Genomic DNA, 72,089 nt, shown 5'->3' with positions numbered 1-72,089 from the left:
TCCGGCATCGGCCCCGCCGGCATCGGGCCCCTCCCGGCATCGGAACGAAGTCCGACATCGGGCCCCGCCCGGCATCGGAATGAAGTCCGGTATAAATATAACATATCAACAAGCATATAACATAAACACATAATATAAACATATAAACATTCCTCGGGCTTGCCTCGGCATCAGACCGAAGCCCGAAACAAATAACACATAACATATAAGCTAAACGTTCCTCGGGCTTGCCCCAGAATCGGACCGTATTCCGGAACACATTGTTACATTCCCTAATTTCTCGGACAGAAAAGACCGATTTCGTTTATGCTTTTTAAAATAAAATCAGAGTAATCCTTTTAAAGGATGTTGCGGAATTTGTTCCCAGAAAAACATGATAAATATGTTATCAAATCATTTCCGAAGAAATGTATTTTATTCATTTAAACCATTGGGATGTCATCGTCAATACAAAAACATAAGCATAAACAAAACTTACATTCATTTACACTAGTGATCTACTTCTCTTTTAATCTCTCAGTGTAAAGTAACCTCGTATCGATACCTGTGATACAATTAAACTGAGTGGGTCAGACTTGGGAGCCTGGTGAGCATATAGGGTTTTCAACCCATAATAAATAAATTTATTATGCTTAAACATCAAACAATCAACCCAATTACCCAATCCCCATTATCCTATTCTTTTCTTAAGGATTTACCCTAAGAATCAACTATCACTCGTTCCAAAGGAATTTTCCTAAGGAATAGGCACGAAGTCCATCGCTGCCCAAGGTTTATACTACAAGCACTAACAAACGTCGATCCCCACACACTGATCCTATACAGTTATCTTACTAGATCTCGCCTAAAATATCGATATGAACAACCAACTAACGAAACTGCTTCGGAAGTTCCCTAGCAGCAAACGAGGATCGAAGAAGACATCAAATGAATGGAATAAGTTTAACCACGAACCTTCGTTCATAAAAGAAAGAACCACAAGACAATTAAGTCAGGGGTAGTTATCAATGCCTAGTCGTGGTCCGAATATCGTGAGGTAGTTTACCCCCAGACTCATCCTATCCAACATCGAACTTTGCCTAAGCTGTGGTCTGAATATCGTGAGGTATGTAACCCCCAGACGCACCCTATCCAGCATCGAACTTTGCCTAGGCTGTGGTCTGAATATCGTGAGGTACGTAACCCCCAGACGCACCCTATCCAACATCGAGAATGGAAACGCTGACTCATGCCTAGGCAGTGGTCTGAATATCGTGAGGTATTTTACCCCTAGACTCACCCTATCCGGCATCGAGAATGGAAACGCTGACTCATGAAGCTCGTCCGATCACTTCATAAAATAAACGAAGACTCCAAAGCTCTTCAAAATAAAAAGTATAGGGAAAATACTAATAAAGTACTCCCGTACGCTCCCGTACCCCGACACGTAATAGTGTAAAAAAGAAGAACTATCGGATGAACACATAGTTCAAAAACACCTAATGAACATATAGTTCGAGAACACCTTATAAACATATAGTTCAAAGATACCTACCGATTACGAGTCTGCTAACGTTCCACTGGACTATCTAAAGTAGTCTGTGGCCGTTGTCTATACTCTGCTAGATCACTAGATCATCTTAAACATCGATACCTCTCATCACTTTTTATTTCATCACACATCATCTAATTCATCTACGCATGTTTTACCCAACATATTTGTAGATAAAAATACATATACAGTTTAAAAACCTGTATAAATCATTCCTTCAATACCCATCTCAATTAAACAACAATATATATTCACATAGCACGTATTTTATATAAAATACTTCATATCTATGTGTAAGATGAAAGTAACTATACACTCACCTGATTTAACGATAATCGGGCAGCACTTCGTTTCCTAAAACGATCGTTTCTAATAAAACCGGGAGTTTTATTGAGAAACCGGGCTCTGCGAGGGTCGGGCTTCGAAACCAAAAGGATAAAATTTTCCGGGTCTTCGGGCACTTCGGGGCGTGTTCCGGGTGCTATAATTGATACCGGGGCTTCGGGGGATGTTAAAATGGTGAAAATATTGAAAAAGGGGTGAAAAATGCCAAATCTTTAATTCTAGCCGGGAGATCTCGCAAGCCTTGTATTTATAGGCGAGATCCGAAGGTCGGCTGAGAAGGTGAGTCAGCAGCGAGGGCAGGTGGCATCAGGAGGCGAAGGCACGTGGTCGGATCCGGAGGAAGACACGCTTCGGACACGTCTCGCATGCGAGGGCTCGCCACCGAGGCACACGCGTCGGATCCTTATTGGACCACTTCAGACTCGTCAGCAGATCGGAACACGGGGCGATACGCGGCCTGCTTCGGTTGGGCCTCCCTTCGGTCGAATCCGGAAGCGACACGTGGCTACTGTTCATGCGAGGTGACTCATCAATTTCGGACACGTGCCACATTTTGAGCGAGGGTGACGTGGCTTTTCCGGGTGAAGCTTATCTATGCGAAATTTCTCGAATTTTGTGCCAAAATCTTCTAAAATTCATAACTTTCGAATACGTGCTCCGTTTTTGACGTTCTTTATATGCACGCGTAGGTAAAATTACGCTCTACAACTTTCGTTTAGACTTCGTCGGCTAATTTTGACTTTACTTTTTATATTGTTATTTTTAACAGACCGGGACAGGAAATCCGTTAAAAATTCATAACTTCTTCATCCGACGTCCGTTTTCGTTTGTCTTTTTACCGTTGTACTACTATTTACGAGACCTTCGATTCTCGTTTAGGTTGTGTCGGCTAAAAATCACTCGATCTAAAATTCGAGTTTTTAGCTGTCTACTGCTAAGCTGAAACTTAGAAAAATCATAACTTCCTCATACCAAGTCAGATTTGGGCATTCTTTTATACATACTCTCGGTTTAATGAACACTACGACTTTTGTTTAGATCACTAAGGCTAAAAAGTAGTTTATCAAAAACTCACTTTTTACGTCATTCGGCACCGTGCCGGTTTTCTCGCGAAACTTCGACAGGTCATAACTTCTTCGTTATAACTCGGATTTCGGTATTCTTTATATATCCGTAATCCTTGTCACGACCACTACAACTTTCTTAATAGATAGCGGCTTTATCTAATATTTATTTTCGACGCTTATTTTTATTCTTAATTAATTAAATCCTAATAATTAAGCATAAAACACATAATTAACATAATAATCACATAATTCCGCTTCATTTCTTCAAAATGAGTTACAAAGGTTAACCTAGACTATTACGTCAATATTAATGCCTAGCCTAGAAACACGGGCGTTACAATTCTCTCCCCCTTAGAATGATTCCGTCCCCAGAATCACACATCAGCAAACAAATACGGGTAGCGACTTATCATGTCACTCTCCGTTTTTCCGAGGTGAGATTTGGCCCATTCGTATGTTTCCAACGCACAAGCACTAAATCGACCATCTTGCGTCACAACTTCTTAGTCTTACAGTCAACGATTGCCTCAGGTTCTTCAATTAACCTCTTGTTTTCATCCAACCTTAATTCAGAAATGGGAATTATGTCGGGAACATCTCCCGTGAACTTTCTCAAATAACACACATGAAAGGTATTATGAATACCCTCCAGTTCTTCTGGTAATTCTAGCTTGTAAGCTTGATTCTCAATCCTCTGAAGAACTTTAAACGATCCAATAAACCTTGGACTCAACTTTCCCCTTCTACCAAATCTTATAAGTCCCTTCCACGGTGAGATTTTAAGTAAAACCGAATCTCCAACTTCGAAGGATATCGGTTGTCTTTTCTTGTCAGCATAGCTCTTTTGACGATCTTGAGCAGCTAACATCCTTTCCCTAATCACTTTTAACTTTTCAGCAGTCTGATGGACTATTTCAAGTCCCATAAACTGCTTTTTCCCAGCTTCCAGCCAATATGACGGCGTTCGACACTTTTCCCCATACAAAGCGTGATAAGGTGCCATCTTGATGCTTGAGTGGAAACCATTATTATAGGAAAATTCTACTAAAGGTAAATGTTCATCCCAGATACCTTGGAATTCCAGGGTACATGCTCTCAGCATATCCTCCAATGTTTGAATTGTTCGTTCGCTCTGACCATCGGTTTGCGGATGGTAAGCTGTACTCAAACACAACTTGGTACCCAATTCCTCTTGTAGACTCCTCCAAAACCTTGAGGTAAAACGGCTGTCACGATCGGATACAATCGTTAACGGAACACCGTGAAGCCTCACAATTTCCATCACGTAAGAATTTACAAGTTTATCCATAGACCATTTCTCGTTGGCTGCTATGAAATGCGCACTCTTAGTGAAGCGATCAACGAACACCCAAATCATGTCGTGACCGTTCCTTGTTCTGGGCAGTTTAGTCACAGAATCCATGGTGATGTCTTCCCATTTACCTTGGGTACAGGCAAAGGTTCTAAACTCCCATACGGTTTCTGATGTTGTGCCTTAACCCTAGCACAAGTTACACACTCGGCCACATACTTAGCAACATCGAGCTTCATCGTCGGCCACCAACAATAGGGTTTTAGATCCCTATACATTATTGTACTACCGGAATGAATCGAGTACATGGTCTTGTGAGCTTCTTCCATCAGAAGATCTTTACTCCTCCCGTCTTAGGTACCCAAATCCTATGTTTGAATACCTTCAGTCCTTAACCGTTCGTATCAAACACCAACGTTTTATCCCAAACGTTCTTCCTTTCGGTCATTTTTCTCTAAAGCTTCCTCTTGAGCTTTCTTTATACTTTCCACAATTGTCGAGACAACTTCAATCCTCAACGCTCTTGGCCTTTTCTTTTCAAGATTTACCTTCCGACTGAGAGCATTAGCAACAACATTTGCTTTACCAGGGTGGTAAAGTATCTCACAGTCGTAGTCCTTGAGTAACTCTAGCCAGCGTCGTTGTCTCATGTTCAATTCCTTCTGATTAAAGAGATATTGAAGACTCTTATGATCAATGAAAAGTTTGAATTTAATGCCATAAAGATAGTGCCTCCATATCTTTAAGGCGAATACTACCGCTGCCAACTCCAGATCATGAGTGGGGTAGTTCTTTTCATGCACTTTCAATTGCCTCGATGCATACGCTATCACTTTATCCCTTTGGGTCAGAACAAAAACTAACCCAACTTCTTTAACAACGAACGTGATACTTCTATTGATCGCTTTGATCATCCTTTACTTCAATTTGGCTTAAGTCAACTGCTACATCGAACTTGGTTCTCTGAACCACGTAACAAACTCATCGTAGTCAGACTCAATTTGATATGACCACTAGGGTCGGAATAACAATCATCTTCTTAGTCATTACCGAAACGATGGTAACGACAAACTAGAATAAGACATAATCAATTATTAACTCCTTGGTAACCTTGTGACTTCCCCTGATCCAAGTGTGAGTTCTGTGCTTCCAGTAGTATAGATCTCTACTACTATTCACACCTACTCATACTCGTCCCAAGTATTGTCTCGCAGTCCCCAAGTCCTAAAATCACAAGACAATTTAACACATACGAATATGTCCAATTAATCATAAAATTTTCCTAGACTCTAGTAGGACTTCTTCCATGCGTATCTTCAATCATCAATTATACTTCAACTTGGTTGGTGATGGAAATTCCAGACGATGGGATAACTTCAAGAATTACACCAATCATTCCATCATCCTGCCAATCGAAGGTGTACTTCAGACGTACCGTACCCCTCTAAACGTTCCGTTATTTTATCAGACATATTCTAAAGGCAAGATACCACTCTTACGATATCTTCTGATAGGTATCATTCACTATCTTAAGCTTTTCATTTCCTCCATATACTCAATTCTCTACGAGTCTTTACCATAATGTTTTGTACACCCAAGCAGACGTTCGGTGTACCGCGCGAGAATTTAAGATAGGAAAGCTTTATTTACGATAGACGTATAAATCTCCTTATCACTTCGAAATGTTTACATGCTAGTTCTAATATCGTAGTCATATGCTTAGAATCCTAAACACATAAAGTTTCCAGATCCGGTCGGCAACAGACCATAGATCCGAACAAATAATAGCATATAAGGCATAAAATATTTAACACATAAAACATTTTAGGCATCTTTCCTAAAATAAACTTGTGCTCGTGTCTAAAATATAGCAGATACTCATCTCACAATCATCGCTTAGCATTCTAAGTTTAAGTCTAGAAATCCTACAAATTCCTAGTTCGCTTAAACTAATGCTCTGATACCAACTGTGACATCCCCTAATTTCTCGGCCAGAAAAGACCAATTTCGTTTATGCTTTTTAAAATAAAATCAGAGTAATCCTTTTAAAGGATGTTGCGGAATTTGTTCCCAGAAAAACATGATAAATATGTTATCAAATCATTTCCGAAGAAATGTATTTTATTCATTTAAACCATTGGGATGTCATCGTCAATACAAAAACATAAGCATAAACAAAACTTACATTCATTTACACTAGTGATCTACTTCTCTTTTAATCTCTCAGTGTAAAGCAACCTCGTATCGATACCTGTGATACAATTAAACTGAGTGGGTCAGGCTTGGGAGCCTGGTGAGCATATAGGGTTTTCAACCCATAATAAATAAATTTATTATGCTTAAACATCAAACAATCAACCCAATTACCCAATCCCCATTATCCTATTTTTTTCTTAAGGATTTACCCTAAGAATCAACTATCACTCGTTCCAAAGGAATTTTCCTAAGGAATAGGCACGAAGTCCATCGCTGCCCAAGGTTTATACTACAAGCACTAACAAACGTCGATCCCCACACACTGATCATATACAGTTATCTTACTAGATCTCGCCTAAAATATCGATATGAACAACCAACTAACGAAACTGCTTCGGAAGTTCCCTAGCAGCAAACGAGGATCGAAGAAGACATCAAATGAATGGAATAAGTTTAACCACGAACCTTCGTTATTAAAAGAAAGAACCACAAGACAATTAAGTCAGGGGTAGTTATCAATGCCTAGTCGTGGTCCAAATATCGTGAGGTAGTTTACCCCCAGACTCATCCTATCCAGCATCGAACTTTGCCTAGGCTGTGGTCTGAATATCGTGAGGTATGTAGCCCCCAGACGCACCCTATCCAGCATCGAACTTTGCCTAGGCTGTGGTCTGAATATCGTGAGGTATGTAACCCCCAAACGCACCCTATCCAGCATCGAGAATGGAAACCCTAACTCATGCCTAGGCAGTGGTCTGAATATCGTGAGGTATTTTACCCCCAGACTCACCCTATCCGGCATCGAGAATGGAAACGCTGACTCATGAAGCTCGTCCGATCACTTCATAAAAGAAACGAAGACTCCAAAGCTCTTCAAAATAAAAAGTATAGGGAAAATACTAATAAAGTACTCCCGTACGCTCCCGTACCCCGACACGTAATAGTGTCAAAAAGAAGAACTATCGGATGAACACATAGTTCAAAAACACCTAATGAACATATAGTTCGAGAACACCTTATAAACATATAGTTCAAACATACCTACCGATTACGAGTCTGCTAACGTTCCACTGGACTATCTAAAGTAGTATGTGGCCGTTGTCTATACTCTGCTAGATCACTAGATCATCTTAAACATCGATACCTCTCATCACTTTTTATTTCATCACACATCATCTAATTCATCTACGCATGTTTTACCCAACATATTTGTAGATAAAAATACATATACAGTTTAAAAACCTGTATAAATCATTCCTTCAATACCCATCTCAATTAAACAACAATATATATTCACATAGCACATATTTTATATAAAATACTTCATATCTATGTGTAAGATGAAAGTAACTATACACTCACCTGATTTAACGATAATCGGGCAGCACTTCGTTTCCTAAAACGATCGTTTCTAATAAAACCGGGAGTTTTATTGAGAAACCGGGCTCTGCGAGGGTCGGGCTTCGAAACCAAAAGGATAAAATTTTCCGGGTCTTCGGGCACTTCGGGGCGTGTTCCGGGTGCTATAATTGATACCGGGGCTTCGAGGGATGTTAAAATGGTGAAAATATTGAAAAAGGGGTGAAAAATGCCAAATCTTTAATTCTAGCCGGGAGATCTCGCAAGCCTTGTATTTATAGGCGAGATCCGAAGGTCGGCTGAGAAGGTGAGTCAGCAGCGAGGGCAGGTGGCATCAGGAGGCGAAGGCACGTGGTCGGATCCGGAGGAAGACACGCTTCGGACACGTCTCGCATGCGAGGGCTCGCCACCGAGGCACACGCGTCGGATCCTTATTGGACCACTTCAGACTCGTCAGCAGATCGGAACACGGGGCGATACGCGGCCTGCTTCGGTTGGGCCTCCCTTCGGTCAAATCCGGAAGCGACACGCGGCTACTGTTCATGCGAGGTGACTCATCAATTTCGGACACGTGCCACATTTTGAGCGAGGGTGACGTGGCTTTTCCGGGTGAAGCTTATCTATGCGAAATTTCTCGAATTTTGTGCCAAAATCTTCTAAAATTCATAACTTTCGCATACGAGCTCCATTTTTGACGTTCTTTATATGCACGCGTAGGTAAAATTACGCTCTACAACTTTCGTTTAGACTTCGTCGGCTAATTTTGACTTTAATTTTTATATTGTTATTTTTAACAGACCGGGACAGGAAATTCGTTAAAAATTCATAACTTCTTCATCCGACGTCCGTTTTCGTCTGTCTTTTTACCGTTGTACTACTATTTACGAGACCTTCGATTCTCGTTTAGGTTGTGTCGGCTAAAAATCACTCGATCTAAAATTCGAGTTTTTAGCTGTCTACTGCTAAGCTGAAACTTAGAAAAATCATAACTTCCTCATACCAAGTCAGATTTGGGCATTCTTTTATACATACTCTCGGTTTAATGAACACTACGACTTTCGTTTAGATCACTAAGGCTAAAAAGTAGTTTATCAAAAACTCACTTTTTACGTCATTCGGCACCGTGCCGGTTTTCTCGCGAAACTTCGACAGGTCATAACTTCTTCGTTATAACTCGGATTTCGGTATTCTTTATATATCCGTAATCCTTGTCACGACCACTACAACTTTCTTAATAGATAGCGGCTTTATCTAATATTTATTTTCGATGCTTATTTTTATTCTTAATTAATTAAATCCTAATAATTAAGCATAAAACACATAATTAACATAATAATCACATAATTCCTCTTCATTGCTTCAAAATGAGTTACAAAGGTTAACCTAGACTATTACGTCAATATTAATGCCTAGCCTAGAAACACGGGCGTTACACACATAAACATACACATGCAAGAATCACGAAGACATCAAGCATACAAACATTCCTCGGGCTTGCCCCGACATCGGACCGAAGTCCGGAAATATATAAACACATAACATATATGCTAAACGTTCCTCGGGCTTACCCCGGCATCGGACCGTAGTCTGGAACACATAAACATAGACATGCAAGAATCACGAAGACATCAAGCATACAAACATTCCTCGGGCTTGCCCCGACATCGGACCGAAGTCCAAAAACATATAAACTACATTGGGCTAACCCCTACATCGGTAACATACATAAAAGGGCCGATATTGGTGCCTTAGACCCGTACCTAGGAGGAAAACTCACCTCGCACTGTTGAAGTCCCGCGGATAATCCTCTGGCTGCTAACTGGTAATTCCCCGAACTGCTGATCCTTCGGCTCCCCGAGCTATCAGTACCAAAATAACACTTAGTCAAAACCTAATAATCTTTACTTTGGGTGAAATGACCGTTTCACCCCTGGCCCAACAAGATTCACAACCAAGGCCCAAAACTATCAAATCCATAAAAATCCATCAATGGCCTAATTTTCCAAATTGGGCCCAAACCCTTACATGGGCCTTTCCCCAAAGGCCAATTACTTTTCTTAACCAATGATTTTCCGATGGCCCAAAAGTCCAAGCCCATTGGGCCTAATCAAGGCCTAACTACATTGGGACCACTAAGGCCCAATTCATCATCCAAGGCCCATTAGGGCAAGCCCAGCAAGGCAAGCCCAACTAGAAGTCCTTTACTCTAAAATCCTTAGTCCATTATGAGCCCAACCCAAAGGATAAGTCCAATACGAAGCTAGCCCATAATCAAAGAGCCCAAAACTTGCACAGGTGATGCTCACGTCGTGAGCACCTTATGCTCACGTCGTGAGGTCGGTACTTTGGCCCAGAAACTTCCTCGAATACGTTCTCACGTCGTGAGGCTTCATTCCTCACGTCGTGAGTCCAGATCTGACCAAAAATGAGCATTAAGCTCCTAATCCATTAAGACTTAACATGGGACAGTCTATAGGGTCTTCCTTGACCCCAAGGGCCATAAAAGTCGAACCTTTTCAGTCACATATGTCCAATACATGACTTAAACACCAACTTGGGTCAAAATGAAGTAAAAAGGTCCAAGACTCAAACTTGGAGTCCAAAACTTGCACCAAAATCCAGATCCAAGGGTTCTAACACAATAAATGACTCAATGGTCCATAAAGTTGCTAACTTTATGGACTTCATGCATGACAATCCAAGCTCCCATGCAAAGAAGGAAACCATAGCCTAGATCTAGCAACCTTAAATGAAAAAGATAGGATCTTTATACCTTATAGAAGCTCACAAGTTCAGCTAGTCCACAAAGATGAGCTTATCTCGCCAAAATGAGTCATCACAAGAGCTTCTTCTTCTTCTTCTTCAAAGAAATCAAAACACCATCAACCCCAAAACCACCAACAATGGCTCAAGGGCTCAAAAGGGTCGAATTTAGGGGTTTCAGTGACCTGTGAGTGAAAGAGGCTGAGGAGAAGCAACCATAATCATATCATACCTGTAAATACCCAAAAATTAGGGTTTTAGTGCATCAGAAGCTCCTCACGTCGTGATCACTCCTTGCTCAAGTCGTGAGCCTTAAATGAGATTGGTCAACAAGTCAACGATCACTCGCCCGAACCACTCCAACTTCAAACGGCCATAACTTCTTCGTTTCAACTCTGTTTTTGACGTTCTTTATATCCACGGAAAGGTGGAGAGAAGCCTTACACTCCTAATAACTCACCATGGCCTTAAAACTTCCCGAACAAAACCCAAAATCCATAAAAGGCCGAATTATCAAATTACGATTATACCCTTAGCCTCCGAAGTCACAATCTAACACTTAGATTACTTATACCATAACACCCACATCCGAAATGGGCCAAATCCTTCCTTTCCCAAGGACCTAAACCTTATGACAAATGATGATTGGGCCGCAGCCCCGAGCAACGAAGCACTTTCAAAACCAGGTGTTACAAACTCGGCGAGTTGGTGAGAGGGAACTCGGCGAGTTGGTGGCTGGGTGAGAAACCCTAAATTTTAGGGTTTTGCACCCTATATAATCCCCTTAAGTCCCTAGGGCTGATCTTTTATCAGCCTCCAAACCCTCATGTCGGCCCTTTTGAACCCTAATCATCCTTCCCTCTCATATGGGTATCTAGTGTGGTATCTTGGAGCAAAAGAAGAAGAAAGTTGGAAGAAGGAAGGCAAGGATCTAGCAAGCAAAGCTCTCATCTTCAGTTTGGATCTGGCCTTTAGTCAAGTTTTGATGCCATGCATGGAGTTTAAGTCATATTTCCTCTTTTTGCCCAATTTTGGGTTTAATACATGCATTGGACATGCATGTCTATAATGCACCAACATTTTGAGGATAGAACCTCTTCTGGAAAGGTTGGGTTCTAGATTTCAAGGATTTTGTGCTTATTGGTTAAGCCCTTGAATCTTCAAGCCTTGTGGATAGGTTTTTGAGCACTTGGAGTAGCCCCAAAGGATAAAGTTGGAAACTTTATCATTTTTGGTAGCATTGGAGGTTAGATCTGAGTCTTGGAGTCCCTAAAATCGTAGGATCAGCAGAATGTTTTAAGCTCGGGAAAACTCGGCGAGTTTGCAAGCCAACTCGGCGTGTTGGCTGGGATTTTAGCGACCTTCTGATTACGGTAGGAAATCGACGAGTTTGTTGGTGCACTCGACGAGTTGGGTCAACATGGACTGTTGACCTTGACCGTTGACTTTGACTTTTACCATTGTTAATCAAATTTGACTTCTAAGGGTATTTTGGGTATTTTTGGGTTTTGATGGAATTGGTCACATGGTGGTTGTAGGCACTTGAGTTGGGAGCTGAGATTCGGAGTAAGACCTTATCAGTTATGCACTACTTGAGTGGTGAGTATTCCTCACTGTACTTGTTGGGTCGAAGGCACCAATGCCGGCCCTTGTGGATTATTATCTTGATTATTACATGATTGAGTATTGTTGTGATATGTTAGATCTGTATCCTGGTAGATAGGATGATGCTATGCTTAGTGATCTGTAAGATCTGCCTGTTTGTCTACTGCCTGGTTATATGTTTATGTGTAATGTATACGTCAACATGTTATGTGTGGTTGGGTTGAGGCGGTCCTGCTTTGTTCTGAAGGCCAACAGACCCAGGGCGTCCCAGATAGACTGAAGGCCAATAGGGCGTACCAGTCAGGCCGAAGGCCCGGGGAACGTTCTAGATAGGCTGAAGGCGCGAGGTGGCGTACCAGTCATGCTGCAGGTTCTGTGAGCATACCAGATAGACTGTAGGCCAGTGGGGTGTTCCAGTCAGACTGAAGGCTCTGTATGTATGTTGTTTATTGTATTATTCCGGTTCTGTGTTGTTTTGGTATTTTGGGGGGAAACTCACTAAGCTTGGGCTTACAGTTTTGGATTATGTTTCAAGTACTTCATAGGATCGCAGAAAGGCGAAGGCGTGATCGTGCACCTCCTCATGTTTTTATTTCACGATTTTGGGGTTTCATCGATGTTGCACTTATTTTGGAAACAATTTGTAAACAATGATGGTTTTAAGTAAATTTCAAAAGTTTAATATTTTTGAGAATTTTATGAATGTTACAGCCCAAAACCAAGGCCCAACTCAACTATTTAAAAGGCCCAAATCCTAAAGCCCAATTTATGGCCCAATCTTCCAAATTGGGCCCAAACCCATCAGGGGCCTAAAATCCAAGGAAGCCCAACATGCTAGCCCAAAGCCCAAAATAAAGGTCTAATGGCCCAACCAGGCCCAAACTTACAAACCCAACTATGGCCCAAAACTGAGGACGTCAAGCCCAAAAGCCCATCTACTAAGTGCGTCGGGCTTGCTCAGCTCGTACGCTTAGCGTACTCCATCTGGGGCTAGTACGCACAACGTACCAGCTGGGTACGCCCAACGTACTCCCTAGTGTGCCAACTTACTCCATTAAGCACTTAAACTGTTAAGCCCTTTATTCAAACTCTCAGATATGGTCCCTAAAAGTGACTTATCATGTAAAGTTGGCAACTTTACATACATGCATGGCTTAATGGGGCTCAAGAGATCAAAAAGAGCTAACAGAGATCTTAATACATGCATGGGTCAAAATACTCCATAAAGTTGACATTTTTATGATCATGGGGACTAAATGGAGCTAAGATCTAGCATCCATTACTTCTGGAGTAGATAAAAAGTCCACCTTTAACATAAACTGTTAACCCCTTTATTCAAACTTATCATGTAAGGTTGGCAACTTTACATACATGCATGGCTTAATGGGGCTCAAGAGCTCAAAAAGAGCTTAATAGAGGTCTTAATACATGCATGGGTCAAAATACTCCATAAAGTTGACATTTTTATGATCATGGGAACTGAATGGAGCTAAGATCTAGCATCCATTACTTCTGGAGTAGATAAAAAGCCCACTTTTAACATAAAAGGCTCAAAAATGCCCAAGAAACACCATGAAGAAGATCCATCATAAATGAACATAAAGGTGTGAGCTTTTTACCTCAAAAAGCTTGTAAATGAGAAGGTGATCATGGATCCACAAGCTCGATCTACTTCTCCAATGGTTTCTCTTCTTCTTCTTCACCTTAAGACACCAAAAATCTCTTTATCAAGCTCAAAAACTCACTAACACACTTAGGGTTTCGTTTTCTGGGACAAGGAGGATGGAGGATGGTCTAAAATGTCCAGGAGGTGGTATAATGGTGTTTAAATAGGGTGCAAACCCTAAAAATTAGGATTTGCTCAATCTATGTGTACGCCCTGCGTACTCCCATGTACGCCCTGCGTACTCCCATGTATGCCCAATGTACGTGGGTGATGCCCGTGACCAACTTATGGCTAGTATGCTAAGCATACTCACAGAGTACGCCCCACGTACTAACCAAGGACCAAATATGAAAAGAATTTACATGAAAGGGGGGTAAAAGGAAACTTAACAAGAACCCTAGTGTTACAATTCTCCCCCACTTGAATCAGACTTCGTCCTCGAAGTCCGCTGCCTCAAATAACGTTGGGTAGTGCTTCGTCATCTCGTCCTCCGGTTCCCACGTCCATTTTGAACCCTTGCGATGCTGCCACTAGACTTTCACCAACTCAACAACCTTGTTCCTCAAGGTTTTTGTCTTCCGGTCAAGAATCGCTACCGTTCTCTTGATGTAATTCAGGAAATCATCCACCTGAGTATCCTCCAATGGTACCACCGCGGAGTCATCCACTAAACATTTCCGCAACTGAGAGACGTGGAAAGTGCTATGGATTTGACTGAGCTCCTCGGGAAGATCCAAGCGATAAGCAACCTGGCCCACCCGGGCCAAAACCCTAAAAGGACTGATGTAACTGGGGCCCAAATTTCCCCTCTTTCTGAATCGGATGACACCTTTCCAAGGTGACACCTTCAGGAGAACCATATCTCCCACCTAGAACTTTAGATATGATCGTCGCTTGTCGGAATAGCTCTTCTACTAAATCTGAGCTGTCTATATTTTTGTGTTTTGTTTTAGGACCGTTCCTTGTGAACGATATATCTGTGTTGGTATTTTTTGATTCGGGAGCTACTCGATCTATTGTATCTCTTGCGCTCAGCAAGAGGTTTGCTGGTGCTCCAGGGAGCTGGATTGTCCATTAGAGGTTTAGATTGCAGATGACCGATCAGTCCGGGTATCGAAGGTTCCAATTCGTTTGTGCAGGAACAAGGATATTGTAGGGTGGACTGGTTGAGCCCTAATGGTGCAGTGATTGATTGCGAGCATCAGTTGGTACGCATTCAAAAGTGGTTCAGGGAGAGAGTGCTCAGCGTGGGCTGATTCTTTGTTCAGCAGCTAGGGCCAGACATTATCTTCATCAGGCTTGTTCCGGATATGTCGCCTATGTTATGGATACTCGGGATAAGGGTAAGGCGATTGTGGATGATGTGCCGATTGTACGGGAGTACCCGGATGTGTTTCTAGAGGATTTGCCTGGAGTGCCTTCGAAGAGGTAGGTGGAGTTTAGGATTGACTTGGTTCCTGGTGCGGCTCCGATAGCCAAGGCACCGTATCGGTTAGCTCTTCCAGAGATGCAGGAGTTATCTATAGAGCTGCAGGAGATGTTAGACAAGGGGTTCATTCGACCGAGTAGTTCGCCTTGGGGAGCAGCGATCCTGTTTGTGAAGAAGAAGAATGGGTCGCATCAGATGTGTATTGACTACTGGGAGATGAATAAGCTGACAGTGAAGAACCGTTATCTACTCTCGAGGATTGATCATTTGTTTGACCAGCTTCAGGGTGCATCTTGGTTTTCCAAGATCGATCTACGTTCGGGTAATCATCATATGAGGGTTATAGAGGAGGATGTGCAGAGACGGCCTTCCAGACTCGTTATGGTCATTACGAGTTCGTGGTGATTCCCTTTGGGCTCACCAATGCTCCAACCACATTCATGGACCTCATGAACCGCGTATGCAAGCCGGTGTTGGATTGGTCTGTGATTGTATTCATTGATGACATCCTGGTCTATTATAAGACTTAGGACATGCATGAGGAGCACTTGAGAGAGGTATTAGAGACTTTGAGGAGGGAGAGACTGTATGTGAAGTTCTCCAAGTGTGAGTTCTAGTTACGCGAGGTGCAGTTTCTGGGGCACCTTGTCAACCAGAATAGTAGTCTGGTCGATCCGGCCAAGGTCGAGGTTGTGATAAGGTGGGAGGTTCTGAGGTCTCCATCTGAGATTCAAAGTTTCCTTGGGTGGGTAGGTTACTATCGGAGGTTCATTCAGGATTTCTCCAAGATAGCGGTTCCTCTAACTCGGTTGACGAAGAAGACTGTCACTTTTTGCTGGGGGCCTGAGCAGCAAGCAGCTTTTGAGACCCTGAGACAGAGATTGTGTGAGGCGCCGATTTTGACCCTGCCAGAGGGTGTTGACGATTTCATGATTTATTGTGACACATCGATCATGGGTTTGGGTGTAGTTTTAATTCAGAGGGGTCACGTTATTGCTTACGCTTCGAGGCAGCTGAAGCCTCATGAGGCGAATTATTCGACGCATGATTTAAAGCTGGGGGCTGTAGTTTTCGCCCTCAAGATTTTGCGACATTACCTATATGGGGTCCGTTGTACTATTTACATGGATCACAAGAGCCTAGGTATTTGATGGATTTGCCAAATCTGAACATGAGACAGTGCCGGTGGTTGGATGTGGTGAAGGATTATCATTTTGAGATCCTTTACCATCCGGGTAAGGTCAATGTAGTGGCCAATGCTCTTAACCGCAAGGTGGTCGCGACTCCGAACAGAGATAATTGTTTGAGGATGACAGTGGTTACTCCACTCTTGGAGCAAATTCGAGAGGCTCAGGTTGACACTATGAAGGAAGAGCACCGAAAGAGTGAGCGCATAGTGGGTCAGGTGGCTTCCTTCGATTATGATAGTCGGGGGTTGTTTACTCTCCATCAAAGGGTGTGGGTTCCTTATTTAGGTGGTGCGCGTAAGGTTCTGATGGAGGAGGAACACAAATTGAGATTTTCTATTCATCCCGGGGCTACGAAGATGTATAGAGATCTCCGTCCTGACTATTGATGGCCGTGTATGAAGCGGGATGTAGCTTGGTATGCGGAGAGGTACTTGACATGCAGGAAAGTCAAGGCCGAACATCAGCGGCCTCACGGTAAGATGCAGCCATTAGACATTCCCGTTTGGAAATGGGAAGAAATTACCATAGATTTCATTACGAAGTTTCCTCGGACAACGCACAGAGTGGATTCGATTTGGGTCTTCATGGGTTGATTGACCAAGAGCGTGCATTTTATTCCGATTCAAGAGAGTATCTCTGCAGAGAAGTTGGCCGAAATATTCATCAGGGAGGTTGTGGCACGACATGGGGTGGCGGTTTCTGTGGTTTCAGATAGGGACATTCGGTTTACTTCCAAATTTTGGAAGAGGTTCCATGAGAAGTTAGGTACTCGTCTGCATTTCAGCACGACTTTCCACCCGCAGACTGACGGAAAGAGCGAGCGGACTATCCAGACCTTGGAGGATATGCTTCGGGCGTGTGTATTGTATTTCGGTGGGAGTTGGGATACCTATCTCCGTTTTTCGGAGTTTTCGTATAACAACAGTTATCACGCCAACATCGATCGAACTCCTTTTGAGATGCTTTATGGGAGGAAATGCAGGACCCCGATATGTTGGGGTGAGGTCATTCAGCGAGTCATGGGGAGTACCGAAGTGGTACTCAAGACTATCGAGTTGATTCAGCAAGTTCGGGGTAGACTCCAGACAACTCAAAGTCGGCAGAAAAGCTATGCCGACAAGCGTCGATCAAATCTAGAGTTCTAGGTTGGGGATATGGTTCTCCTGAAGGTGTCACCTTGGAAATGTGTCATGCGATTGAGGAAGAGGGGCAATTTGGGCCCCATGTACATCGGTCCTTTCAGGGTTTTGGTCTAGGTGGGTCGGGTTGCTTATCGCTTGGATCTTCCCAAGGAGCTTAGTAAGATTCATAGCACGTTTCACGTCTCTCATTTGCGCAAATGTTTAGTGGATGATTCCGCGGTGGTTCCATTAGAGGATATTCATGTGGATGATCGCCTAAATTATATCGAGAGACCGGCGGTGATTCTTGATCAAAAAGACGAAAACCTTGAGGAACAAGATTGTTGAGTTGGTGAAAGTTCAGTGGCATCACCGCAAAGGTTCAGAATGGACGTGGGAGCCGTAGGACGAGATGAGGGAGCACTAACCAGAGTTATTTGGGGCAGCGGACTTTGAGGACGAAGTCTGATTCAAGTAGGGGAGAATTGTAGCATTCGAGATTATTGGTATGTTTCTTTTTTAACCCTTAATGTAAAAAAATCTTTCATTTTAGTCCCTAGCTAGTACGCAGGGTGTACTCTATGAGTACGCTTAGTGTACTAGCTCATTGATGGATCGCGGATGAACCCACGTACGTGGGAGTACGCAGGGCATACGCAATGCAGGGGAAAACCCTAATTTTTGGGGTTTGTGCCCTATTTAAACAACTTATGACACCCTTGGACCTCTTGATGAACAACCTCTATCTCTCTATACCCTAAGATCGAAACCCTAATTGCCATTTGTGAGATTTGAGCTTGGAAGTGAGTTTTGGTGGTGTTTTTGGTGAAGTAGAAGAAGAAGAACACTTGGAGGTTGCTTGGGAGTGGCTTGAGCTTGTAGATCCAGAGTCATCTTCATCTTAGCAAGCCATTTGAGGTAAAAAGCTCTCATATTGATGGTTCCTTATGCTAGATCCAACTTAGGGTGTTATTTGTGCATTTTTGGGTCCTTTAAGCCATATTTGAGATTATGGTCTACTCCAGAAGCCATGAATGTTAGATATTAGCACTTTTGAGGTCTCTTGTCCATAAAAATGCAACCTTTATGAGTTATACTGGTCCATGCATGTGTTTGGATCCTTAATAAGCTTCTTTTTGAGTTTTGAGTCCCATTAATTCATGCATGGGAGTAAAGATGCCAACTTTACGTGTTAAGTCACCATTTAGGATTATATCTAAGAGTTTGGATTGATGGCTTAACCGATTAAGTGCTTAATGAGTTGGGTGTTGGGTTGTGAGCATTCTAACACTCCTAAGGTGTACATGCAACCCTAAATACCTTGGATCTATGTTTTCTCTATTATGCATGCAAACTTGAACTTTCCAAGGTATTACCCTAACTAGCATACAAAACATTGATACTTGGGTAATAAAACAAGTTAGATAACATACCTTTTCTTGTAGTTGGAAGCCTTGGAGCCTTAAGAACTTAGTGCCCCAAGTGTTGCACCTCAAATGAAATTACACAACACCACCAACAATTGGAATAACTTGAGATAAGAACACTTGCACTTCATGAAATCGGCTAGCCCTCCTTGCCAAGACTCTAGTTCACAATTCATGAGCTATGAGGCTTCTTATATAGTCTGCACATTAGGGTTACACCATGTAACTCATGACTTTCCACATTCCTCATGATCCATGGGTTTTAACCTCCATGGAGTATCCATGGGTCACCACATGGGTTTAGCCCAACATGAAGAACTATGGATCATAAGCCCACTTTATAAGAATGAATGATTTACCAAATCAATCCCCATTTATTTAATTAGTCCCTTTTTTATCACAAAATTAATTTCAAACTAATTCCTGATCAATACTAGTTAAATAATATGATTTCATATTAATATATTAGAACTTATAATATATTAATAAATCATAAATATCCTCTTCTCATAAAAGTATATCCAAATTGTTCCGATGCCATGCAACCCAAATGGACCATGCTACTCTCGGGTCAAGTACATACCAATAATAGTTATGGGCTTAGACACCTAATCCAACTGTCTCCCACTTGGATAAGTCTAATAACTATTATTGCAAGCATGACTCCTACCCGACTAGCAATCGTAGCTCTTAAAAGCCGTTGTCGAACTCTGATCTAGTCAATGACGTGTCCATTAGATAAGGGATCATATATTCCTTCATTCTAGATATCATATGGACTGAGACATGGATTATAATCATTCTCTCTGTCCATATGTTGTTTCCCGATTTCCGACTTATGACGATTGACAAATTGAACGAATCAAATCAGTCCAGACCTGATGTCATCACTAAATCATTGAGGGGCCCACAAATATCGCTTTTATCCACATGGGGTAAAAGGAACAGATAAACTTCGACCCAAATGCTTGCTTGTACTTACTCATCAAATTACACACAACGATATGTTTTATAACATCCAAGTTACTAGTGCGTTTACATATGTCAATGTGCAACCGACTCGCAATTACAACTCACACGTCTCCGTTTGAAGAATATAAGATATTATTGTCTCATGATCACTCGTGATAAAATCTATGAAGTGATTCAAATGAGCGTGGGTTGAATCCAATACTCGAATCTTATTCTAGGAGCACTCATGAACACTGTAGCCACTTTGTCCTATATAAACTACAAACCCATTCATGACAGTCTTGCCTCAATACCTACTTCCAAAGTATGATCGACTGTGGCTGGTTTAAATAACCTAGTTATTCGGGAAGTCAAAACGTGCAAAGTGAAACGCAAGAATAATACTAATCCTATATGGCCCAAAAACTTTTGATTCATATTGATTACTCATTATTCATTGTATAATGTTTCGAATAATTAACTTAATACTTGAATTAAAACAATAGTTATGACATGCTCCAAGCATGCACACTATGTTTGTCTAAACGATAGTTATGCCATGCACCAAGCATGCACACTATATTTGTCTATGGTCCTTAATTTGTGAAATAGATCAATTGAAAAACATTTCAATGATGCTCATTTCAAAATTCCAAATCCTTATTGCAAGTGTAAGAATTCCAAATTCTTGTCACTGCTAGAAAGTTTTAGATTCTAAACTATCATGCAATGATTCTTTTGTAATGTCTAGGTGCCAAAAGTCACAGAGACTTGACCATTGCTATTACAAAATATTCCTTTGGAGATTGTTACAAGACAATTCCATGGAAATGAAGTCTCAAATTCAAAGTACATTCCTTTGAACATCCTTCTTGCATAAAAGTTTCTAACTTTCTCATCTATTCTTCAACTCCCAATATGAAAACATTCCATATTTGCCATACGACAAATCATTATTAATAGACTCATGTCTATTCATAATAATGTCAATATGGTCCTTCCATTACTATACTTCCAACTGTCCTTAAGCGACCAATCTTTGGCGAACCTTAGATTGTCCTTAACAGTTGTTCAACCACTTTAGTCATATTCGGTTCTATTCCTTTTTCCCTCTTAATGCCCTAGGCATTTGGGAAATTTAGAACACGAGAATATTATAGCATATGCAATCCATCCTATACCTGAAGCATATGGGATACGATTCATAATGTCTAACATAAATACATGATACTTAATCAGTCTTTTGCTATAATATTTCTATTTGCCATGATCTCAAAATTTTGATTATGAAGAGGGATGCCGTAATCATAATCAAATTTTGAGAACGCAATTAACCTTTCCATATATAGAATTTCCTTATGTTGAACCATTCCAACATAACATTCATAAATATTTGACTAAATTTGATTAAAAAACTCAATCTAAGCTTTTAGATTTTGAAATGAAGTATAAATTTCTCTCCCTTAATTATATCAAAACAACTTTTCAAACGCTACATCTTTGAAACATTTGTTTTCTATAATTAACATTGCTAACTTACAACACTTACCATAATAATTATACTCCCACTAGCATTATAATTATTATTTTACTAGCATAACACTTATGCTCCCACTAGCTTTGACATGCATTCAGAAATCAGTTGGACTTCTAGAAATCAATACTTATTGACTTTCATTACCAATGTTCAGATTTCTGATATGAGGTGCTTCGATAAGACTTTATCTAGGCTTCTCAAAATCATACACCTTTCCTTAGATAGCTCACATGTGTGTCTAAACAATTTTAGAACTTACAGCGATAAGTCTCAAATGTTTAGACCCTTTGCCTTTTCTCACAATTCAAATTATGAAAAGGGATATCGTAATCATAATTGAATTGGAGAATGAATATCACAATTCTATCTCCTTAAAATCTACTTAGTGAAAGCGTTTCCTCACTATCATTTTCATGAGTCGGAGAGAAACCTTATGACACTTAGATTTTATGGCATATATGTTCCTCTCCATGTGAATTTGTCATAACCATAATCACAATACATGGTTAGTGACAAATCCAAACTCATATGGACTGAACTTGTTCAATCTTAATTTTTTTCCACCTGGAAGCACAAGGGCCTGCCATTGATTCCAAGTTGTTATGCAAACAACTGAGAGCTCATAGAACTCACATGCATAGTCAACTTTAACTGGAATGGGCACATAAATAAGAATATGTCAACACGATAGGTTATAAACCTCAAGTCTTGTGCTAGTGATACACAATAGGTTTTATTCTTGATTAGCTCTTGAAATCTTTCCAAGATCATTAAGACTCCCACTGCCCTCTTGACATATAAGATTCTCTTGTCATGAATCATTCCTTGACAAAACAAATGTTCAAGAGTTAGTGCGGATTCTTATCAAGACAAACAATTCACACAATTGGCCTTAGTTGGTCTTTGTTTTATCCAAAACATCTCAACTTACCAATTTCAAATGTACAAGAGTAGAAAACTTGTACTCTACATTTGATAAGTGTTTTAAACCTTTCTTAAAATTATGTCACTCAAGGTTCAATCTTGGAGTATGACTCTAAGACTTGTTTTGGGAACGAAGTATGACTTATCTTCTTGATTTAACCATTTCAACAATTCATGATCCTTCTTCTTAGCCATATGAATGCACTAAGATATCCTTAGAGGATCAATTGCAATATGGTTTTCCATAACCGTTAAGATGGTCATAAAACACGATACTCAAGTACTCTCCCATCTTTTCAGATTGGAGAAACTTTTATCTTTCTGCCTAATTTGATTCTTCTTATTCGTTCTGCCATACATTGAAACTTTTCCAATGTGTCAAAATTATACTTAAACTTGTAAGCATAACCATATTTACTAAACTTTAGTAAATCATAACGAATAGTCTTATCGATATTTGTGGTGGATCTTGACCAGCGCACACCCAGTGTACCTGATCCCTTAGTCCTTCACTTGACTCACATATACATGTGAACAAGGAATTAGTCTTAATTTACCAAAGATGAAAATTCTCATTCATCATACAATACAACTTGCATGATTCCAAGTTTCTTTCCAACTGAATCTTGAGTGATGAGAATCTTTCCTTATTTGGTAAAATACTCGACATTAACACAAACGAAAGAATCAAATTCATATTGCTAACATAGAAACATACAAACATCACTTTTCACAAATGCCACTGCAAGGAGATATAATAAAATAAAAACAAAATTTTATGTATTAATAAATTGCGGAAAAAACTTTTCCTTACAATGCAATTACAAATGAACACTATGTTATTACATATTTCCTAGCAATCTATCAAAACTCCTAAGCAGCAGCTCAAAAATCCGATCTTCGAACCATGCGATTGAAATCCATCTTCGCGATCAGATTCATCATACTCTTCCTTTAAGCTTCCTTCCCTTTGCATGATCCTACAAAACATCAAAATGCAACCTTGTCACATCATGTATTAAGAATCAACAATTAGGAACTTAATAGAGTTAGACAGTAGACTTACCTGAAGCAGAGTCAAACTTTTCGATTCTACCTTTTCTCAGAACTTTCAGGTAGTTAGGACAGCTTCGCAACCAACGCCCCTTCTCTTGGCAACAGAAACATATGGACTCTTTGGGAATGGTACACGGGACAATCTCAGACTTAGCCTTTCTCTTTCCCTTGGAAAGAGAAATCTTTTCTGGACTTCCAATGTTTCCATTGTCAATGTCCATGGAAGTTTGGGGAGTAGATCTTCTAATCAAATTTGCTTTTCCAGTGTGCCAAATCATTGCTGATTCAGCAGCAACAAGCAAATAGGTAAGATCAACAAGGGTCATATCGTGGTCTGTCACATAGTAGTCCATAATGAACTCACTATATGACTTAGGAAGTGATTGAAGAACCCAATCAACAGCCAACTTCCTTGAGACTTCGACACCCAATACTCTCAGCCTGTCAATATGTGACTTCATCTCCAAGACATGAGTATACACAGGCCTTCCATCTTGATGTTTCATTGCAAGTAGGGCTTGAGTGATCTTGAGATTTTCAAATCTTTGAAATTGTGGGTTAGGGAGAATTATTGGAGGAGGTGGAGGAAGTGAAGTATGACTTCCACGATCCAACCGCGGGACATCATCTTCAAGAGGAAAGCTTGTTCCAAAAGATTTGGGAAGACCATAGTTGTCTGAACTAAACATATACAAATGGGAGAAATTCAAGTTTAGTTGATTTTAGTCCTTAATATAACACCCAAACGAAATATTAAGGCTAGGACCCAACACAATATTTTACAATTTGGAAGAGGGATGCCGTAATCCAAACTGCAAAATATTTGAAGGTAGGTAAATGACGATTTTCCAATTTCCACCACGAAAAAACGAAAAAGAGTTTTAGGTTTTAAGTGAATTGAAACTCTTAGATCCTTTGAGATTCATTGAGACTTTCAATGGCATGTTTAAATCTCGAGTGTGCCCTTCAAGTTTGTGACTGGGATGTCGAGGATCACAAACAAGGTGTGAGTAACCATGCAAATTAACTTGGTACACCCAATGTTACACCACCTAATCAATGTGCCGGTTAACCACACACGCTCCATTGATCTATGATTAACATCAAGCTACCCTTTGCCACGTATTATCAGTCCCGATTAGTGTGCCGGTTAACCACACACGCTCCACTAACGGCTTAACAAGGTGCACAGTGCAATTTCATGGGTTAGCATCATATTCACATTGATTGGGAATTTATAAGTGTTTAGTTACTTTATATTTATCATTATACTTTTAATGAAGTGAGAATTAGAGTCCTATCCTACCCGTTCGGCTAACGACCCTCCACCAGTCAAGGAAGCGGTGGGTGAGAGTGGACACCCATTAAACTGCCATTTTATAGGCAGTAACCGTATACCCCCCTTATAGACCGGCTTCGTGAACGAGGCCTACTAACGGTAAGACTGACTTTACTCTTATACATATATATAAATATTAAACCTATAATATTATGATAGTATAAGGGTTGAATTTTAAACTTTTTAAAATTCTAGGGTTTGGAACTAAATGTTTCAAAAGTTAGACTTTTACATTTACAAATTCCAAAACTTGAGGGCAAGTTTTGTAACTTTCAAAACCTTTTGGAATCCATAACTTATGAGTTTAATATAGATTTTAATGAAAAGACTTTTGACATTCCATAACTTAATGACAAGTTATGGAGTTCATAAAAACATTTATGGGAAAAAGACTCTTCAAGTTCATAACCTATGATTTTAATGATTTCTTCAAAGGAAAACTTTTCATTTTCCATAACTTGAGGACAAGTTATGAAATTCATCAAAATATATTTAGATCAAATATTATAACTTACAAAAATAATCAATTTGTCTATGAACTAAATTAAACTCCTAAGAACAAGACAATTCATATCAAACATATTTCATGTAATTAATCATATAAACAATTACAAAACATGAAACTTTGACAATTATCTTTTAATTGGACAAGCAAGAACATTACCCTCTTGAAAAACAGGTTTCTAGGTTCAAAAATAGTTTAGGGTAATGATCATCATCCGATAGCAAGCCAAAACACGAAATTTTGCTCACAGGTGCATCACCGCATCGTGGTAAAAGCTGCCACGTCGTGGTAAAAGCTGCCACGTCGTGGTGAGCAGTCAGATGCGAAAATGGCACATTTTCAACTTTGGAAAAACAAGAAGCATCAAGTATATGAGAAAGCAAGCCTAGGCTCTGATACCACTGTTGGGTTTTGAGCATTCTAACACTCCTAAGGTGTACATGCAACCCTAAATACCTTGGATCTATGTTTTCTCTATTATACATGCAAGCTTGAACTTTCCAAGGTATTACCCTAACTAGCATACAAAACATTGATACTTGGGTAATAAAACAAGTTAGATAACATACATTTTCTTGTAGTTGGAAGCCTTGGACCTTTAAGAACTTAGTGCCCCAAGTGTTGCACCTCAAATGGAATCACACAACACCACGAATAATTGGAATAACTTGAGAGAAGAACACTTGCACTTCATGAAATCGGATAGCCCTCCTTGCCAAGACTCTAGTTCACAATTCATGAGCTATGAGGCTTCTTATATAGTGTGCACATTAGGGGTTACACCATGTAACTCATGACTTTCCACATTCCTCATGATCCATGGGTTTTAACATCCATGGAGTATCCATGGGTCACCACATGGGTTTAGCCCAACATGAAGAACTATGGATCATAAACCCACTTTATAAGAATGAACGATTTACCAAATCAATCCCCATTTATTTAATTAGTCTCCTTTGATCACGAAATTAATTCCAAACTAATTCCTGATCAATACTAATTAAATAATATGATTTCATATTAATATATTAGAACTTATAATATATTAATAAATCATAAATATCCTCTTCTCACAAAAGTTTATCCAAATTGTTCCGATGCCATGCAACCCAAATGGACCATGCTACTCTCGGGTCAAGTACATACCAATAATAGTTATGGTCTTAGACACCTAATCCAACATTGGGTTGGTTATCTGCGAAGTACACGGGGTGTACTCAGCTCGAATGATGCGCGTACTGGCCCCGGAAGGAGTACGCTAAGCGTAAGTCTGAGTACGCCCAATGTACTCAACAATTTGACTTTCGGTTGACTTTAACAGGTTGGGCCATATTTTGGACTTTTAGGGTTTAGGCCTTGTTGGGCCATTGGACTTCTAACTTTGGGCCATTGCTAGGCTATGGGCTTTCTTGCATTTAGGCCCATGATGGTTTTTGGGCCCAATTAGGAAGTTGGGCCATATTGGGCTTTGGGATGCCATTTTGGAATTTGGGAATTTTGAGCAAATGGGTTGGGCCTTGGTTTTGGGCCAAGTAAGAGAAGGGTAAAATGGTCTTTTACCCTGGATGTTAGACAAGTAATTTAGATTCTTGAATATAGGTCGATGTCTAATTATTAATCGAAAATTATTTGATGGTGTTAGCGCGGGGATTTTCCGGATCAGCAGACCGAGATTTTATTTGACACATTTAACAGCTTGAGGTGAGTTTCCTCATTGTGTTTAGCGGGCCGAAGGCACCAATGCCGGCCCATGGTTTATTATGATTAGGATGCTAGTTTTATGTGTGACTTTGCATGTATGTTTTCTGATATGTTTACCGAGCGGGGCCCGATGCCAGGCAGGGCCTGATGATTATATTATATGCTATTTATCTTTGTGATTCTTGCATGTGTTTATATGTTCGTATGTATATTGGGTGGGGCCCGATGCCAGGCGGGGCCTGATGACTGACAGATCTGTTCCGAGCGGGGCTTGATGTCGGGCGGGGCCCATTATATGTTTGATATGTATGGTATGTGGTATTTTAGGGAACTCACTAAGCTTTGTGCTTACGGTTTTCAGTTTATTTTTTCAGGTACTTCTGGTTCGAATGGGAAAAGCTCGGGATGACTGCATTGCACACACCACACTGTTCCGCATTTTACATAACTCTGATCTATTTGGATGTTTGTTGACATACTCTGATTTCACTATGGTTTTATGATATTGTTTTGGATAATGGTTTTATTAATATAAAAATCGAAATTTTTGGTGTTAATTTTTGGGACGTTACACTTTCTTGCTCCGGCTGATTGTACACACTGCATCCTTCCTTGGTCACTTTTGAAAAAAATTTTGAAAACCATTAAAAAAAAACTTTGTAGTTCCCTAGTTTGAGTATAGATTCACACGAATGTTCATCCAATTTTCTCAAACCAAGGCTCTGATACCAACTTGTAACGACCCAAAAATCACAATACATTTTAACTTTAAAAAAAAACCCAAAAATTGTTTACAGGAAAAACCATTGTTTCATAGTCATAATCAGAGTATCCCAAGACCAATATGATAAAAACAGGAAGATGTGCACGATCACACCTTCGCTTTCCCACGATCCTCTGAAGTACCTGAAACAATAAACTAAAATCGTAAGCCAAAGCGTAGTAAGTTCCCCCAAAGTACCACCACACAACATGCATACATGAGCCTTCAGCTTGAATGGATCGCCTTGTAGGGCCTACAACTTATCCAGACTGCTCTCCGGGCCTTCTGCATGACTGGACCGCCTTGCAGGCCTTTAGTCTCTCCGAGCCGCCCTGGGTGTTTTAGCCTTCAACACCAACTGGTCTGCCTCAACCCATCAAACCATAACTTGTTGACATATACAATAACAAATAGTAATCAACAAAACACATGTATTCCTATAGATCTACCAGTCTAATCACATAATCAGTGAACACGTATCTCAACATAACAGTATGTAACAAAACATGATATCTAATCCAAAGGGCTGACCTTGGTGCCCTCGACCCATAAGTACAGTGAGGGAAAACTCACATATCAGTCCGAACAAATAGCTGAATAGGTCTCTGCTCCGAATATCAGCTGTATCCGTCACCTATTTACCAAATAGTGACCAATCTCAAATACAACTCAAAGGACCCCAAATAGCCTTAGGTCAAACTTGGTCAAATCCTGGTCAAAGTCAAAAGTCAACAAGCCAGCTGAGTCAACTCAGCTGAGTATGTTGGGCGTACTCAGCTTTACACGGGGGATACTCAGCTTGACCAAGAAGTCGAGGTTTTAACCTCGTACACGTAACGTACCATTTGGTACGCCTAACATACGCACCTGGCTACTTCAACATCTTATTAAGAGCTTAATCCATCAATTCCTTACGTCCAAATCTAGACCCAAGCCCAAAATATCATTATAAGTCATAAAGTTTCCAACTTCATGATTTTGCAAGGCTAGAAGTGCTTAATACCAACAAACTCTAACTTCTTAATCCATTAGGACATCCTAGAACATGCATGGGTAAGAACTAAGAACCAAGATCGTATGCTTATGGTTCTAGACATCTCAAAACGTCTGAAAGGATAAACTTATACGGGCTGGAGTATGCCATACTCATAAATGTCAAGATTTGGGACCAAAATGCTTCAAGACTCAAGAGTTAACATGATCTAAAGAAATGTAAGCCAAGTTCAGAACTTTATACCTCCTGGAGGTTGCTAGATAGATGGGGTTCCAGATCCAAAGCTTCCTCAAGCTCCCAAGGTGATTCTACTTCCCTCCTTCTCCTTCAAGGTCACCAAAAATGCACACCAAAGATCAAGAATGCTCAAACAAGGAACTAGGGTTTGCCATGGTTGAGTGAAGTGATGGAGGCTAATGAGAGAAAAGACTTGGAGGCCATAAAGATGTTTAAATAGGGTCCAAACCGTAAATGTTAGGGTTTAGGATCCTATCACATACGCCCATCGTACGATATATACGTCCAACGTACATGCTCCACACCCACTATTTACAAAAATGCCACTATGGACCATTTTGCAACTCTTCTCATACACAAGGGGTAAAATGCAATAATCTTCATACTTAGGGTTAAAATTTAGAAATACCTCAACATCAGGATGTTACATATAAACTTTTGAAATTTAAATTTTAAAAAATTATTTAGTTTTATCAAATTTTGAATATATTTCTTAAATATTACTTAAACTTTTCAAACCAAAATTAAAAAACATTTGTTATCTAAGAATTAACTATTCTAAAATAGTTAAACATATGAAAAATATGACATTAATTAAATTCAATTAATTTTATTTAAAAGTAAAATAAAAATATTTTATATGTTTAAAAGGTTTGTATTTTAGAAATAATAACATATCATATTTTTTTATAAAATAAATATATTTGTATAATAACTTAGACAAATATATTTATATTTTATATGTTTAAAGTTTCGGAAATAATAACTTATACAACTATATTTATTTTTATAAAAAAAGTATGATACATTATTATTTCTAAAACACAAACCTTTTAAACATATAAAATATTTTTATTTTCCTTTAAAAAAAATTAATGCATGAAAATAATGCCACCACATAGTGACTATGATCGCCTCTAAAAATGCTTTACGAGCCATGGATATATACAACAAATCCAAAAAAAACCACGCAAATCACGAATAAGAATAAGATTAGATAAGTCTATATCACATCAACGACTTATTTTGAGAAGAATTTGTGACGTCACTTAACACTTGATGAGCACATGTCGAATATCTTTCTATAGAGTTGTTAAAAATCGGGCATAAAGAACAAGGAACGTCAATACCACAGTTAGACAAGTTTAGTTTGGTAGAAAAACTGTCCAAGGCAGCTCTCTATCGAAATATATTAACCTTACTAAGAAGAATTTTATTTCATTCGGTCTTATAGGAAGTGATGTCACTTCGTGTTCATCAACACGAATTCGAGAATCCTTAATAACATATTCCAGACTATTATTAAGATTTATAATCTTAAGGGCTTTTTTGCAAAATATGTGTAAACTTAAGGGCTTTTTCGCATCATGGTAACCTCGAAACCTGCTATTACACATAAAAAGGGCAAAACCGACAAAAATGACAAGTTTACGATATAAACCAACCAAAAATCCGTTGAAGGGTAAAACCGATATTTTCAGCCAAACTTAAGGCTTTTTATGGCCCTATCCCAATTTCCAACTAGAGGTTAAATAAAATAATCAAACTTCAAAATAACAAATTATCCCTTAGCTCAATCGATAAGACCTTTTATCTTTTGATGGTGGTCAAAGGTCATTTCAATCAAACTGATATATAAGATTGTAGCTTTTATTTGTTATGTGAATGTTTGACTAAAATAACTAAAAGATTTTGGGATATGTTAAATTACAAAAAATGACAATTGTTTAAAAGGGATAAATATATATAACTATATTTTAAAGGGAAATTGTGGAAATTGATTATAAAAGTTCAGTAGTTTTTTTTAAACATTACATGAAATATGTTTTGGATTTAAAGGGTAACTAAAAGCTAAATATTTGTACTGTCAAACAAAGCTGTGAAACGCTCACTTCTAAACATATCCTTAGTATTTAGGTGTGACAGTCAAGTAGTAACCGAAAAACAGCTCCAAAATTAAATTTTATTTTGAAAATAGTAGCAAACTAGGAATAAAATTATCTAGACCCCAAGATTTCGAAGGCCCTGTACATTGGTAAAAAGAATAGACCCTAAAACTTTAAAGATAAAAAAGTTGAAAGCTAATTTCATTTAACCTATTTAACCCATATTTATTGATATTTGATGTAAGTATTCAATAGTTCATGTGGTGTTTTTTAAATTTATGATACAACAAAGGATAAGCAATCACATATTTTTTCTATCTTGTTCATTGAATAAAGAGTTGTTGACACCATTAATATTTTGACCACTTAGTTTATCGTGAAAAAGCTTGAGCATATGAAATTACTCAATAATTCCATATACATGGGCAACCGTTAGAAATTATATATTTTCATTCTTAATTGCAATATACATAAGTTCGAATATCATTCAAAATAATACACATAAAAAACTTGATTTATTTAAAACCTGTAAAAATCATTAACTACAAGAACCATAATAAGACCTTCTGATACTAGAAATCTTTTGATTCTAAGACCTTCTAAAACCTATAAAAATCAAAAATTAAATACTACATTAGAATGATAACAAAATATCTTATCATATATGAATCATAATTAAAGAAATTATAATATTCCTTGTACTTTAGGATTTTTCGAAAACTCAAGCTGAATTGAAACATCTGAAATATGTTTTGCTTCTGATTTTCGAAAACTTAGAGAGTCATAGATCTAGTAGGATATTGTGGCTTATGATTCAGTGAAATGCTTCTGATTTTAGAGAAGAAAAAAAGTAAGATGAAAGAAACTCAAAGCTTTTGATTTTCGAAATCGAAACCTCAAGAAAGTCAGAGTAAATTTGTTGTTCAATGCCTTTGATTTCAGTGATAATAATTCTGATTTTGAAGAAGAAAGAAATAAGAACATAAACATAAGAACCCAAATATGATTTTAAACAAAAATAGAATTATTACTTACTTGCTTATGTCAAGGATTGAAGGTAAGTAGTAACATTAACTTGACCTAATCTTGGTCTAATACAGACATAGGGAAAATATGGGCCCCTATGTTTTGATGGGCATTCCCAATGACTCTTTGAGTTTCTTTTAGGACATCCACAATACACTGAACTTCATAAAATACAATGAATTGTTATATCATCTTTTTACAATCCATACAATTATATTAATTTTTTCTACAATACATTTAACTCTCCAATTAAACTCATCATTATGAATGCTCTTGGCGGGCCTCAAAGGCCTCAAAGTAAAAATAATGGTTTTTGTAATATTACCCAAAATATAAACCAAAATAGAACAAAACTGTAATTTACTCGGTAACTTTAAAAGTTGTTTTTAATGTTTCCCAATCATACGTAGGGTCTCACTGCACATGTCTTTGCCCATCTTTATAAATTTTTATATATATTTTTTCCATTATTTGTCGTTTTCCTGTTTTTAATATTTTTTTTTTTTGCATTTTATATAAAAATGAAAAATAATGTTGTGACGGATTTTGGCAAGTGCTTATAGAGTTCTGCCACGATCCTATGATCGCATCCACATGTTTGACATATGTTAAAATTAAATATCGTTGGTTAGTTATAAGACCACATATTTATTATTTCTTTATTGGTAAGTATAACACCACAATATATTATTTTTTTCTTGTAATGTTTTCTTTCCTAGATTTTTACTAATATTATAAAATCTGTTGTTCAAAGAATAAAACGAAGCAGAACACACGTAAAATAAACACAACTAAAAATGACCAAAATTCTAAATCAATTAAAAATATTTTTTCAATATTTTTATATACAAAATCACTAACAGTAATATAAAAAAACAACGAACGAATACAAAATCACCTTATAGATAAAATTGTTTGAGTTGTTTATTTTTTACATTTGTTCAAAAATCACTAATGAAAAAGTGCAGACCCAATTTGTCATTCAATGTAATAACTAATAAAATGAGAAATTACAAACAAATAGTAATTGACAAATCACTTAATCACAAACAATAAAATAATACAAATAAAACAATAAAAAATATATTTTTATAGAGTTTTGGTCAATTTGCGTGATTTAGATATTAAAGAAATTATTTCACAATTTATAGTGGTACATTTTCACTTATGTGAGAAGTCATCATACAATTTCACCATAAAAAATAAAATCAATTTCAAATAAACATTAAAACCAAATAAATGACATTTTCAATTATAAACAATTCATAACCAAATATACGAAGTGTGTGGCCTATGAAATTATTTTCTTAAACGAAAATCACTGATCACATAATATAGCTAGACGAAATTGTAAAAATGGTCTCTATGGTTTCTCATATTACGTGGCTAAGGTCAAAACCTTTGAAAGTGACAAATTTTATGATTTTCAACAAATTTTGTTGTGGTTTGGGTCCATCTTTGGTTAACTTTAACAACTTAGTTGTTAATTTTTTTTAAAATGATTGTTTTATCCTCAGGTAACATTTCTACAACGAAACTACAATGATCATTTCCATATTTTTTTTTAATTTTCTTGAATTATTATATATTAATAAATGTTATTTTTAATATATAATATTTATATATTAATAAATATTATTTTATAAGATTATTAATTTATTTTAATTAAACTTTTTAATTTTTTTGTTATTGGATTTTTAATTGGATTATTATATATGAATAAATGTTATTTTTAATGTATAATGTTTATATATTAATAAATATTATTATTTTTGGATTATTAATTCATTTTAGATAATTTTTTTATTGGAGTAATTCTATTTTATTAGATTATTATATATTAAATAATATTATTTTTAATATATAATATTTATATCCTAATAAATACTATATTATTGGATTATTAATTTCTTTTGTTTTTTTTAATTTCTTTTATGGAACAATTCTTTTTTATTCGATTATTACTTTTAATTTATTATTTATTTATATAATAAATACTATTTTGTTGGATTATTAGTTTATTTTTAATGTATACTACTAAATTTTTTTTAATTTTATTAGTTCTACAGAAAGTCGCTAGAATATGCAAAAGTGTTGCCTCTCATCATCGAAAATCGTAGGGATCACCACAAAACATTTTCATCGGAGGTCGGATATAAACTTACCAACTTTTTCCAACCAACGATGACGGTAATCACTTGCGATAACACCACTACCATCACCTGATCACCACAACTTTTAATGTTTATAGGAGTTTGTTGCACATTGTGTAGGATATGGAGGATTTCAGGGGGTTGTGAAAAGGTTGTTGTAGGTGGCTATCGGTAATGTTGGGTGGAAAAAGTTAGTAGGGTTTATGTCGAACCTCCGATGAAGGTGTTTGCGGTGATCCCAACGATTTTTGTTGATGAGAGGCGACACTTTTGCTTATTCTGATAACTTTGTGATGAAACTAATAAAATTAAAAAGAATTAATGTCATACAATAAAAATAAATTAATAATATATTAAATAATATTTATTATATAAAGAAAGTAATAAATTAAAAGTAGTGTTCCAATAAAAAAGAATTAATTCAAAAAAAAAAGTAATTAAAATATTTAACTATAAGAAGTAAAAGAAATTAATAATCCAATAATATATTCTTTATTAATATATAGTAATCCAATTTACTCCAATAAACAAAATTAACTGAAATAAATTTATAATCCAATGTAATAATATTTAATAATATATAAATATTATATATCAAAAATAATATTTATTTATATACAATAATCCAATTAAAATATCCGATAACAAAGAAATTAAAAAAAAATAATTAAAAGAAATTAATAATCTAATAAAACAATATTTATTAATATATAAATAGTATATATTAAAAATAACGTTTATTAATATATAATAATTTAATAAAAATAAAAATAGGATATGTAGAAATTGTCCATGTAGTTTGGTTGCAGAAATGGCCCTAAGGGTAAAATAGTCATTTAAAAAAAGTTACCAGCCAAGCTGTTAAAGTTAACGAACGAGGAATCAAAACCACTACAAAACATGTTGAAAAAGACCAAATCTACAACTTTTCAAAGGTTTGGACCTTAGCCACATAAAATGAGAAACCATAGGGACCATTTTTGCAATTTTGTCATATAATTATGTAAAATCGAGTAAAAATTTTAATACCTTATGAAAGATAGGTCATGCACATTTGCCCATGTCATACACCATTTGGGTTGAGCCTCCTTAGTGATCATAGTTTATTATATCGTACAAATTATTATGTTATTTTAATTTAATCATTTATTTATTATTTTGATTTTTGGGTTTTATAGTAATAACTAGGAGGTGTATCCGGGCTTCGCCTCAAGACGTTTCTTTTTCCCTTTTTTTTTAGAAACAGACAAAGAAGTATAATCTAATTGCTAGATCCAAGTAGTGGCAATATGCACACATAATTGATTTTCTATTCTTATTAAGGCATTGTACTTTGGAAACCTTACCGAAATTATAACATTCTACTTTAGATTTTGGAGTACAGTTGCAGCTGAAGACTACACTTCATAATATCATTCCTTCCACTTAGGGGCGCACAATTTAATATGGCAAAAATGTGAGAACAAAAAGATCTGATGCGCAGGGACAAGGTTTGAGAACTCAAACCTTGAGTTAATGCTTAAGATCAATGTCTGCTACTAAGGAATGTTCCAGTCAAGTATGGCAAGACCAGTCAAGTCTGAGTTAATGCATTCAACAAAGTATTCAAGATATTAATGAAGAGTAAAGATAATGATCAAAGTAAAGATAATAAATGAGGAACAAGAAGAATGTTTGAGAGAATAACTTGAAAGGTGAAGTAAACTAGAATATTACTATATTTGTTTGAACAATCCGTCACTTGATTTATCATAGAAAGGTCCTTTTTAAATAGGAGAAGATATTACATCGTACAAACCAAATACAAGCATAGGACCGGATAATAGAGATGTTTCTGAAACTCTGATTATCTAGTTTTGACAAAAGAGACTAAGTCCTATGACATGTTAAATCTGTTGGATTAGGTGTTTAGGCCCATAACTATAATTGGTATGTACTTGACCCGAGAGTAGCATGGTCCATTTCGGGTTGCATATCACCAGGACAATTTGATAGGATGGATACTTGAGTAAGAGGTTACTTATGATTTATTAATATATTATAAGTTCTAATATATTAATATGAAATCATATTATTTAATTAGTATTGATCAAGAATTAATTTGGAAGTAATTATGTGATCAAAAGAGACTAATTAAATATACGGGGATTGATTTGGTAAATCAATGATTCTTATAGTGTGGGACAATTGTTATTTAGGATGGGCTAAACCAATATGGTAGTCCATGGATAGTCCATGGAGGTTTAACCCATGGAGCCTAAGTAATATGAAAGGTCATGGGTATTAGGGTTTGCATGGATGTAACCCTAGACTTTGCCACACTATAAAAGGACTCCCTTAGCACCCAAAATCGGACACTAGAGTTCTTGGAGTTCATTAGAGCCGATTTTGGAGCTAGCAACATCTCTCTCAAGTTCTCCTTTGTCCTAGGTGTGGTTTGAACCGTTTGAGGCATCACACTTGGGGTGTTAAGTTCTTAAATGCCAAATACAACAAGTTCTACAAGCTACATAAAGAGGTAAACTCCTAACTAGTATTTTATGTTGTTTATGTCAATTGTATGCTAGTTGTAGGCTTAACGATTTGGAAACAATGTTGCATGTATAATTAGAGAAAACATAGATCCAAAGCATTTAGGGTTGTATGTGTACCATAAGATGTTGTAGTATACTAATACCCAACAGTGGTATCAGAGCCATGGGTTGTTTTCTGTTATATTGATGCAAATGTTTGATTTTCAAAGTTGAAAAAAAAAACATAAAGTTTGTCAAATTTTAAGATAATTACTTGATTTTATGAAAAACTAATTATTTGTAAAATTTGAGTCATTTTACTTCAAGAGTTGAATTAGGTCAATTTATTAAAAGATAGAATGATATGATTATTTTATTTGTTTTAAAAGTTTGATCTAAATGTTTTTAAGGAGTTACAAATTTTGTCATAAAATTTTGGAACTCAAAAGTTTTTTTTAAAGTTATGATCTTAAGAGTTTTGAAACTTCCATAAGTTATGGATGTGAAAAATCTCATTCATTAACTCTTTAAGTTATGAATTCCAAGAGTCTTCAAAGGTTACAAAATTTGTTATAAATGGCTTTGAAGAGTTTCATAACTTGCCCTCAAGTTATGGAACTCAGAAAGTCTCTTTTATGGAATTCTAAAAGTTTTCAAGAGTTACAAAACTTGCCCTCAAGTTTTGGATTTTGAAAAGTTTTTTTTATGAGACATTGAATTCTAAAACTAAAGTTGTTTGAAAAGTTTTCAAAAGTGTAACTCATGGGTTCATAACTTAATACTAAATTAACTAGTTTTAATTTTGTTTTAGCATCTTGATGTTTTGAATAATTCATATTACATCTTTATGGACTTTATTAATAGTTAATTAAAAGAGAATTAATAATTCCATAATGACATGGTTTAAGTTTAATTAAATTAAGAGTATAGTTTAATTAATTGATTAAACCACTTAGTATTTTAAAAATTTTAAATACACCCTTATACTATTATAATATTAAAAGTTTAATATATTATATATATATATATATATATATATATATATATATATATATATATATATATATATATATATATATATATATAAGTAAAAAAGTCAGTCTTACCGTTAGTAGGCCTCATTCACGAAGCCGATCTATAAGGGGGATATAAGGTTAATGCCTATAAAATGGCGGTTTAATGGGTGTTCACTCTCACCCACCGCTTCCTTGACTGGTGGAGGGTCGTTAGCCGAACGGGTAGGATAGGACATTAATTCTCATTAAAAGTATAATGAAAATACCAAGTAGCTAAACACTTATAAATTCCCAATCTTAGTTACTTAGGAAAAATGTGAATTTGGTGCTAACCCATGAAATTGCACTTTGCACCTTGTTAAGTCGTTAGTGGAGCGCGTGTAGTTAACCGACACACTAATCTGGGACTGACAGTGTGTGGCAAAGGGTAGCTTGATGTTTGTCATAGATCAATGGAGCGTGTGTGGTTAACCGACACATTGATTAGGTGATAAATGACATCGAGAGTACCAAGCTAATTTGCATGGTTATTCACACCTTGTTTGTGATCCTCGGCATCCCAGTCACAAACTTGAAGGGCATAATCGAGATTAAACATGTCATTGAAAAAGTTCAATGAATCTCAAAGAATCTAGGAATTTCAATTCATTTAAAACCTAAAGTTCATTTTCGTTTTTCATGGTGGAAATTGGTAAATCGTCATTTACCTACCTTCAAATATTTTGCAATTGGATTACGGCATCCTTCTTCCGAATTGTAAAATATTGTGTTGGGTCCTAGCCTTAATATATTCATTTTGGGTGTTATATTAAGGACTTAAATCAACTAACTTGAATTTCTCCCAAATAGATGTTTAGTTCTGACAACTATGGTCTTCCTTATTCTTTTGGAAAAAGCTTTCCTAATAAAGATGATATTGCACATGGTGATCAAGATGAAAGATTAATCCCTTTGTTGTGCATTAGTGGGACTGGAAATCATACTTCACTTCCTCCACCTCCTCCAATTATTCTCCCTAACCCACATGTTCAAAGACTTGAAAAGTTCAAGGTCACTCAAGCCCTATTGGCAAGCAAACATGAAGATGGAAAGTCTGTATGTGCTCACGTCTTGGACATGAAGCTGCATATTGACAAGCTGGGAATGTTGGGTGTCGTGTTCCCAAGGAAGTTGGCTATTGACTTGGTTCTTCAGTCACTCCCTGAGTCGTATAGTGAGTTCAATAAGGACTACTATATGACAGATCACGACATGACCCTTATCGATCTTACTTATTTGCTTGTTGCTGTTGAATCAGCAATGATTTGGCGTACTGGTAAAGCAATTTTGATTGGAAGATTTACTTCCCAAGTTTCCATGGACAACAGTGACAATCCATAAATGATTTCTTCTCCTAGGAGAGAGAAATTGGCTAAAGTCAAAAAGTTTGAACTTAAGAGAAAGGCTTGCTCTGGAATTGTGTCATGTGCCGATGCGAAAGAAGCCATTTGTTTCTATTGCCAAGAAAAGGGACATTGGAAGCGAAGCTGCCCTGATTACCTGAGAGATCTAAGAGATGGTAAAGTCAAAATGTTTGACTCTACTTCAGGTAAGTCCACTGTCTAACTCTATTAAGTTCCTATTTGGAGATTCTTAATACATGATGTGATGTAATTACATTTTGATGTTTTGTAGAATCGAAGAAAAGAAAGGAAGCTTAAAGGAAGAGTAAGCTGATTCTGATCGCGAAGAGATGGATTTCGATCGCATGGCTCGATGATCAGAATTTTGAGCTGCTGCTTAAGAGTATGATATATTGCTTAGGAATAGATAACAACATAGTTTTCATTTGTATTTGCAGTGTAAGGATAAGTTTTCCGAAATTTTTATAAATAAAGGAAATTTTTGAAATTTATTTTATTTTTAAGTCTCCTTACAATGGAATTTGTGAAAATTGTTGTTTATATGTTTCCATTGATAGCAATATTGGAAAATGGATTTGATTCTTTCGTTTGTGGTAGAGTCAAAATTTACCAAATAAGGAAAGATTCTCATCACCCAAGTTTCAATTGGATAGAAACTCGGAATCATGCAACTTGTATTGTGTGATGAATGAGAACCTTCATCTTTGGGAAATTAAGACTAATTCCTTGTTCACATGTATATGTGACTCAAGTGAAGGACTAGGCGATCGGTTACACTTGGTTGTGCACTGGTCAGGTCCACCACAAAGAGCGATAAGACTATTCTTCATGATTTACTAAAGTTTAGTAAATATGGTTATGCTTACAAGATTAAGTATAATTCTGAATCATTGAAAAAGTTTCAATGTGTAGCAGAACAAATAAGAAGAATCAAATTAGGCAGAAAGATAAAAGTTTCTCCAATCTGAAAGGATGGGAGAGTACTTTAGTATCGTGTTTTATGATCATCTTAATGATTATGAAAGACCATATCACAATTGATCCTCTAAGGATACCTTAGTGCACTTGTATGGCTAAGAAGAGGAATCATGAATTGTTGGAATGGTTAAATCAAAAGGTGAATCATACTTCGTTCCAAGAACAAGTCTTAGAGTCATACTCCAAGATTGTAACTTGAGTGACATAATCTTAAGAAAGGTTTATAACACTTGTCAAATTTAGAGTAAAATGTTTTCTACTCTTGTACATTTGAAATTGGTAAGTTGTGATGTTTTGGATAAAACAAAGACCAACTAAGACCAATGGTGTGAAGTGTTTGTCTTGATAAGAAACCACACTAACTCTTGAATATTTGTTTGTCAAGGAATGTTTCTAGACAAGAGAATCTTATATGTCAAGAGGACAGTGGGAGTCTTAAAGATCTTGAAGAGTTTCAAGAACTAATCAAGAGTAAACTAATTGTTAATCACTAGCACACGACTTGAGGTTTATAACCTATCGTGTTGACATATTCTTGTTTCTGTGCCCATTCCAGTTAAAGTTGACTATGCATGTGAGTTCTATGAGTTCTCAATTGTTTGCATAACAACCTGGAAGCAATGGCAAGCCCTTGTGCTGCCAGGTGGCAAGAAATTAAGATTGAACAAGTTCAGTCCATATGAGTTTGGATTTGTCACTAACCTTGTCTTGTGATTATGGTTTTGACAAATTCACATGGATAGGAACACATACACCATAAAATCTAAGTGTCATAAGGTTTCTCTCCAATTCATGAAAATGATTGTGAGGAAACGCTTTCACTAAGTACATTTTAAGGAGATAGCAATTGTGATGTTTGCATTCTCAAATTCGATAAGATTACGAAATCCCTCTTCATAGTTCGAATTGTGAGAAATGGCAAAAGATCTAAACAGTTGAGACTTATTGTTGTAAGTTCTAAAATTATTTAGATACACATGTGAGCTATCTAAGGACAGGTGTATGATTTTGAGAAGCCTAGATAAAGTCTTATCGAAGAATCTTGTATCAGAAATATGAACTTTGGTAAGAAAGTCAACAAGTATTGATTTCTAGAAGTCCAACTTATTTCTGGGTACATGTCAAAACTAGTGGGAGCATAAGTGTTATGCTAGTAAGATAATAATTATTATGCTAGTGGGAGCATAATTATTATGGTAAGTGTTGCAAGTTAGTAATATTAATTATAGAAAAAAAAGTTCCAATTCGCAAAGTTGTAGGGTTTGAAAAGTTGTTTTGCTATAATTAAGGGAGAGGAATTGATACTTCATTTCAAATCTAAAAGCTTAGATTGAGATTTTTAATCAAATCTAGTTAAGGATATATATGAATGTTATGTTGAAAAGATTTGACATAAGGAAATTCTATACAGGGAAATATTATAGCAAGAGACTGGTAAAGTATCATGTCTTTATGTGAAACATTATGTATCGTATCCCATATGCTTCGGGTATAGGATTGATTACATATGCTATCACATTAATCTGTTCTAATTTTCCAAATGCCTAGGGCATTAAGAGGGAAAAGGGACTAGAACGAGATATGACTAAAATGGTTAAGCAATTGTCGAGGACAATCTGAGGTTTACCAAAGATTGGTTGCTTATGGACAGTTGGAAGTATATTTTGAATTTTGGAAGGACCATATTTACATACTCTGAGAAGAGGTAACTCTTGTTCAGAAGTGAAATTCAAAATGGGAATATGAAAATGTTTCCATAAGTGGAAGTTATTCTTTAAATCTGAGTAAGATTAGAAAACTTAATGTAGGAAGAATGTTCAAAGGAATGTACTTTGAATGTGAGACTTCGTTTCCATGGAATAGCTCTCTACTGGAATACTTTGTAATGTCTGTTTCCAAGTCTCTGTGACTTTTGTGCAGAGTCATTACAAGAGGATCATTTCATATAAGTTTAAAATCTAACAGATTATAGCGAATGGCAAGAATTTGGTATTCTTACTTTTACGATAAGGATTTGGAATTGTGAAATGAGTGTCATTGAAATGCTTTCAGTTGATCTATTTCACAAAGAAAGGATCATAGGCAAATATAGTGTGCATGCTTAGAGCATGGCATGACTGTTGTTTTAATTCAAGTATTAAGTTGATTAATCGAAACATTATCAAATGAATAATGTGTAATCAATATGGTGATTAAATAAAAGGTGTTTTATTTACATTCATAAGTTCTGAGACCATATTGGATTCAATTATTCTTGTGTTTCACTTTGCATGTTTTGACTTCCCGAATAACTAGGTTATTCAAACTATCCACAGTCGGTCATACTTTGGAAGTAGGTATTGAGGAAAGACAATCATGAATCTGACTGTAGATTGTTTAGGAGTTTTAGACATAGCACAAGGTTGCTGCAGTGTTCATTAGTACTCCTGTAATAAGATTTGAGTATTGGATTAAACCCACGCTCATCTAATTACTTCGTGGATTTTATCACGAGTGATTGTGAGACGATAATATCTTATATTCTTGAAACCAAGATATGTGAGTTGTAATTTACAAGTCGGTTGCACGTTGACGATAATATCTTATATTCTTGAAACCAAGATATGTGAGTTGTAATTTACAAGTCGGTTGCACGTTGGCATATGTTGCGTGTGATTTGATGAGTAAGTACAAGCGAGCATTTGAGTCGAAGTTTATCCATTCCTTTTACCCTTAGAGGGATACAAGCGATATCTGTGGGCCCCTCGATGATTTAGTGATGACAAACCTAAGTGCCTGGACAAGCCTGGACTAATTTGATTTGTTCATTAGTCAGTCGTCATAAATCGGAAACCGGGAAACAACAAATGGACAGAGAGAATGATTGTAATTCATGTCTCATGTCCATACGATATCTAGAATGGAGGAATCTAATGGACACGTCATTGACTAGGTCAGAGTTCGACAACGGCTTTTAAGAGCTACGATTGCTAGTCGGGATTTTGGAGTCGTACTTGCAATAATAGTTATTAGACTTATCCAAGTGAGAGACTGTTGGATTAGGTGTCTAAGCTCATAACTATAATTGGAATGTACTTGACCCGAGAGTAGCATGGTCCATTTCAGGTTGCATATCACCAGGACAATTTGATAGGATGGATACTTGAGTAAGAGGTTACTTATGATTTATTAATATATTATAAGCTCTAATATATTAATATGAAATCATATTATTTAATTAATATTGATCAAGAATTAATTTGGAATTAATTATGTGATCAAAAGAGACTAATTAAATATATGGGGATTGATTTGGTAAATCAATGATTCTTATAGTGTGGGCCAATTGTTATTTAGGATGGGCTAAACCAATATGGTAGTCCGTGGATAGTCCATAGAGGTTTAACCCATGGAGCCTAAGTAATATGAAAGGTCATGGGCATTAGGGTTTGCATGGCTGTAACCCTAGACTTTGCCACACTATAAAAGGACTCCCTTAGCACTCAAAATCAGACACTAGAGTTCTTGGAGTTCATTAGAGCCGATTTTGGAGCTAGCAACATCTCTCTCAAGTTCTCCTTTGTCCTAGGTGTGTTGTGAACCGTTTGAGGCATCACACTTGGGGTGCTAAGTTCTTAAAGGCCAAATACAACAAGTTCTACAAGCTACATAAAGAGGTAAACTCCTAACTAGTACTTTATGTTGTTTATGTCAATTGTATGCTAGTTGTAGGCTTAACGCTTTGGAAACAATATTGTATGTATAATTAGAGAAAACATAGATCCAAAGCATTTAGGGTTGTATGTGCACCATAGGATGTTGTAGTATACTAAAACCCAACAAAATCAAGCTAAATGACAAATACAATTAATTCATACGGACAAAAGTACATAACAAATCCGGAACATAGACTTTGTTCCGGACACCATCTTCACTCCAGAAAACTGATTTGACTCCGGAACTGCTTCTGACTTCGGAACACATCTGACTTCGGAACAGGCTTGCCATGGAACATACAAGGATAGTGATTGCTAGAGGTTCACTTTCAGGTTCCAACAATCTCCCCTAAGTGAAATTAGCAATCTAGTAAGTTTAGCTCGAATCTTCCTTGATGAAAACGTATGCCGTGTACAGCCATTCTCTAACCACAATGTACCATTGAAGCGGGCTTACAAACTTAGCCTTTACATGCTCTGGAGCGTCAGACTTGGATGCTCGACTGATGAACTTCTGAAGAGCCTTAGTGGGAACCAGGTGCTTGTCTTGAACTCGGAAGAAGTCCTTCTGGTTTGTTCTTCTTTGAAAGCAGACAAATCCTAACACCGGTTCATCGATGGGTCCTTCCGCAAGGATTTCAGCTTCAGGAAGTTTGAAGTCGATTTTGGCCAAATATTTATCTGTTCTGAATAGGTGGGCCAATTCATAATCGCATCGACAGAACTCAACAACGTAGTCCTTAAGAAAACTTAAGGCAGAATGATAAGCTCCCATATTGAGATCATCTGACTGAATGCTTCGGAAGTGAGCAACAATAGTCAGGATATCATTCGGATTAAGAGTAGGGAAATCAGCATCAGTGATGGTATTGCAGGTTGGTTTGTTCCGGAAGATGTGATACCAGAATAGAATGCAGTTGAGTTCAAACTTTGTCAGTATCTTCCTTCCGAATCCGGAGATCTTAGTGATCCTTTTCCGACCACACTTCTTTGAGAGGAAGTGCGTTCTTGTCATAAAAGGTCTTGAGTCTTTCACGCTCAGTCCGGATGATCATTTGAGGATCATCCTCCAGACGAAGAGGAGCAAATTTGGTGTAGAACTTGCTGAAGGGAGAGTAAGAGGAAGATCAAGTTGTTCCGAATCATTGTTGGGAATGTCATAGTACATGAAGGGTACTATATCGACATCCTTTAGGATTCCATCTCTGCAAAGTGGAGAGATCCCTAACATCGGATGCGGATTTTCATCCTTAAAGGATTGAATCTGGATGCTTTCTTCAAGAGCTTGAAGAATCTCTTCTTGACACCAGCCTGATTTTGGATTTGGTGGAGGTCCGGAGTAGAGAGCTTGATGGCTTTCAGTGATGGGCTTCTTACCCTTGTCTTGCTTCTGAATAGTGGAGAGGATGTGTTGCATATTTTCATCGATTGTGAACTTTGGAGGAGAGGAAGGCAGAGGCTCTTCCGGAATGTCATCAGGCTTCCGGAGTGGAGAGCTTTTGTCGATTCGAGCGATCTTTGGAGCCGGAATAGGAGGCAGCATCGAGGTAGTGGCTCGGAAGGCATCAACAATCAGTTCTCTTTTGGCCTTAGCCATTTCGATGCTTTTGTTTAGAACTTCAGCCACAGTGGATGTCCATGATATTGCTGACCATATTCGTTGTTCTTCCTCCGTAAGGACCTTGTCATGGAACTTCCTCGGAGCTTGTAGTCCTAACACTCCATTTGTTACAAAAACATCTTCATATTCACTGTTATCATCATCTTCAACACATAGGATTCATGAAAGAACTTGAATACTATCATCACAATTTTCATTTTCATCTCGGAGCTGATATTCCGAGGCAGGTTTCCAGGGTTGACTTCGTCCTTCTCCCCCTTTTGCAACGGTTCGCCTGACAACCGGAGCAAGTACAAGAGACTCCTTCATGTTGGAAAATTTCTCAAACACCTTCTAAAAACTGGTGTTGATTTGAAGAGTGAGAGCATCGTAGGCTTCAGCAGTGGGAGCTTGAGCTTGGAGGTGATTGAACAGTTGGGAGAGAATATTGAGTATCTCATCGAACTTGTTGTTCGGAACATCGACAATGTTCTAACATGATCTCAGAAACTTGATGAGGACCTATTGCATGATGAGATTCATCTCATCCTTCTTCCGGATCTCCTTTTCCAGGCGCTGGATCTGCTTCTCATGAAGAATATGAGTTTGCTTAATAAGTTTGTTGGAAGCATTCAACATATCGTCATGGACCTTCAACATCTTGGTGATAGTTTCAAGGTAGTGATCGACACTTTCATCATATTTCTTCTCAACTTCCTCAATGGTGTGCTTGAGTCGTAAGGAAATGAGTTGATCCAGTTGGGATTCACGTTCCGTAATGGTGGGTCCGGATGTGTTGATGGTGGACAAGGAGTTCAGGATTGCATTCAGCTTGGAGTCCAATCCAGAAATCTTGACGTCAAGCCTGGTGTTGAGTCCGGCCACTGAAGTTTCGATTATGTTTACCTTCTTCATGGTCTCAGAAACAGAGTTCTCGGATTTCATGGAGGGCAAATGGATCAACGTGGTCTCCTGCAGAAGATCTGGTGTCCGAAGTGGAATTCCGGGACTTGTTCTTGTCAGCCTTTAGATTAGGTTGTTGTTGAGGAGAGTCAGGAGGAGTGGGAACGATGTTGATGTTCTTGGGGGTGGACTCAGTTCCACCTTCAATGGTGTCTTGGACATGATCCTCTAGATTTGTTTGTTCATTAGCAGGTTCCGAAGAGGAGGAGGAGAGTCCGAAATCCAAATCTGGCCTGGATGAGGAAGGCTTCGAAGGAAATGGAAATGAGGAAAACATCTTGGGAGCAGGAATTGAGGCTCATTCATCGTCAAACATCACTTCATCAGAGTGTTCTTCATTGGGACCGAAATGCATTGCATCATGAAGTGGATTGGTGGGAGTTTCTTCGGAAGCAAACTCCAAGTCAGTTGCTTCATCAGTTGGGACAACGAAGGGCATGTTTCTTTGTATTTCCCTGTTCCTCATGGAGATGATGTCACACCCCCAAACCAGAACGGAGGAAACATTCGGGGGCGGAGGATGTCATGTACAATATCATAACAATGCACAATAGTAAATCAAGCAACAACATCATACATTGCATTAATAATATAGTTTATACTTGTGTATTCTGTGAATAGTTTTAAGACACCAAAAATAATATCAAAATAAAAGACGAGTCTTGAACATGCTCCGTCTTCTCAAAACCTGGTCCAGTGTACCTGTCTACTGGTGACCTGAGAATACAAGTTATTTTGAAAGAGTAGATCAACATTTAAGCTGGTGAGTTCATAAATATTTTAGTGTCAAAAGTTTGCATCTGTTTCATGAAAATGTTTGTAAGTGTTTTGATGTAAATGTTTGTATACTTCCTAGAAAATCCTATATTTTCTACTAAAATGAAAACTAGTCTTCTACCAAGACTCAACTGTTTTGTATGTTTGTTCTCTCGTAAAAATGTATGTTTTTCAAGTTTATGACTATCTTTACTAGAAAATAGTTTGCATTTCTCAATGTGATAATATCACCGCATGAATGTAATGGAAAAATGAAAGTGTACAGTAGTGTTGTATAAAATAACTACTGAAGCACGAACTACCTTAAAACCAAATTGTTAATTAAGGTTAAAAATGTGATGTGGTTATAACCATGCTGATTGACTAGTGTTTAACACGAAGACCTGCTGGCGTCGAAAATAATGTGACATTTTTCACCCCTTGTCCTGCCGGCCAAACTGTAGCTAACAGTCGGGATGTGGGATTGTCGATCCCGTATAGATCTATACATACAATGCCCGCTCTCCCTCCAGGAGAATCTGGTTACAAAATGCGACATAACAAATATATTGATATGCCGTGAAGTAGTGGTTCACATTATTGTTATCTTGTTCTAGTTATAATATGTTTGTTCCTTTATGTTATTGCTATAGTATGTATGTTCCTTTCTGTTCTTGTTATAGTATGTATGTTCCTTTCTGTTCTTGTTATAGTATGTTTTGTAATGTATAGTAATGGTATGAATGTACTGACTCATGTATGTTTCTCTGTTCTAGAAATAGTATGTAATGAACCTCTAAACTATACCTATTATAGTTTACTAGTACGTTTGTTTGAACTATTACTAAGTTGAAGAAAGACTCAATTACTCACCATAAGCAACTAAGTTAAGTATGTTCCTTAAAAATGGGTTTAATATTCATATATGTATTTAATATGTATAACTATGATTTAGCCGACAGTCGGACTAGTGATCCTACCCTAAGCCCACAACCAAACAAGGAACAGGAGTCAAGGTATCTAGCAATAGTCCTAAGTCCGTTAAAGCATACTTATGCGTAAATAGATAGTTGAATATGATTTGATATAAAAGAAGTTTAAAATAGTTTAAAAGAGTTTTAACAAGTTTTGAGTATAAGAAATCCTTTTGGGTGTTGTTTTCACATGTAAATGGTTAACACAATTGTATTGTTTTCTACTTATATTCTCCCCCTAAAAGCATTTAAAAAGCATTTAAAACTATATTTAACGGGGGTATGAACTCACCCGCAGTGAGTGATTCGAATGAAAGATCGATATAGGATGCTTGGTATGCCAAGTGAAGTCCTGAGCACAAATGGATCCTATTTAGCATATATTAACATATATATGTATGAAATTAGGGCCTATAACAACTAAAGTGTAAAGGAAACAACCTTTGGAACTAGGAAACACTTACAATGAATTTTTAGAACCGAGAATGAAGGGCTGAAAGGTGTTCACGGCCACACAAATGTGTTCACGACCCTTGGAGGGTTCACGGTCCAAGAACACTTGAAGTGTTCACGGCCCTAGCTTGAATCTATGAAGGGTACACAGCCAATAATGAAGGGTTCACGGCCTTAGAGTGGTTCACGGTCCAAGAACTCCTTGAAGATCTTGATGAAAAGTGATGAATCAATGATAGAATCAAAGGGTTTTCCAAGTATGAACAAGTAAAGGGGTAAGATACTCAAGTTTTTGGGGGTAAAAGAAGACTCTTTTGTGGATGATACTTGAGAGAGAAAGGAAGAATTCATGGCTGGAATGATGAGAAATGAAGAGAAAAATGGCTAACACCCATATATATGGGGGAGAGTAGTTCACGGCCCAAGGATGGGTTCACGACCGTGAACCTAGTTTGCGGCCGTGAACCTAGTTTGCGGCCGTGAACCTCTTTTGAAGGTGTTTCCAGCTCGAATGCAGTCCACTGATATCTTGCTAACACTTCCTAACATACAATCCTTTAAGTGTACTAGGCCTAGAACTCAAATATGACCCTTAACCCAGTAAAAAGATAACAGAAACAAGTCTGAACTTTTGATTGATTTGATTGGCTTACAAGAAGAAATTACGGGTTGTCACAGATGAGGGTTGCTTCCACCTGGGATCTAGTGAGTTCCGGATGTCTCGATTGGGCCCTGTCAACAAAGTCTTCCCAAAGTGGGTCGTTAACACCTGGTCGTCCTGTACTCCTTCCGGGTATTAGACCAGTTGAGGCATCAGAAGCAGGAGGGACAGCTCCCGCTTCGGAATGCTTGGGGTCCGGAACAGGGGTTCCGGGTCATGCTTGTGTAGAAGAATGAGAGATAGAAAAAAAGACACGTGAGTTTGTTCCAGGGGGTGCAAGGAACTTTTTTCAACACCGGCATCACCTTTTTGGGAAGGTGAGGATGGATTATGAGCAGACTCCCCGTGAGTGTGTGCTTGTGTTTTTGAAACATCGAGGGGTACCTCAGATGAGTGGGCAGGAGGGGTGGACGGATGGCCAGAGTCAGCCTGGATGTCCTTGAATCCTTTGTATTGAGAGGAGGAGACGACTTTGGATCTCTTTTTGGCCTTTGGTTTTGTGGGTGAAGTCTTTCTTTTAGCGGACTTCTTTTTCTTGCCTCCGGAAGGCACTACTTTGCCCTCATCCGAAATAGGCTCAATAGAGACATGGGTAGATTGTGTAGGGCTATACACAACCGAAGTCTCTAAATTTTGTTTCAAGTAAAGGGAATCGGACGGAATAAGGGCCAACATATTGTCTAACTTGTCTGAAATACCTTTGGTCCGGAAGGCGATAGGTCTTGATAGTTTTAAAAGAAAGAAATACCTCTTCCGGAATGACATTAACAGGAATGGGTTCTTGGCGTTCCTTGTATACCTGTTGAATAGTAAGAGCCCAAAATCGGGGACTAGAGATCTCATGAGGCTTACGGTTGATGGCAAACTTCCGAAAGTCTTGCCATAGCACTTCGGAAAAATCGACGACATTGGTTTTTCCGGAGTAGATGCTGTAGACCACATACAACCAATCTTTGCTCAATGAATCTGTACCACCATTCTTGCCCGATAAACCTCAAATGATGAAGTGCATTAAGAAAGTCCATAACCCGGACACAACTGATTTCTTGAAGTTCTTGGTTTTGTACTCTTCGTTATACCCAATGTGATTCAGAAACGAATGAAACTCTTCAGCCGTGGGTTCTTCAACAGTGAAGTTTGCTGGGTTTTCTGCAACCCTAATTTCTTTCAAGAACGTCGATTTGTGAATGGGCACAATTCGATCACCAGTTATGCGTATTTCCAGGACTTCGTTTTCAACCTTGATGCGATCGAAGGCTAAATGCAGTAGAGAAAGAGGAATGGGAGGGTCTGGAACCCTTGAGAGAGGTACTGAAATTAGGTGATGAGAGATGAACTCGATCATCACTAGAATCGATTCATCGTAGTCATTTGGATCGAGAGAGAACAGTTGGGTCGTTTCCCTGAGAATCCGTTCAGTGGACATTGTTGATGATGAACCCTTGGAGGACTTCTTCTTCGTGATGGATTTTGAGGTCTGGGTGGCAGTTTGGGATTTCTTGGTTGGAGAAGAAGACGCCATTGATGAAGGTGGGATGATAGCTTGAAGAACACAAGAACACTGAAAGAGATGTGAGGGTTTAGAGGGATTTGTGGGCGTAAAGAGTCAAATGAGGGTTTAAAGAGACTTATATAGGTGATGGAAATGGGTCGGGTTAAGAAGTGTAATGATGAGATCCGGAAATGGAAACGGGTCACATTTAATGTTTCGCTATTTTTGGGGTGATTTGACCTGTAAAGAAGAAAGTTCTTATTGGCTCAAGGCAAAAATACGGAACCGTCATTTGAGTGATGGGATGTTTCCTTTTCGGAGACATGCAAACGTGGTGTGGATTTCGAGGATATAGGATAGGTATCGACAAAAGTAACCGTTGGAAAACGTTTCACCTTATAAACCTTTGGATTTCACAGTGTTTGATTCCGGAACAATGGTGTTTCGGAAGTTTCGGAAGAGATTTTTATAAAATGAGAAGTCCAGGATGAAAGTTTGTGAGTTGTTCCGGAATGAAGCACAAGAACTTAAAAATGGTCCGGAGTTATTTTCAAAATTCCGGAGACAAAAGTTTTAAGACGATTCCGGAGCAAAAAGTTGAAAGGATTCCGGAGAAAGATGTTAGGAATGGGAATTTAAAAAAAAAATTGCTGAGCAAAGTTTGAAATTCCGAGATGATTATTTAGATGTTCCGGAGTGTATTTGAAAGAATTTGCAGAGAAAGATTTGAAAAACTTCCGGAGTGAGATTTGAGCAAATTCCGAAGTTTAGAATACAATACGTTTCCGGATTTGAATTCCGGGATGACCTTATGAAGTAAGTTCCGAGGTGAAAATTTGACCAATGTGACTATGTGGGCTATGGACATTATATGATAAGATGAACTGTACAACTTAAAACTCAAGTGGTGGTTAGAGAAAAAGACAAGTAAAATGATCCTATGTATTCCGAGAGACAATAGTTCCGAGATGAAAAATAATTTTGAATTCGGAACCAATTTTCTTTCTGATGCTTCTATCAGAGAGTGCAAGTCTCTTGAAAGAACTGAGGATCAGGCATCATCATACCCATTTTATTCAGAAAACCATGGAATTTGGTTTCGTCTAATGCCTTAGTAAAGACATCAGCAATTTCATCGTCAGATGGAACAAAAATGAGTTCAATGTTGCCATTTAAGACATGATCTTTTATGAAATGGTATCATATGTCAATGTACCTTGGATTTATCTTACCACGCTTTCCGAAACGTATCAAGCCCTTCCATGGTGAGACCTTCAATAGGGCGAGGTCACCCACCTGAAATTCCAAAGGTTTCCGTCTCTTGTCAGCTGCTTTTCTGTCGATCTCTAGAGGCTTTCAATCGTTCACGAATCTAAACAATCTTCTCTGTCGTTTCTCGAATGATTTCCAGACCCATGAGAGTGCTGTCAGGAACTTGTCCTTTAGCTAGTTGCGTGTCACCCACCTCAGCCCAGCACAGAGGGGATCTGCACTTCCGGCCATAGAGGGCTTCAAACGGAGCAACTTAGATACTAGAATGGTAGCTATTGTTGTATGAAAACTCGACTAACGGTAAATGGGTATTCCATGCTTTACCAAAGTCGATCACACAAGGTCTCAGCATGTCTTCCAACGTATGTATCGTCCTCTCACTCTGTCCATCAGTTTGTGGGTGGTAGGCTGTACTCATATCCAGCCGAGTTCCCAGGGACTTTTGTAGCGACTGCCAGAATCTTGAAGTGAATTTACTGTCTCTATCAGAGATGATAGATGTGGGAACACCATGCAGTCGTACAATCTCCCTAATGTATGTTCTTGTCAGTTTCTCCATCTTATCGGTTTCTTTGATTGGCAGGAAGTGTGCAGACTTAGTTAACCTATCTACGATCACCCGAATGGTATCGAGACCACCTGTTGTCTTGGGCAACTTGGTTATGAAGTCCATTGTAATCCGCTCCCACTTCCACTCAGGTATCTCCGGTTGTTATAGTAAACCTTAGGGTTTTTGGTATTCGACCTTAACCTTGGCGCAAGTAAGACACTTTCCCACGAAGGTAGCAATCTCTGTTTTCATGTTAGGCCACCAATATAAATTTTTGAGATCCAGATACATATTATCTGAACCTGGATGAACGGAGTTCCGAGTATTGTGAGCTTCCTTCATGACAACATCTCAGAAGCCACCGAACTTCGGTGTCCACATCCGATCCACGAGATATAAGACTCCGTCACCTTTGACTACTAAGTTCTTATCTATCCCTCTTAGCGCTTCACCTGCCACATTTTTAGGTTCCAAGGCTTCCTGCTGAGCCTCCTTAATCTGTGTGGACATATGTGAATGGATCGTCATAGTCAATGCCTTGACTCTACGACCTGAATATTCTTTCCGACTTAAGGCGTCAGCTACTACGTTGGCCTTACCGGGATGATAACGAATTTCGCATTCGTAGTCATTGAGTAGCTCAACCCACCGTCGTTGTCTCATGTTGAGCTCCTTCTGGTCGAATATGTGCTGAAGGCTTTTGTGGTAAGTAAAAATAGTGCTTTTCGTACCATACAGGTAGTGTTGCCAGATCTTCAGAGCAAATACCACTGCTCCTAACTCAAGATCATGTGTAGTGTGTTGGATATAGTGTCCAAGTCCATAACTATATTTGGTATGTAATTGACCCGACCCGGCATGGTCCATTTGGGTTGCACTTCACCCGAACAATTTATGGATAATCGTTTGAGAATAGTATAAGTTATGATTTATTAATATATTATAAGTCCTAATATATTAATATAAAATCATATTATTTAATTAGTATTGATCTATAATTAATCTAGAATTAATTTAGAGATCAAAAGTATGACTAATTAAATATGGGCTCTTGTATTTATATAGTGTGGGCTAATGCTTATTTGGAATGGGCTAGGGTTGCATGGAAAGTCCATGGATACTCCATGGAGCTTTAACCCATGGATCTCATGGAAATGAAAAGACATGGGTATTAGGGTTTACATGAATGTAACCCTAATCCACCACACTATATAAAGGAGGCTTTGGTTCTTGAAATCACACGAGTTATGGTGAGTAAAGTAAGAGGGCCGATTTCAAGAAGGTGATTACTATTCTCTCAAAGTTCCAAGTTTGTGGTGATTTGTGATTTCCATTTGAGGCATCCACACTATTGGTGCTAGGCTCTAAAACTCCAAGCAATCAACTACAACTACAAGGTAAGTAATTCTACTAGCTTTATTTGATTCAAGTTCCCCATGCCATGCTAGATAGGATGAGAACCTTGGAAAAATAATTATTTGCATGTATCATAGTCAAACATAGATCCAAGGTTTCTAGGGTTGCATGTACACCATAGGAGTGTTAGAATGCTCTGAAAACCCATCATAGTGTACTTGACTTCTTGCGTCTTAAGCTGTCTTGAGGCATAGGCGATGACCTTTCCTCGTTGCATAAGAACACATCCACGCCCTTGGTTGGATGTATCGCAGTAAACAACAAAGTCTTCTATCCCTTCTGGGAGGGATAATATCGGTGCGCTGCATAAGGCTCGCTTCAGCATTTGGAACACCTTCTCTTGTTTCTCTTCCCAGTCAAAGGCTGCACCTTTTTGGGTCAAGGCAGTAAGTGGTTTCGCAATCCTTCAAAAGTTCTGAATAAACCTGCGATAGTAGCCAGCGAGGCTTAGAAATTGATGAATTTCGTAGGCGTCTTTGGTGCTGACCAGTTCTCAATAGCCTTAATTTTGGAAGGATCCACGTGAATTCCCTCTTCGCTAACCACGTGGCCCAAAAATTCGACTCTTCGAATCCAAAATTCACATTTAGAGAACTTTGCATAAAGCTTCTCTGCTCGTAGTGTTTCTAAGATCTGTCGTAGATGTTGACTATGTTCCTCCTTACTACGAGAGTAGATAAATATGTCGTCGATGAATACGATAACGAACTGGTCTAAGTAAGGACGGCACACCCGGTTCATTAAGTCCATGAACACTGCGGGCGCATTGGTTAATCTGAAAGGCATCACTACAAACTCGTAGTGTCCATAACGAGTTCGGAAGGCTGTTTTGGGAACATCTTCCTCTAAAACTCATAACTAGTGATACCCGGATCTCAGGTCAATCTTGGAAGAGTAGTTTTCCCCTTGCAGTTGGTCGAACAAGTCGTCTATACTGTTGGGTTTTGAGCATACTACCACTCCTATGGTGTACATGCAACCCTATAAACCTTGGATCTATGTTTTCTCTATTATACATGCAAATATTAACTATTCCAAGGTTTCATCCTAACTAGCATATTATGAAGCACCTATACTACAAAGTTCTAGTTAGATGACATACCTTTTGATGTAGCTTGATGTCTTCAAGCTTTAAGAGCTTAGCCCCAATAGTGTGGAAGCCTCAAATGGAATCACAAATCACCAAAACACCTTGGAAGAACTTGAGAGAATATGTATGCACACTAAAATCGGCCCACTCTTATTTTCACACACTTGTGCCAATTTTGTGAGCCAAGGACCCCTTTATATATTATGGAGGATTAGGGTTACATCCATGTAAACCCTAATACCCATGACCTTTCATTTATATAGGATCCATGGGTTAAAAGCTCCATGGACCATCCATGAGAGCTTAGCCCAACCTAAATGAACTTGGCCCATTCCATATATATAAGAGTCCATATTTAATTAGTTCTTTTTGATCACTTAATTAATTCTAAATTAATTCTTGATCAATACTAATTAAATAATATGATTCCATATTAATATATTAGAACTTATAATATATTAATATAAATCATAAATATACTATTCTCAAAAGACTATTCATATAAATTGTGCCGGTGAAGTGCAACCCAAATGGACCATGCCGGGTCGGGTCAAGTACATACCAAATATAGTTATGGACTTAGACATTAATCCAACAGTCTCCCACTTGGATAAGTCTAAAACTATTATTGAGTATGACTTCAAAACCTAACTGGCAATCGTAGCTCTTAAAGCCGCTGTCAAACTCTGACCTTGTCAATGACTTGTCCATTAGATAAGGGATCATATATTCCTCCATTCTAGATATCATATGGACTGAGACATGGATTATAATCATTCTCTCTGTCCATTTTTTGTTTCCCGATTTTCGATTTATGATGACTGACTGATTGAACAAATCAAATCAGTCATGGCTTGGCCAAGCACTCACATGTGTCATCGCTAAATCATCGAGGGGCCCACAGATATCGCTTTTATCCCGAAGGTAAAAGGAATGGATAAACTTCGACTCATATGGCTTGTTCTACTACTTGTTGAATCATTCACAAAGGCACGTTTTATAACATCGAGTTACCAAATGCGTTTTCGTGCAATCAATGTATAACCAACTCATAGTAACAACTCATATCTCTAGGTTTGAAGAATATAATATATTATCGTCTCATGATCACTCGTGATAAAATCCATGAAGTGATTCAAATGAGCGCAGGTTGAATCCAATACTCAGAACTTATGAGCACTCATGAGTGTTGTAGCACCACTTTGTCCACCAACTTGGACCTCTACAAACCAACCCATGACAGTCTTGATTCATATCTACTTCCAACATATGACCGACTGTGGATGGTTTGAATAACTTAATCATTCAGGAAGAGCGACTTAGTTATTCTGGAAGTCAAAACATGCAAAGTGAAACACAAGAATAAATGAATCAAATATGGTATCAAACCCTATGAATATATATAAACACTTTTATTTATCACCATACTGATTACTCATTATTCATTGTTTCGGTTTTATCAACTTTATACTTGAATTAAAAACACTAGTTGTCCCATGCTCCAAGCATGTACACTATGTTTTTCTTAAACAATAGCTTTGCCATACACCAAGTATGCACTCTATGTTTGTTTATGATCCTTACTTTGTGAAATAAACCAATTGAACATAATTTCAATGATTCTAATTTCACACTCCCAAATCCTTATCGAAAAATGTGAGAATTTCAAATTCCTATCATTTATCGAAATCTGTTTAGATTTTAAACTTATATGCACTGACCCTCCCGTAATGAATATGTACAAAGTCACAAAGACTTGTCAACAGTCATTATAAGGTATTCCAATGGAGATCAACTCCATGGAAACTAAGTCTCATATTCAAAGTACATTGCTTTGGACATGCTTCTTACATTAAGTTTTCTAATCTTACACAGATAACTTCCACCTATGGAGACAACTCCATATTCTCATTTTGACTATCACTTCTGAATAAGAGATGCCTCTTTTCAGAATATGTCAATATGGTCCTTCCAAAATTAGCACTATACTTCCAACTGTCCCTGAGCAACCAATCTTTGGTAAACCTCAGATTGTCCTCGACAATTGCTTAATCATTTTAGTCATATCCAATTCTAGACCTTTTCCCTTCTTAATGCCTCTGGGCATTTGGAAAAATTTAGAAATGACAAATATTATAGCACATGCAATCGATCCTGTACCCAAAGCAAATGGTACACGATTCATGATGTCTCACATAAAGACATAATTCTAGACCAGTCTTTTGCTACAATATTTTTATTTGCCATGTTTTCAAAATTTGACTATGAAGAGGGATGCCATAATCATAATCGAATTTTGAGAACGCAATATATAGAATTTCCTTAAGTTGAACCAATCCAACATGAAATCATATATATATATATATATATATATATATATATATATATATATATATATATATATATATATATATATATATATATATATATATTCTTAACTAAAGATGATTAAGGTCTCAATCTAAGCCTTTAGAACTGAAATGAAGTATATCCTCTCCCTTAATTATAGAAAAACAACTTTTTCAATCCCTGCAGCCTCACGAATTGAAACTTTTGTTTTCTATAATTAACATTGCTAACTTGCAACACTAACAATAATTATCATGCTCCCACTAACATGATGATTATTAGCATAACACTTATGCTCCCACTAGCTTTGACATGTACTCAGAAATCAGCTCGACTTCTAAAAATCAATACTTTATTGACTTTCTTACCAAAGTTCAGATTTCTGATACGAGATGCTTTGATAAAACTTTATCAAAATCATACACCTTTCCTTAGATAGCATGCATGTGTGTCTAAACAATTTCAGAACTATGAAAAGGGATGCCGTAATCATAGTCTCAATTGTTTAGACCTTTTGCCATCTGCTTCAAATCTACTTGGTGGAAGTGTTTCCTCACCATCATTTTCATGAATCGGAGAGACACCTTATGACCCTTAGATTTTATGGTGTATGTGTTCTTATCCATGTGAATCGTCAAAACCATAGTCACAAGACAAGGATAATGACAAATCCAAACTCATATGGACTGAACTTATGCAATCTTAACTTCCTGCCACCTGGCAGTATAGGGCCTGCCATTGCTTCCAATTTGTTATGCAACCAATTGAGAACTTTCAGAACTCCTATGCAAAGCCAACTTTAATTGGAATGGGCACAGAATATGTCAACACGGTAGGTTATAAACCTCAAGTAATGTGCTAGTGAAGAACCTCAGGTTTTATTCTTGATTAGTTCTTGAAATTCTTTTTAGGATCTTTAAGACTCCCACTATCCTCTTGACATATAAGACTATCTTGCCAAATATTCAAGAGATAGTGCGGATTCTTTATCAAGACAAACACTTCACATAATTGGCCTTAGTTGGTCTTTGTTTTATCCAAAACATCACAACTTACCAATTTCAAATGTACAAGAGTAGGACACTTTTACTCTTACATTTGACAAGTGTTTTAAACCTTTCTTTAAGATATGTCACTCAAGTTACAATCTTGGAGTATGACTCTAAGAATTGTTTTGGAACGAAGTATGACTCATCTTCCTAATCTAACCATTTCAACAATTCATGACTCCTCTTCTTAGTCATAAGAATGCACTAAGATGACCTTTAGAGGACTAATTGTGATATGATTTCTAAATCATTAAGATGATCACAAACATGATACTAAAGTACTCTCCCATCTTTTCAGATTTGAGAAACTTTTATCTTTCTGCCTAATTTGATTCTTCCCATTCGTTCTGCGATACATTGAGACTTTTCCAATGTTTCAGAATTATACTTAAACTTGTAAGTATAACCATACTTACTAAACTTTAGTAAATCAAATAGCCTTAATGAGCTTTGTGGTGGACATGACCAGTGCACAAGAATGTGTACTCGATCCCTTTAGTCCTTCACTTGACTCACACATCCATGTGAACAAGTAATTAGTCTTGATTTTCCAATGCTTGAAAGTTCTCATTCATCATACTATTCAACTTGCATGATTCCAAGTTTCGGTCCAATTGAAACTTGGGTGATGAGGAACTTTCCTGATTTGGTAAATTTAGACACTACCACAAATGAAAGAATCAAATCCATTTTCCAATATTGCTGTCAGTGGAATCATATAAGCAACAATTTTCCACAAATGCCATTGTAAGGATACTTCAAATAAATAAAATTAAACAATTTTCTTTTATTTTAAAACTTTGCGGAAAAACTTATCCTTACAATCCACATGGAAAATTGTTGTTATCTATTCCTTAGCAATATATCATAACTTCTTAAGCAACTGCTCAAAATTCTGATGCGATCGAAATCCACCTTCGCGATCAGAATCAACATATACTTCCTTTAAGATTTCTCTCTATTCTTTGATTCTTAAAACATCAACATGTGACCCAGTCACATCATGTAATGAGGATATCAGAATAGAACTTAACAGAGTTAGATAATGGGCTCTACCTGATGTAGAGTCAAACTTATTGACTTTAACATCCTTAGGTAAATTTGGCAGCTTTGCAATCAACGCCCCTTCCTTTGGCAAAATAAACATATGGACCCTTTGGTAATGGGACTATCTCAGACTTAGCCTTTCTCTTTACCATTTGGTCAACCGGGTTGACTATGGCCAATCCCTTTCCATTGGGAAGAGAATGCTTTTTCTGGATTTCCAGTGTCACCATTGTCACTGTCCATAAAGTTTTTGGGAAGTTGATCTTCTAATCAAATTTGCTTTACTATCGTTCCAAATCATTGCTGATTCAGCAGCACCAAGCAAATAGATATGATCATTAAGGTTCATGTCATAGTCTGTTTCATAGTACTCCCAAAGGAACTCACTGTGTGACTTAGAAAGTGATTGAACATCCAACTTTCTCAAGACTTTGACACCCAACTCTCCCTGCTTGTCAATATGTGACTTCATCTCTAAGATGTGATCACACATAGACCTTGCTTGCCATTAGGGATTGAGTGACCTTGAACTTGTGGGTTAGGGAGAATAATTGGAGGAGGTGGAGGAAGAGAAGTATGACTTCCATGAGCCAAACTCGGGAAGTTATATTCATTAGGAAAGCTTGGTTTGGGAAGATCATTGTTGTCTAAACCAGACATCAACAATGTGAGAAATTCACGTAAAGTTGATTTAAGGCTAGGACCCAACAAACTATTTTATAACTTGGAAGAGGGATGCCGTAATCCAAGCTATAAAATATTTGAAGGTAGGTGAATGACGATTCACCAATTTCCACCAAGATAAACGAAATGTATTATTAGGTTTTAATTGGTTTTGAAACTCCTAGATTCTTTTGAGATTCATTGAACTTTTCAATGGCATGTTTCAATCTCGAGTGTGCCCTTCAGGTTTTGTGACTGGGATGCCGAGGATCACAAAACAAGGTGTGAAGTAACCATGCAAATATACTTGGTACCCTTAATATTTACCCCTCAATCGATGTGCCGGTTAACCACACACGCTCCACTAACAGCTTAAACAAAGTGCAAAGTGTAATTTCATAGATTAGCACCTTATTCACATTTTCCTAAGTAACTAAGATTGGGAATTTATAAGTGTTTAGTTACTTAGTATTTATCATTATACTTATAATGAAGGGAGAATTATAGTCCTTGTCCTACCTGTTCGGCTAACGACCCTCCACTGGTCAAGGAAGCGGTGAGTGAGAGTGGACACCCATTAAACTGCCATTTTATAGGCAGTAACCTTATACCCCCCTTATAGACCAGCTTCGTGAATGAGGCCTACTAATGGTAAGACGACTTGCTCTTATACATATAATATATTAAACTTTTAATATTATAATAGTATAAGGGTGTATTTTAGACATTTAAAATACTTGGTGGTTTAATCTATTAATTAAACTAGACTTTTAATTTAATTAAACTCAAACCATATATTTATGGATTAATAATACTCTTTTAATTAAACGCTTTAATTAACTATTAATAAAGTCCATAAGAGTTAATTTGAACTATTCAACAAAACATCATAATTCCAATTATTAAACTCAAAATTAAAACCATTTAATTAATTGTTTAAGTTATGAACCCAAGTGTTTTAGAATTCAATTCTTTTTCTCATAAAAAACTTTTCTCAAATTCCAAAACTTGAGGGCAAGTTTTGTAATTCTTGAAAACCTTTGGATTCCATAACTTATGGAATTAATGGTGTTTTATGATGAAACTTTCCATGTTCCATAACTTAAGAACAAGTTATGGAATTCTTTAAAACATTAACACCAAATTTTATAACTCCATAAAAACTTTGAATCAAAATTTTTTTTTTAAAAAAAAACTTTCATATCCATAACTTATGGAAGTTTAAAAAACCCTTAAGATCACAAATTAAAAAAAACTTTTGAGTTCCAAAATTTTATGACAAAATATGTAACTCCTTAAAACATTTAGATCAAACTTTTAAAACTAATAAAATAATCATATCATTTTATCTTTTACTAAATTTGACCTAATTCAACTCATATAACAAATGATTCAAATTTTACAATTTGTTTTTTCACAAAACAAGTAATTATCTTAAAATTTGATAAACGTCATGTTTTTTTTTTCTTTTTTTTTTCAACTTGAAAATAAAACATTTGCATCAATATAACAGAAAACAACCCATTGCTCTGATACAACTGTTGGGTTTTGAGCATACTACCACTCCTATGGTGTACATGCAACCCTATAAACCTTGGATCTATGTTTTCTCTATTATACATGCAAATATTAACTATTCCAAGGTTTCATCCTAACTAGCATATTATGAAGCACCTATACTACAAAGTTCTAGTTAGATGACATACCTTTTGATGTAGCTTGATGTCTTCAAGCTTTAAGAGCTTAGCCCCAATAGTGTGGAAGCCTCAAATGGAATCACAAATCACCAAAACACATTGGAAGAACTTGAGAGAATATGTATGCACACTAAAATCAGCCCATTCTTATTTTCACACACTTGTGCCAATTTTGTGAGCCAAGGACCCCTTTATATATTATGGAGGATTAGGGTTACATCCATGTAAACCCAAATACCTATGATCTTTCATTTACATAGGATCCATGGATTAAAAGCTCCATGGACCATCCATGAAAGCTTAGCCCAACCTAAATGAACTTGGCCCATTCCATATATATAAGAGTCCATATTTAATTAGTTCTTTTTGATCACTTAATTAATTGTAAATTAATTCTTGATCAATACTAATTAAATAATATGATTCCATATTAATATATTAGAACTTATAATATATTAATATAAATCATAAATATACTATTCTCAAAAGACTATGCATATAAATTGTGTCGGTGAAGTGCAACCCAAATGGATCATGCCGGGTCGGGTCAAGTACATACCAAATATAGTTATGGACTTAGACATTAATCCAACATATACGTGGTAGAGGGTATCGGTTCTTAACGGTCAGCTTGTTTAGTTCTTGGTAGTCGATGCACATACAGAACGATCCGTCTTTCTTCTTTACGAACAAGACCGGTGCTCCCCAGGGTGAGAAGCTTTGTCTGATAAGTCCTTTGCTGAGTAGTTTGTTCAGTTGACCAGATAGTTCCTGCATCTCAGCCGGTGCTAGTCGATAAGGTGATTGGGCTACAAGGGTGGCTCCTGGAACTAAGTCGATTCTGAACTCGACTTGACATTGTGGTGGTAATCCTGGTAGTTCTTCGGGAAAAATGTCGGGAAAGTCGCGTACTTCTGGGATGTTCTTTATGTCTTTCGCCTCTTGGCTCACATCAAACACATGAGCAAGGAACGCATGATATTCCTTTCGTAAGTATTTTTGGGCTTGGATACTCGAGATGATTCGAAGGCTCGTGCCTGGTTTGTCGCCATAGATAACTAAGGTTTTGCTATTCGGTAGATTAAGATGAACGGCTTTCTCAAAACACATGATGTCAGCACGATGAAGACTCAACCAATCCATGCCGATAATGACGTCAAAACTTTTAATTGAGACAGACATGAGGTCGATTTGGAATGAATAGCTATCTAAAGTTAGGGTACATCCTATGTATATATCGTTAGTACTCTCAGTCTTCCCGTTAGCCATTTCTACGGTGAACGTTTCTTTAAGTGCCCGTGGTTGTGGTTTAAGTAAGTGTTTAATGTTTTGGTTCACGAAACTCCTCTCCGCTCCACTATTGAATAATATGCATGCATAAGAGTTGTCGAGGAGAAACGTACCAGTGACCACTGTAGGGTCTGCCACAGCTTCCTCATGGCCTATTGCTAAGACTCTTCCTACTCCGCCAGCATTCCCTGCTTTTGGGTAGTTCCTCTTGTAGTGACCAACCTCACCACACCCGTAGCAGGCCTGGCCTGCTCCAGCACCAGAGACCTGGGTGATTGGCCTTGCCGGAGCCTTACAGAAACGGGCTGTGTGCCCTTTCCTATTGTAGTTCGCACACTGCATCTCTCGGAAGGGGTTGTTGTGATGAAAGCTGCACTTGTTGCATTTCGGCAAGCTCCCAACGTACTGTTTCGCCGGCGCAGTGGAAGCAGGTGTTGTTGCGGCATGAATAGCCACAATCTGTTGCTTCTTGGCAAAGTTTTGCGCCGTGTTGTTCTTCTTCTTGTCCCAAAAGTTCTATTTGTTGTCGGCTGTTTTGGCTGGTTCTGGGACAACAGGGGATGTTGTTGGTGCGCAGACTCCATGGTCAGTGAGCCGCTGTGCCAATCGCTTGGCACTGTCGAAGGTAGTGGGATTCGAAGCTAGCACATTCCCCTGAAATGGAGGTACCAGCCCCCAAATGTACCTCTCGATCTTCTTCCCCTCAGTGGGGACCATCCCCGGACATAGAGCCACCAGATCACTGAACCTGACAGTGTAGGCTACTATGTCGGAGCCCTTCATGGTTAGGCTCCAAAGTTCCTGTTCAAGTTTCTGAACTTCGCCCCTCGGGCAGTATTCCCCAATCATCAGCTCCTTCAGAGCTTCCCAGTCCATCTCATTAGCCACTATGAGAGTAAGTGACTTGACATGGCTATTCCACCATGTGAGGGCTCTGTCCGAGAAGGTGCATGCAACAAATTTTACTTTGCTTCCTTCCGGGTAGGAGCATATCTCGAAGATCGACTCCGTTTTCTCTATCCATTGCGATAGAGCGATAAATCCTCCAGTTCCGTTAAAGATTCTGGGTTTGCAGTTGGTGAAGTCTTTGTACTCCCTAAGGTGCCCGTGACTACCACCCTGAGTGGAGTTAACACCCGACCCACCCCCGCTAGTACCTCTAGCGTTGAATTAGGCTAAGGCTACCGTAACAGCCGCAACCACTGCAGCTTGGAGAGCTGCATGATCATATTGTGGAGGAAGTGGTGGTTGAGTTGGAGTTATCGGAGGATTGCGTCTTGTTGATCTACGTGGATGCATCTTTTAACTATAAGTTTACAAAGATGAATATAATAGTAAGAGTTCATTAGTGAGAATAATGAGAGTGATCCATGAACTAAATCGCCATAGTTCAACAAGTAAATGAGAATGTGTTTGTAATAGAGATCCAACACTAGAAAGATGAGAGTATTTGAACAAGGATTTTTCAAGAGGATTTGATGCGAGTCAATATCATTGGCATTATAGATGCATAAGTTCGGGAAAATTGACCTTAGAGTAGGTCTTACATCATACCAGAAATGAGAAAATTTTGACAGCACAAAGACCTAACAAACTGAAAGTTCAAGGTCTTAACATAAGCAGGAAATTAATACTAGAGTCTATACATAGACCTAATTTATATCCAAAAAAGAGAGTAGAGTAGACTCTACTCGCGAGGAGGGTTGTTCTGGTTGGTACTTGATTCAGCCCTGGATTCGGCTAGCTGTTGTTCTGTTTCCCACACACGCCTTTGCAATGCCACCTCGTTTTGACGAAGATCCCTAACTTCAGATTGGCAGGCATTCAACTCTACCTGTAGGGCGTCAGTGCGAGTCCTTTCTAAGTTATGGTCATCAGTCAGATGACAGAGATGAACTGTGTTGACTCCGGAGTTAGCACGAATCTCCATGACTTGGTCGAAGTTTGCTCTCTTCTCCTCAGCATTACGAGCAACACGTCGAACCAAGATAGGAAGGACTCTGTCTGCTGAGCCTCCCTCATTCAGGTTGTAGAAGCTTCGGTCCCCATTGTAAGGAGGTGGTTGTTCCTGTTCGTGGCTCCACCTTCCCAGGTTCGCTGCCCACAGAGGCATCGGGCCTCGAAAATCCTGACGAGGGTTAGGATTTGGAGAAACTTGGGGTGGATTATAGACCTCGGGTTCTGAGTCCGAGTCTTCTTGGACTTCCTCCTTGTTCTCTTCATCAGAACTCTCCTCGAGGTCTTCTTCTACTTGGACCACTGGGTTCTCTTCTTCGGGTTCAGCTTCAAGCCATCCACCAATCCCTTGATTGGGAAAGTACGGGTCGCCAGGGAGATGGAATCCAGCCATGGTATCTAAGCGAGAAAAGGGGTGTAAGAAACATATAATAGATGTACTACTAAGATAATTATAAGATGATCCTTACCAGTTACTTCTATACTTACGTAGTGCATACCAGTTATACACAACTGAAGATAGAATAGACCTTCGAATACGTGACCCAACTCTAAGTCCACAACCAAACAAGGAACATGAAGTAAAGCGAAGATCACAGATTCTAAGTCTATAACATCTTAGTCGTATATAACCTAAGCGTATCCACTCAACAACTATAGACCTACTAGTAAAGACCTTTTTAGTTTTCACATAAGTAATTATAGTATCACAAAATACTCCTATAGTATTTTATGTTTATGTTTTGTTCTAGAGTTCAATTGTAGTAGATATAGTTGATCAGGATATATCCATCCCACACCTGATTATATGTCCCCAAGCCTACTTGTGCTGTTCAACAACCGCAATACTTTTGTTCTGTTCTAGTATGACACTGATTCTAGTATGAATGCATGTATGTATACTTTTGGTAAAATATTTTATTATTTTAAAAGTATAGACTCTTGGTCAGAGTATTTTAATACCAATGTGTTTATAGTTGTATATCTTTTATGGGTTGATATACTCAGTTCACTATAAACAAATCTCTTATACAAATCTGTCACACCCCCAAACCGGAACGGCGGAAACGTTTGAGGGATGAGGACGTCATGTACAGTATCATAACAATGCACAATAGTAAATCAAGCAACAACATCATCCATTGCATTAATAATATAGTTTATACATGTGTGTTCTGTGAATAGTTGTAAGACACCAGAAATAATATCAAAATAAAAGACGAGTCTTGAACATGCTCCTTCTTCTCAAAACCTGGTCCAGTGTACCTGTCTACTGGTGACCTGAGAATACGAGTTATTTTGAAAGAGTAGATCAACATTTAAGTTGGTGAGTTCATAAGTATTTTAGTGTCAAAAGTTTGCATATGTTTCATGAAAATGTTTGTAAGTGTTTTGATGTAAATGTTTGTATACTTCCTAGAAAATCCTATATTTTCTACTAAAATGAAAAGTAGTCTTCTACCAAGACTCAACTGTTTTGTATGTTTGTTCTCTCGTAAAAATGTATGTTTTTCCAAGTTTATGACTATCTTTACTAGAAAATAGTTTGCATTTCTCAATGTGAGAATATCACCGCATGAATGTAATGGAAAAATGAAAGTGTATGGTAGTGTTGTATAAAATAACTACTGAATCACTAACTACCTTAAAACCAAATTGTTAAATAAGGTTAAAAATGTGATGTGGTTATAACCACGCTGATTGACTAGTGTTTAACACGACGACCTGCTGGCATCGAAACTAATGTGACATTTGTCACCCCTTGGCATGCCGGCCAAACTATAGCTAACAGTCGAGATGTGGGATTGTCGGTCCCGTATAGATCTATACACACAATGCCCGCTTTCCCTCTAGGAGACGCTGGTTACAAAACGCGACATAACAAATATATTGTTATGCCATGACGTAGTGGTTCACATTATTGTTATCTTGTTCTAGTTATTGTATGTTTGTTCTTTTCTGTTATTGTTATAGTATGTATGTTCCTTTCTGTTCTTGTTATAGTATGTATGTTCCTTTCTGTTCTTGTTATAGTATGTTTTGTAATATATAGTAATGGTATGAATGTACTAACTCATGTATGTTTCTCTGTTCTAGAAATAGTATGTAATGAACCTCTAAACTATACCTATTATAGTTTACTAGTACGTTTGTTTGAACTGTTACTAAGTTGAAGAAAGACTCAATTACTCACCATAAGCAACTAAGTTAAGTATGTTCCTTAAAAATGGGTTTAATATTCATATATGTATTTAATAATTATAACTATGATTTAGTCGACAGTCGGACTAGTGATCCTACCCTAAGCCCACAACCAAACAAGGAACAGGAGTCAAGGTATCTAGCAATAGTCCTAAGTCCGTTAAAGCATACTTATACGTAAATAGATAGTTGAATATGATTTGATATAAAAGAAGTTTAAAATAGTTTAAAAGAGTTTTAACAAGTTTTGAGTATAAGAAATCCTTTTGGGTGTTGTTTTCACATGTAAATGGTTAACACAATTGTATTGTTTTCTACTTGTATTCTCCCCCTAAAAGCATTTAAAAAGCATTTAAAACTGTATTTAACGGGGGTATGAACTCACCTGCAGTGAGTGATTTGAATGAAAGATCAATATAGGATGCTTGGTATGCCAAGTGAAGTCCCGAGCACAAATGGATCCTATTTAGCATATATTAACATATATATGTATGAAATTAGGGCCTATAACAACTAAAGTGTAAAGGAAACAACCTTAGGAACTAGGAAACACTTTCAATGAAGTGTTAGAACCGAGAATGAAGGGTTGAAAGGTGTTTACGACCACACAAGAGGTGTTCACAGCCCTTGGAGGGTTCACGGTCCAAGAACACTTGAAGTGTTCACGATCCTAGCTTGAATCTATGAAGGGTTCATGGCCAATGATGAAGGGTTCACGACCTTAGAGTGGTTCACGGTCCAAGAACTCCTTGAAGATCTTGATGAAAAGTGATGAATCAATGATAGAATCAAAGGGTTTTCCAAGTATGAACAAGTAAAGGGGTAAGATACTCACGTTTTCGGGGTAAAAGAAGACTTTTTTTGTGGATGATACTTGAGAGAGAAAGGAAGAATTCATGGCTGGAATGATGAGAAAAATGGCTAACACCCATATATATGGGGGAGAGTAGTTCATGGCCTAAGGATGGGTTCACGGTCGTGAACCTAGTTTGCGGCCGTGAACCTCTTTTGAAGGTGTTTCCGGCTCGAATGCAGTCCACTGATATCTTGCTAACACTTCCTAACATACAATCCTTTAAGTGTACTAGGCCTAGAACTCAAATATGACCCTTAACCCAGTAAAAAGATAACAGAAACAAGTCTGAACTTTTGATTTATTTGATTGGCTTACAGGAAGAAATTACGGGTTGTCACAGATGAGGGTTGCTTCCACCTGGGATCTAGTGAGTTTTAGATGTCTCGATTGGGCCCTGTCAACAAAGTCTTCCCAAAGTGGGTCGTTAACACCTGGTCGTCCTGTACTCCTTCCGGGTATCAGACCAATTGAGGCATCAGAAGCAGGACAGACAGCTCTCGCTTCGGAATGCTTGGGGTCCAGAATAAGGGTTTCGGGCCGTGCTTGTGTAGAAGAATGAGAGATAGCAAAAGAGACACATGATTTTGTTATAGGGGGGTGCAAGGAACTTTTTTCAACACCGGCATCACCTTTTTGGGAAGGTGAGGATGGATTATGAGCAGACTCCCCGTGAGTGTGTGCTTGTGTTTTTGAAACATCGAGGGGTACCTCGGATGAGTGGGCAGGAGGGGTAGACGGATGGCCAGAGTCAGCCTGAATGTCCTTCAATCCTTCCTATTGAGAGGAGGATACAACTTTGGATCTCTTTTTGGCCTTTGGTTTTGTGGTTGAAGTCTTTCTTTTAGCGGACTTCTTTTTCTTGCCTCCGGAAGGCACTACTTTTCCCTCGTCTGAAATGGGCTCAATAGAGACATGAGTAGATTGTGTAGGGCTATACACAACCGAAGTCTCTAAATTTTGTTTCAAGTAAAGGGAATCGGACGAAATAAGGGCCAACATATGTTCTGGTAAATGTCTAACAGGTCCGAAAGACCTTTGGTCCGGAAGGCGATAGGTCTTGATAGTTTTAAAAGAAAGAAATACCTCTTCTGGAATGACATTAACAGGAATGGGTTCTTGGCGATCCTTGTATAGCTGTTGAATAGTAAGAGCCCAAAAGCGGGGACTAGAGATCTCGTGAGGCTTACGGTTGATGGCAAACTTCTGAAAGTCTTGCCATAGCACTTCAGAAAAATCGACGACATTGGTTTTTTCGGAGTAGATGCTGTAGACCACATACAACCAATCTTTGCTCAATGAATCTGTACCACCATGCTTGCCTGATAAACCTCGAACGATGAAGTGGATTAAGACAGTCCATAACATGGAAACAACTGATTTCTTTAAGTTCTTGGCTTTGTACTCTTCGTTATACCTAATGTGATTCAGAAACGACTGAAATTCTTCAGCCGTGGGTTCTTCAACAGTGAAGTTTGCTGGGTTTTCTGCAACCCCAATTGCTTTCAAGAACGTTGAGAGAGGTACTGAAATTGGGTGATGAGCGATGAACTCGATCATCACTCGAATCGATTCATCGTAGTCATTGGGATCGAGAGAGAACAGTTGGGTCGTTTCCTTGAGAAACCGTTCAGTGGACATTGTTGATAATGAACCCTTGGAGGACTTCTTCTTAGTGATGGATTTTGAGGTCTGGGTAGCAGTTTGGGATTTCTTGGTTGGAGAAGAAGACGCCATTGATGAAGGTGGTATGATAGCTTGAAGAACACAAGAACACTGAAAGAGATGTGAGGGTTTAGAGGGATTTGTGCGTGTAAAGAGACAAATGAGGGTTTAAAGAGACTTATATAGGTGATGGAAATGGGTCGGGTTAAGAAGTGTAATGATGAGATCCGGAAATGGAAACAGGTCACATTTAAGGTTTTGCTATTTTTGGGGTGATTTGACCTGTAAAGACGAAAGTTCTTATTGGCTCAAGGCAAAAATAAGGAACCGTCGTTTGAGTGATAGGATGTTTGCTTTTCGGAGACGTGCAAACGTGGTGTGGATTTCGAGGATACAAGATAGGTATCGACAAAAGTAACCGTTGGAAAACGTTTCACCTTATAAACCTTTGGACTTCACAACGTTTGATTCTGGAACAATGGTGTTTCAGAAGTTTTGGAAGAGATTTTCATAAAATGAGAAGTCTGGGATGAAATTTTTGTGAGTTGTTCCGGAATGAAGCACAAGAGCTTAAAAATGGTCCAGAGTTATTTTCAAAATTTCGGAGACAACAGTTTTAAGACGATTCCGGAGCAAAAAGTTGAAAGGATTCCGGAGAAAGATGTCAGGAATGGAAATTTAAAAAAAAAAATTTCGGAGCAAAAGTTTGAAATTCCGAGATGATTATTTAGATGTTCCGGAGTGTATTTGAAAGAATTTCCGGAGAAAGATTTTAAAAACTTCCGGAGTGAGATTTGAGCAAATTCCGAAGTTTAGAATACAATACGTTTCCGGATTTGAATTCCGGGATGACCTTATGAAGTAAGTTCCGAGGTGAAAATTTGACCACTGTGACAATGTGGGCTATGGACATTATATGATAAGATGAACTGTACAACTTAAAACTCAAGTGGTGGTTTGAGATAAAGACAAGTAAAATGATCCTATGTATTCCGAGAGACAATAGTTCCGAGATGAAAAATAATTTTGAATTTGGAACCAATTTTATTTCTGATGTTTCCATCAGAGAGTGCAAGTCTCTTGAAAGAACTGAGGATCAGGCATCATCATACTCATTTTATTCAGAAAACCATTGAATTTGGTTTCGTCTAATGCCTTAGTAAAGACATCAGCAATTTCATCGTCAGATGGAACAAAAATAAGTTCAATGTTGCCATTTAAACATGATCTTTTATGAAATGGTACCGTATGTAAATATGTTTCGTCATGGAGTGCTGAATTGGATTGTGCGAAATCGCAATGGCACTTTGAGAATCACAATAGATCGGAATGCGTTGAAAACGGTAACCATAATCTTCATCCAGAGAACTTGAGAAGTACAGCTGGCAGCAGCAATGTATTCTGCTTCGGCTGTAGAGAGTGCAATGCAGTTCTGCTTCTTGGATGACCAACTAACCAATCGACCACCTAAAAATTGACAGCCACCAGATGTGCTTTTTTCTATCCAATTGATGACCACCATAGTTTGAATCTGAATATGCTTGAAGTAGGAAACTCTCATTTGCTGGGTACCAGATTCCGAGATTCTTTGTACCTTTGAGGTACGTGAATATTTGATTAACATCCAAAAGATGAGACATCTTCGGATTGACTTGAAATCTGGCACACAAACATGTTGAAAACATGATGTCCGGATGACTTGCTGTGAGATAGAGTAGGGATCCAATCATTCCTATGTACTTCTTTTCATCAACTGCTACACCTGAAGGGTCCGAAAAGATCTTGTGTCCGAAACCCATGGGTACCTTGGCTGAGGCACAGGTGTCCATTGAGTTATTTTTGAGGAGTTCTGAAATATACTTCTCTTGGTGAATGAAAATTCTTCTGTTAGTTTGTTTGACTTGGAGGCCAAGAAAGAAGCTTAATTCCCGATTCATACTCATTTGAAATCTACTGACCATTAACTTAGCAAAGCCAACAACCATTGAAGAATCGGTGGATCCGAAAATGATGTCGTCAACATAAATTTGGACCAGCATGAGATGTTTTCCATTTGACCTTCGGAACATAGTAGGATCTAGAATTCCTCTTTGAAATCCTGAACGCTTGAGAAAATCAGTGAGGGTCTCATACCATGCGCGGGGAGCTTGCTTAAGGCCATAGACAGCTTTCCGGAGTTTGTAGCAGTAGTTCGGATATGATAGATTAACAAAACCGGGAGGCTGTTGAAGATATACTTCAGTATCAAGTTCACCATTTAGAAAAACACTTTTGACATCCATCTGGTAAAGCTTGAAGCCTTTATGAGCAACATAACCAAGAAACATTATGATAGCTTCAAGACGTGCAACAGGAGCAAAGGTCTCATCATAGTCAAGCCCTTCAATCTGTGTAAATCCTTTA

The sequence above is a fragment of the Lactuca virosa genome, chromosome 7 (assembly GCF_052849685.1).
Source record: "Lactuca virosa cultivar CGN04683 chromosome 7, Lactuca_virosa_CGN04683_v6, whole genome shotgun sequence".
NCBI lineage: Eukaryota > Viridiplantae > Streptophyta > Magnoliopsida > Asterales > Asteraceae > Lactuca > Lactuca virosa.
Note: the sequence above shows the minus strand (reverse complement) of the source record.